At 33.4% G+C, this 72,089-nt stretch overlaps 3 protein-coding genes and 2 long non-coding RNA genes across 9 annotated transcripts; 2 read left to right on the plus strand and 3 right to left on the minus strand.

Annotated features, from left to right (window-relative positions):
• Positions 1–16,005: 16,005 nt before the first annotated feature.
• On the plus strand, positions 16,006–18,187 carry LOC133690690 (protein VAPYRIN-LIKE-like). The gene has a single exon (XM_062110937.1). It carries the CDS (start codon positions 16,234–16,236, stop codon positions 17,668–17,670), a length of 1,437 nt encoding a protein of 478 aa, XP_061966921.1. The 5' UTR covers positions 16,006–16,233; the 3' UTR covers positions 17,671–18,187.
• Positions 18,188–20,122: 1,935 nt separating this feature from the next.
• LOC133692796 (uncharacterized) lies at positions 20,123–25,697 on the minus strand. The gene is made up of 2 exons (XR_009841992.1): positions 25,608–25,697; positions 20,123–21,383 (listed from the first exon to the last, which is right to left on the minus strand). It is a non-coding gene; the product is annotated as an uncharacterized LOC133692796 (long non-coding RNA).
• On the plus strand, positions 25,663–36,490 carry LOC133692795 (serine/threonine-protein phosphatase BSL1-like). Of its 4 annotated transcripts, none has more exons than XM_062113943.1 (21): positions 25,663–26,703; positions 26,785–26,845; positions 26,967–27,045; positions 27,150–27,229; positions 27,349–27,443; positions 27,864–27,963; positions 28,071–28,140; positions 29,109–29,210; positions 29,364–29,445; positions 29,527–29,697; positions 31,560–31,746; positions 31,825–32,029; positions 32,117–32,284; positions 32,354–32,592; positions 34,092–34,176; positions 34,276–34,374; positions 34,467–34,666; positions 34,745–34,820; positions 35,596–35,731; positions 35,802–35,941; positions 36,056–36,490. In XM_062113943.1, exons 1-21 carry the CDS (start codon positions 26,502–26,504, stop codon positions 36,137–36,139), a joined length of 2,661 nt encoding a protein of 886 aa, XP_061969927.1. In that variant the 5' UTR covers positions 25,663–26,501; the 3' UTR covers positions 36,140–36,490. The 4 variants fall into 4 exon arrangements, 3 of the variants coding, with proteins under 3 accessions (XP_061969927.1, XP_061969928.1, XP_061969929.1); XM_062113944.1 differs by having other exon boundaries at positions 31,828–32,029; XR_009841991.1 differs by lacking the exons at positions 34,745–34,820; positions 36,056–36,490 and having other exon boundaries at positions 35,802–35,863.
• A 473-nt stretch (positions 36,491–36,963) lies between these two features.
• On the minus strand, positions 36,964–37,703 carry LOC133692797 (uncharacterized). Its single transcript, XR_009841993.1, has 3 exons — positions 37,611–37,703; positions 37,467–37,525; positions 36,964–37,348 (listed from the first exon to the last, which is right to left on the minus strand). It is a non-coding gene; the product is annotated as an uncharacterized LOC133692797 (long non-coding RNA).
• Positions 37,704–58,292: 20,589 nt separating this feature from the next.
• Positions 58,293–69,822, minus strand: LOC133691790 (nodulin homeobox-like). 2 transcript variants are annotated; one of them, XM_062112379.1, is made up of 19 exons: positions 69,540–69,822; positions 68,395–68,474; positions 68,151–68,210; positions 67,729–67,854; positions 67,482–67,640; positions 66,761–66,844; positions 66,555–66,683; positions 65,751–65,966; positions 65,072–65,203; positions 64,857–64,952; positions 64,460–64,621; positions 63,866–64,157; positions 63,643–63,768; positions 63,490–63,559; positions 61,878–61,941; positions 61,681–61,749; positions 60,060–60,596; positions 59,906–59,940; positions 58,293–59,011 (listed from the first exon to the last, which is right to left on the minus strand). In XM_062112379.1, the coding sequence occupies exons 2-19, from the start codon at positions 68,446–68,448 to the stop codon at positions 58,765–58,767; spliced, it is 2,658 nt and encodes an 885-aa protein (XP_061968363.1). In that variant the 5' UTR covers positions 68,449–68,474; positions 69,540–69,822; the 3' UTR covers positions 58,293–58,764. The 2 variants fall into 2 exon arrangements, with proteins under 2 accessions (XP_061968363.1, XP_061968364.1); XM_062112380.1 differs by lacking the exon at positions 68,395–68,474.
• Between the last annotated feature and the right edge of the window lie 2,267 nt (positions 69,823–72,089).

The following is a 72,089-nucleotide window of genomic DNA, read 5'->3' on the forward strand; positions in this document are numbered from 1 at the left end:
TGATGACTAATTATTGAGTGGGTGGCCACCTCTTGACTTGGTGACAACTATTATCTTCTTGTGTGAACAAAATGTCATTGCTAACGTCAAAATTGGAACAGATAATCTTAATGTAAGTTCTGGGAATTTGTCTCATCTTTCCAACAAAATAAGAATGAGCTTATTTGGACTTCTAGAACTCGAGATATAGGCTGAACACTGAACAGTGTCTGGGTTGCAGGACAGATTCCGACTTCTCTTTTGTTGCTACAATTTGAACTTGAAAACAACCGTTTTGAATCTTAGACTCTTCATGCAAGTTTTAGGCTTTTCATCCATATAAACCAGACCTAAATCCATGTTCTATAACTCCAGTTATGATCCAATAACCGAATGATGTTCCAGTTTGAATTGAACCAGCATCTCTTCTTTAAGCTTAATCCTCTCTTTGTCTTTTCACTTTTAATAGTTAAACACACCAATCAATCTTTTAAATTGTAAGATATACCTGCATTTAAAATGAGCATTTATCATAAATTAAAGATATCTTATGTTATCAGACTTGTTATTATAAAACATGCTTAAGTTAGGGAATTTAATGATACTTTAAGTACAATATAATGATATAAAATCTTGATCAAAATGCACTTTTAAGTACTAATCAATTTGTTTTATGAAAATAGTACTTGGTATTTTTATTGTTGTCCATAATTGGATAAATATAATAGTAAAAATGGTCAAACCCCAAGGTGTGTCATGCAAGATGCTAAGGGGAAATCTCCACCCTTTTGAGACTTGTAAAATTAACCCCGTAATTGATCCCATGACTTTGTTCAAAACATTGTGACCAAACCAATTTTGTGAAAACTTTTTGCCAAAACAATCCTGAAAAATTTAACTTGTGTTTTGATATTATAAATATGTTTTCTCAAAATAACATTTAGGCATCCTAATTATAGGACGGTAAACAAATTAATCAAGCAATTCTCATTCTAATGTGACTAATAGCCTGAACTAATAAGGAAATTAAAAAAGAAAAAAACCTTAGTTACACATATACCATGTCTCTTAAAGCTATGTTTTTTAAAAAAATTAAGATCAAAGGTTACCATGCCGAAAAACCAATAAGTTCAGATACATATACAAATTGAAAACAGGCTCCCAAGCAAAAGAATACCAGGAATAGCCAGGTCATGCATACATAGACCAATTAACCAGGCAGCATAGAGAAACCTATATTTTATACACAAATAACATATAGGGAATAAGCTCCCTGCAAAAAATAGGCTATACAAGGCCAAAACCAAAATGTGCAGGAAAGGTTAAAAAAGAAACCATATAGTGGAGGTGTCTAAGCTAACCCAACTAGCAACACAAAGCAACTAAAATCCATATCAAAATTCGGACTCCAAAGGAGCAAAAAGCAAAGCCGAGCAACCTAGTTAGCAAAGACCAGCAAGCAGATCAACAAAGACAAAAGGAGCATAACAAATAACAAATCACCTTTCAATGAAAACCAGAGCATCTAGTAAACAGAGGAGCAGGCGCTGGAAGAAACACCCATCAACATAAAATAGCAAGAACAACAGCAAGACAAGCAACAAACACGCTAGAAGAAAAATAAAAGACCAACAGAAAAGACTCTCTCAGCCATTCCCAGAACCCTAGTAAAAGAGCAGGAAGCAAAAACAGATGAAATTGCAAACATCCCAGACAAGAAGAGAAACATCACAGCTAGAAGCAATAAGAAATATCCACAACAACATGAGACAAAAAGTAGAAAAGAGGAAGACAATAAGCTTTCAAAGAGGCCAGAATACAAATAACCAAATCTCATGTGAAGACACTCCAGAGCTCAGCCTAAAACATTATAAGCTAAGGGATTAGATTCATGGAAGTACAAAATTGTGTAGAAGAGAATCTGAAACTTGCGGAGTAAATAATCAATAGATTTATCAATATTGTCAAACACTCTTCTGTTTCGTTCTCCCCATATCAAATACATAACCAAGGCTAAAGAAACTCTGTGCATTCTTGACTGCAGCCCCTTCTTGTTAGCATTAAGACCTCGGAGTGCACTATACAAAGTAGTCATACTCATATTGATCCACAACCAGGACTTAACCTTCCTCTAGAAAAGGGAAGTTTAATGGATTCAATATTTTAGTTGTATGTTTGATGGTATGTAATGGATTCAATATTCTTAAACTCATGAAACATAGTTCTTTCTAAGTCCAAACTAACCACACTAGACGATGTCAAAATACATTGGTTTTAAATGTTTGTGCCTGAAATGAGAAAAGGTCATTTTTGCTAGTATTTTCATATTCAAAAATGAAAATATCCCTTGTGGTTCTCATTTGAACCCAAATAAGTTTTTCTTCATGAAAACCTTGACTAGGATCACTAGGGGTAGCTAGAGATTCAAAGATCAAAATTAAAAAAATTTGTGAAAAATCCAAAAAAATACCTAAGGAAATCTAAATGTTGGGGGGGCATGTACAAGTCAAAAATAGAATCAAAATGACAGTCAAAAGCAAATAAGGGTGCCCAACCAAAACAATAAAAAAAAAGGGGACAAATATAAGAAGTACGACAAGAAAAGACTGAAAGATACATCAAGTCAAATAAATAGTAGTGATTCTAAGTCTTTAAAACCCTAAAACACTTTTTGAGCCTATAAATTCCTTTCTTTCATAGCCAATAACCATAACCTACATTACATGTTTTTTTAAAAAAAATTAATCAATTAAGCAAGCAACTTGGACTAATAAGTGGCGCTCTCAAAATACAAAAAGCAATTTCACAGGAGTCATGATATCATTAATAAGCTACTCATTATTATACATGCTAATAAAATGAGTGCTCAATAAGAGAAAAAAAATTCTCAACAAAGCCTCAAGCTTCCACTCAAGCCTTTTGCTTTGAAACCAACAAAAAAAAAGTTTATTTAATCACATAGCTTCAGCAATTACAAATCTCGCCTACATAAAAGGTCAGATCATCCTTTCCAAAAAAATAAATCCCCTAGGAGTTATGAGAAATTGTTTTAAGCTTACATCAGGTCAGTTTCTATTTTCAAATGCAAGAAAATCATTTGAACCATAGATAATACAACTTTGAGTTCTTTCTCAAAATGTATCTTATGAATTATCAACAAAAGACCTCTAAAATTGCATATTTGTATTGAAAGACATGGTTTGGGAACTCAAGCAAAGAAATACTTTCTAATTTACATCTTAGTGATTTCATTTCAATCATGAGATACACAAAGACAAAATCATTAAAATTTGTGAAGTGATCTCAAAACATGAAAAAAATATTTATTGAAAAAGAAATCATTTGCTGATTTTTCAAAGTTCTTGATAAAAGATTATGCACATCTTTTCATGGTCTCTAGAAGAACAAACACATCTATGTCAGTTGGAGTGATTCCACTTAAAAAAGCTCATTGTGATGACAATAGTCAAGTGATGATCACAAGCCTTGAGTAGTAAAAAAATCCTTGATGAGGATATTGATGCATGATGCGCTAGTGAATCAAGCAACTAGAAAAGGTTGAGTCCGAAAATAGCAAGCCTTGTTATTATTGAAGAAGATGGATCACTAAAGACAAAGAGGAGCATATTTTATATAACATGACCAATTTAACTAATTTCAAAATTCTAAGGTGGCCTTAATAAAATGACCAATTTTGAGGAAGATAGCCTCAACAATATGACCAATTTCAAGAAAAATCACCTTAATAATATGACCAATTTGAAAATTTTGAGGAAGATAGCCTTATTAATTTGATCAATTTCAAAATTTTAAGAAAGGTCGTCTTAACAAAGATTACCTCAACAACATGATTAATTTTAGGGAAGGTCGCCACAACAATATGACAAATTTTAAGGAATGTCCCCTCAATAATATGACCGCTTTCAACATTTTAAGGAATGTCGCCATAACAATATAACCAATTTCGAGGAAAATTGCCTTAACAATATGACCACTTTCAACATTTTGAGAAAGGTCACCTCCCCTATATCGAGAAATCCCAAGTTATCAACAATAACTTGTTACACTTTTATTAACCATTATTCAATCATGGCCCAATCATCTTGGGTCTTAATTCCAACAATCAACATTAATGTAATCTCAATCTCTCAAACATTAATATAAATGAAATTGAGTATTAAATGGCACTAAATAAGTAAACACACATGTATGCAGATTATAAATACATGAAAACAAAATTTAAGTTCATACATTCAATTTAAAAGATATCATTATAATTCAAGTCATGATAGTTTCTTAAGATACAAAATACATAAGTATTCACCTAAAACTAGATAATAGAAGGATAGAAAGATCTTAAAATCACTCATGTTGTGAGTGTGACGGACCTAGAACAAATATAACATTGGAATATAAATATCATGGGAAAACACTATTAATATTGGTAATCAAACAATTTATTCAAGACTAACATTTATTCATATTTCCCTATAGTTCCCGCTTGGTCCCTTTTAGGATTTCTTTCTCATGAATTCACTAACATTTTTCATTCCATTCTCAATTTCCAACCAGTATCACATATTTATATCGAATGATAATTCCTTCAAGAAAGTTTTGATACCCATTTATTGGTATCATTAACCATCCTCCAAGAAATATATATTTTTGATGTATTTATGGTATTTTTGTGATTTTCAACATTGTTTCAAAAAAAACCAAAATTCAAAATATGTTGTTGACGTGTTTCCGTTGTTAACACGTCCATTCTAAAATCTCAATTAATTTTATAAAATTGATGTTGATGTGTTTTTTGAGGGAAAAAAAAGACCAAAGCATAAAACAAGAAAATAGATGACTAAAATGAAACCAAATTTCTTAGGGACCAAACAATTAGAAGGAAGATACAAAAATACTTTGCTTATAAATAATAATAAAAAAAATCATAGTTAGTAGAGAGGCCATTTTCCAAAAAAAAGATAACCTAAAGGAATTCAAAAATAACTTAAGAGGGATTCACTAAAAACTTACATACTAAAAAGACCCACTCTCTCCCACAAAGAAGAAAAACCCTAGGCCTTTATTTTATATAACATGGTCATCACCTGTACAAAAAAAAAAGACCATTCTTTACTCTCCCAAAACCCACATGGTAGTTTTCACTCTCTCAACTAAAACAAAAACAAAACTCAAGCTCCCACTCTCTCCCTTACTCTTAGAAGAAAATAAAATAATAAAAAAAAAAAACAAAACCACAACCATTATTGAAGCAGCCACTACGTAACCTTCATTTCCCTCTAGCCCATTATGTTATCCACAACAACCACCATACCAAGATTGCTTGTAATATGTTAATTACCAGAACAACACATCAATCATGATTTAGGGGAAAACATGGTAAATGTTTTCTTAAAAAAATCAAATTCATAGAAGGGTCCCACCAAAATTTCAAAAAAATCTCCCTTATACTGCGAGTTCCCAAGTGATAACAACCTGTTACACTTTTATTAACCATTATCCAATCATGACCCTATCATCTTGGGTCTCAATTTCAACAATTAACATTAATACAATCGTAATCTCTCAAACATTAATATAATAGAAAATGAGCATTAAACTGCACTAAATAAGTAAACACACATACATGTAGATTATAAATACATGAAAACAAAATTTAAGTTCATATATTCAATTTAAAAGATATTATTATAATTCAAGTCATGACAATTTCTTAAAATACAAAATACATAAATATTCACCTAAAACTAGATAACAAAATGATAGAAAGATCTGAAAATCACTCATGTCATGAGCGTGATGGACCTAAAACAAATATAACATTGGAATATAAGTATCATGGAAAAACAATATTAATATTGGTAATCAAGCAATTTATTCAAGACTAACATTCATTAATATTTCCCTACAATTCCTGCTTGGTTCATTTTAGGATTTCTTTCTCATGAATTCATTAATATTTTTCATTTCATTCTCAATTTCCAACCAATGTCATATATTTATACCAAATGACAATGCCTTCAAGAAAGTGTTGATACCCATTTATTAGTATCATTAACCATCCTTCACCGGATAGCTAATCATATCTAATTTTTTCTTCCCTACACCTTAGGATGATAATTTCGATACTAATGAATCTCATTAGTATCATTAGTCTCCCTCACCAGGACCAACTAATAAAATTTATCTTGAATATCGATATCAATACAACCTTTTGATATCATTAACTATTCCTAACCCAAAATAGTTAATCAAGTCCCAACAGTACTTTGAAATATCCTTGGGAATGCTGATGTCAAAGATCCTTGACATCATTAGCCTCCATACTAGAAATAGCTAATCAAGTTGCATGGAAATGTCAATATCAATGCAGCTCATCGATATCATTAATTATTCCTAACTTGAAATAGTTAATCAAGTTCAATATCTTCCATGTTCTGAGATGATCATGTCGATGTTAGTAAACCCTACTGACATCATTAGCCTCCCGTTCTCGGAACCGACTAATCAAATCCAGGGAAATGTCGATATCAATGGAACTCATTGGTATCATTAACTATTCCCAATCGGAATAGTTAATCAAGTTTGTTTCTGTTTCTCATTCATTTTATTATATGCTTCTCTTTTGGCAACATTTATCTATAAAATCCAAAAATTAAACAAGTTTTCATAATTATGTACATTTAAGAAAGATATGGGTGTAGACCACCTACCTACTATAAACGTTCGACTTGTGCTCCTCTGTTGTTGTTATGTAGTTCCTGTGGTCCCTCCTATATTCACAGGTGTACCATATTATTTTCTATTCAAGTTATATTTCTTTTAATTATAATAAAATTAACAAATATTGACTTCCCTTCAACAATTTCTTCCTTCATATTTGTGTTTGCCATTACATTCCTTAAGATCATTGTTTTTTTTATCATAACTAACATTATAAATTTGGGTTTCGAACACAACTTATATCCTTTTAACGTTAAAAGACAAAACTACATATTTTCTAAGGGAAAGAAACCCAATTCTTCCCCAAACACATCTAAATTACCCGTTTTAGCAACTTGTCGAAATTGCATACAGAGATGGCAGCCCAACTTCTTCTTAGAGTTGTACCTATATTTGAAATTCTAGAACTCCAAATTAGGCGAAGTTAGTCTCGTCGGAAAGCTAACATCCTTGGCTATAACTCCTATGAAAGGACCTTTTTCTAAATTCTATTATTTTTAGGCTTGAATCCCTTACGGAAGTTAGGGAGACAATTTTTTTCAATTTCATCAATGTTTTAAATGAACCCTCGAACATCCTCATTTTTCACTCTCCCTCCATAACAACCATTTGTTCATATTATAAACATCACATGACAAACAATTTATAAAGAAAATCATAAATTCTTCTCTTCCAATTCACCCCTTCAATTGCTGGCCACCTTTGTTTCTTTAACCATAGAATTTTTCTCCCTTTTTTTTGTATCTTTATATAATTTTATATTCAAGACAATCTTTAATACTCTAATTAATTCAATTACATACGATTCTATATTTTCCCTAAATTCTACTTAAGCACCCTAACTTAAATTTAAGGTTAATACTCCAATTCCTAATCGAATTCAAATTGGCTTACATAATCAAGTTTAGGGCTCCTTACCTGGTGATAAATTGGACTTCAATCCTCAACCAGTTGAAAATTTTTTACTCTTTCCTTTTTTCACACCAGTCGGCCCTCACTCTCTCCCTCTCTTCCCATAATTTTCTTCACTTGTTTCTTGCTAATTTCCTTGCCTAATGATGCTTTCTCTACCAATTGATCTAAACCTTGTGTAAACTTGGCAAATTTGGTGTTTCTCTCTCAATTTTGTTTGGTGGAAAAATTTAGATTTTTCTCCTCCTTTTTGTTGTTGTTACAGCCAGCCTTAAAGAGAAGAAAATAGGGTATTTATAATCTCATCATTTGTTTTTTTTTAATTTAACCCCACTTACTTAAATGTTTTTTATACCCCCTTCTTTCTTCCTTTTACTATTTAAGTTTCACCTCTTTTTATTTTTTATAATTCCACCCATCAACATTTGAATTTAATTTGTTTTTCTTACATTTAACCTCACCCTCTTTATCTTCGAGTTAATTAAAACTCTGCTTTTATATATATATTTCAAAATATTTTACCTGGGAAATTCATATATTTATGATCTCTAATTTATTTAATTTGTACATTAATTATCTCATTTTTCTTTTTTCATCTACATTATTTTTAATTTATGTAAAAATTTATTCTCAAGGTTTAGATAGCTCCTTCAGCCACAAACACCATCTTCTTAACTAGCAGTCATCCACCTCAACACACAACCTCTACTCACAACCACAAAACAACCTTCACAAATAAGACACACAAACCCTCTCATTATCAAGTATGTCAAACCTCGAATCACCACTCACTTACCTATCATAAACCTCTCAGCAACGCTCAATCAACCACCTCCTTCAAAACTAAGCCTTTCTCCCTCATTAAAAAAAGAAAAGTGAAACTTCTTCCCCTTCTTGTTGCTCTCATCTACAATAGAGAAGCAAGCAAGACACCACCATTAGGCCACCACTCCAGTAGCCTTGCTCGTAGAGAAGAAGAGAGAAATAATCTCAATAAAGATAAAGAGAAAAAGGAAAAAAATTGGGAAATAAAATCAAAATATTTTGTGTATTTCTTTCATTACAAGTGACAGTGAATCTCACCAGTGGTATAAAAGTGATGAGGAAGAAGCTTCACTTTAAAACCACAGTTGGTAGCCCACATCTGGCAATGACATATGACCATCATGTGTTAACAATGATAGCAGTGCGTGGGAACACGTGTTGCCACTATTCTAATAGCTTTTTTGGCTTGGTTTTAATAGATCATAGATACATCAACAACCATGCATCGATAGTAATAGTGACATATGGGTACACATGTTGTCACTATTACAACAATTCTTCAGCTTGACTTAGTAGATCATGGAAACACCAATAACCACACGTCGACAATAATAGTGGGGAGTGGGTACATGTGCTGCCACTATTCTAGCAACTTTTTTAGCTTGATTTTAGTAGATCCCGAACACACCAACCACCTTGGAAAGTTGATTGCTAACCTTAAATCACTTTTTGAAAAATTATTAAAATGTTGTGAAGCTTTGGACAAAATTTTCATTGTATTGTATGTGTTTTGAACTATTTGGACATTTGCAATTTAGTTTGGATTGGATTGTTGTGTGTTTTGGTTTATGGACTTGTGGTTTGTTAAGTTGGGGCTTGTTTTGTGAATGAGATCTTATTTTATCATGTGTTAGAATAAAAGTTTAAATGAATAATAATAATAATAATACAATAGGTCCAAAGCCCATTTCTCCATTTTCATTGGGCCAACGCCTATTTTAGATCACAAAATTATTTTTAACATTGAATTTTGGTCATGATTTTATTATTCATGGACTAATATAGGATAAATAACTCTAATGGATTTATCCTTGGAAGTTGACCCAAAAATGATAATATATATATATATATATATATATATATATATATATATATAATTCTGAATTTTGATCATGATTTTATTATCAATGGACCAACATAGGATATATATCCTTTTAATGAGATTTATCCTTAGAATTTGACACAAAGTAATAAGAAAATTATATATATTTTTTCAGAACTGAATTTTAATTGTAATTTTATTCATAGATCAACATATGATAGATAACTCCTTAATATGATTTATCCTTCTAAGTTGACCCCATAAGTGATGGTAAGATTACCAAAATATATACATAATTTTATTATTCATGGATCAACATAGAATAGATAACCTTTTAATGAGATTTATCCTTAGAAGTGATTAAAATTAAATATTGATAAACATAGGTGTGTGTGTGTGTGTGTGTGTGTGTTGAATTTTGATCATAATTTTATTATCCATGGATGAGCATAAGATAGATAAACCCTTAATAAGATTTATCCTTAGAAGTTGATTTAAAAGTGATATTAAAATCATGTTACATTAAACACTTATTTTCGTTAAAAACAAACAATAGTACAACTTATCTTAGGTAAGATGTATAGAGTGATGTTTATCTTTCTTATTATTTAATCATCTCCTTACCCAGAGTCTCTAAAAGACCAATCAAGGTTTCTAGTTACCATAAAACTAGGTGGTGACTCCTTCTTTCATATTTCTCATTTTCAACAATAGCTTGTCAGATGCCTACATGCGACATTATTTGTCGTTCTTTGTTAAATTTAGCTTTTTAAAAAAAATATTTCTTTAATTAAAATAAATTAATTGATTAAATAAAATCATGAGATGTTTATTTTATGATATTTTATTTTGTTTGTTTTCCAGGTTGTTACTCTAACGACATGTGCAACCTGTTTTGGTGTCATTGTTCAGCTTTTCACGGTGGCATTATAACCATCTTGGTGAGCTATTTTTGGTGATGGGGTGTTATCCACAATAGAGTAACGATGTGTCTCCAACGGGATTTTCTCTTTTTTTTCCCCTGAGTATGATACTGATAGCTCATTTTTTATAGTTAATTATTGTTATTTTTTTGTTCATTTTATTTTTTCTCAATGCCTTTTCTTTAATCATATTATTAAATTAACCAAGCATATTGAACTCAGTCAAGTGAATAATCCGTGTTTAAGATCTTTCTTACTTCTTTAAAAATATTGGCGTCACCTAAATATCGTTTTTTAACATTAGAATAAATTTAACTCAGACATCAACGTAGCGCGGATCACCTATCTAATATTGTCCATTACACATCGAGTAAAACATTTTCCATGTGCTTGCTTATGAACTTCTGAAATGACAGTGGAATGCCTACTTTTCTTACCAATAGCTATCACCCTCCTACCTATCTCTCCAATAACTACCATCAATGTTAAGTTCAACATCTACCATGTCCAGTGCGGTGTCTATATTCAATAACTCGTTTTACAGTTACCTGAGCGGAAAAGCATTTCTTCTCCTTTACTTCTTCGTCAAGTAAATCATGGGCTATGGTATAAATAACCCAAGCCAAGCCATCCACATAAGTAACAGAGGATCACATAAAGCAAGAGAGGTCACATTATACTACACAATATAATATACATTATTCCCCTGCTCAACCCGCTCTGCCCTTGCTCCACACACTTTTCCTCTCCTACATATACTCTCGGTCAAGTCTGGTCACCCAGTTATCCCATCAAGTTATGGCCAAGTCCAGTCACTTCATCATCTTATCAAACAGTGTCATGGTCTAGTCATGCATCGTCTCCGCAAGTGGTGGCCAAGTTCAGTCATCCCCGTCAACTCATCAAGTAATGGTTTAACCTAGACACTACAACCCAAAACGAAAGTTTTTAAAATCCCATATTATCATGATGGGCTTTTTAGTAAAAATACTAGACTGACCTTGGAACCAAAAAATCATAAACTTTTGATCCAGGGGTATTATCAGTTTTTTAAAAGTTAGGGTATAATTAGATAACTAAAATGGATTTTAAGTCAACAATAACAAATCTTTCGCTCAAGTGTTATTTATGTCTTTTTAAATTGATTTATTTTTTCATTTTCACAACAGTTTTGTTGTATTTTATAATAATAATAATAATACATTTCAAAAAGTTGTTGGGTATGTGCGTTGCACATGTAAGTGCATTGGTTGCGCCCGCGCACTTTGAGCAACGTATATGGTGTTTTCTAGTAGTAAAAAATATCCATCCACCATGTAGTTAAATGCGTCATCACATCCTGTTTCATTCGGTATGGCATGTCTCATCGACAGTTAGGTGGTTTGTCATTGGTTGGTTATTTTTTGTTTTTCCTTCTTCTTTTCTCTCTCCTTCGACAAAAAATAAAGATTGATCTTCTTTGTTTTTTGCGTTTGTGCTTTGGTCTTCTTCTTTTGATTTTTTTTGTTTGACTCTTTATTAAGATTTTTATTTTCTTTCAATTTCAATTTGTGATATATTATGCTTTTCAATTTGGTTCATATTCTTTTGATTTATGATTTTTTTTACTTGATCCTTTTATAAAAGTTTTTTGTGTGTTATTGTTTTCAATTTGGTCCTTGATTTCTTCTTTTTTTTTGAGTTATTTCTCTCTTCAATTTAGCCATCCCAACAAAAATTTGTCTTTTTTTCTTATAATTTTTTTCCTTTCTCCTTTTGAATAAATGTTATTCCTTTTCAATTTAGTCCTTCAATTTCAATTATTCATGTATTCCATTTTTATTTGGTCTTTATTCTATGGATTTCTTATTTCTTTCATTAACCCTTTATAAAAATTTTATTATTTTGTAATCTTACCCTTCAATCCAGGTTTATAGTGAGTGTTTTTTTAATATTTTTCTCACTCTTTTATATTTTTTCTTTTTGCTTGATTTTATTTTTCAATTAAACTCACCAATCGAAGAAATTTAGTTGGCCTCTAATTTATTTTTTATTTTGATTTTCACCTATATTCTTTTAATTATCTCTTTTTATTTTAGATCTTTTTGTGTAGCTAATTTTTCTCCCATTATGTTCTTCCGTGTTTGTTGACCTAGTCTGATTTTTTATCTAATCTCATGCTCCCATTGTTTTTTTTTTCCTAAGATATCGTGATATTTTAAAAAAATATCAATTAACATTATTATATTTTTCTATTATCGTCTAATTAAAATGAAACCAATATATTAATCTTTTTTCGGTGTCATAACTTGAATCGTTAATTTCTTATATTTTTTTAAAATACATTTACATCACCGAGATATTGCTTTTTATAAATAAAAAAAATAAATACAAATTGTTTGTATCTTGTAAACATTATCATTATATATATATATATATATATATATATATATATATATATATATATATATATGAATCTGCAATGTAGCGCATTCCATGCCTGGTTAAGAACATAAAGCTCAAAAGTAGAATTGGTTGTCCATCATGATAGTGGATATTCATGTGGTTTTGATTTCATCGTATTAAACATTATGTTTCCGAAAGGGAGAGTTAGGTGGAACTTGGCATTTTGAATTCAGGACAAAGTTAATCCCTAAATTCCATTAGAAGCTGTTCATTGATTAACTATTTAACTATAAAAAATCAATGTTAATCAAAATTTGTACTTTCTCTATTTTTTAAAAGAGCGATTTATTGGGCTTTATAGAAATTTTATTTTATTTTATTATAGATGGCCTCGTGACTTTGTAATAACTCCATTGTTGTTATCATAAAAACAAATTAACCTTAATCATGGGGTTTAATAGTAATTTTATATTGGATTTTTTTATTATTATTATCATTTAGTCTAAGGGAAAGTTTCATCTTTGTCGAAATATAATAATAATAAAAAACATTATTGACATATATATTATACACGTCAATAGTTTCATCGTTTTTGGGTGGGGGATGAGGTTGACTACAATGATCATAAGCATGTTTTTATCATATCATTTGATTCGTCTCGGCATCTTCTTCCTCTCAGGATGACACCTATATGATAGTTCCATTTAGTTTGATGTCGATTCACTTTTCTTTCTTTTCTCATCTTTATCTCGATTTGTGCGTTGCTCTTTTAAAAAATCACATCAGGCCTTTAATTTCTTTCTCTTTTGGATTTAGTTTTTTCTTATTTGCAATTTTTTTATTTGAAGAAATTATTTCAAATTGAAAATTATTTTTAATTTCATCATTTTTAATTTTTTTCATCTTTCAAATTTGATCCTCGTTCTTATAATTGCTATTTTTATATTAGAGGTAATTTATAAAATTGATTTTTTTTTACACTTTTATCTCTTTTTGATTTTTTTATTAGGTCTGATCTTTATTTTTTTATTAATATTTTTTTTTGCTTTGACAAGGATTCTTTGATTCGAAATTAATCTCCTAAATTAAGTCTAAGTATGAGATTTTACTTTTTATTATTTTAAAATATTAACCTAAGTTTAGTAGATTTTCCCATATTTATTTTGTTTTTCATGTTATTAAATTAAGGTAGTCTTTTTTTATATTATTAAACTATCCAAACCTATCTTTCGCTTCTTTAAAAATCCTGGCATTGTCTTAACATTTTTCTTCTCACATTCACAAAAAATTTCCCCGACCCGTGCTATTGTGCCCACCACTTATATAAGTTTATTTGGGTTTTTTTTTTAATTTTTTTTCTTTTTCTTCGACTTTCAATATTTAATTCATTATATTTGAATTTTTTAATTTGTCTTGGTATAGATTTATCATATCTTACATCATAGTTTCAAATATGCTGACCTTCGGATCAAGTGGTTTAATTTATTTATTTTTAAGAAAAAAATAAAGAAGGAAAGAAATTGTCTCAAGAGAAATGTGTTTGGAAGAAAAATGAAAATTACAACTTTCCAGGTAACCCGACAGAAACGCGCTTCAGGAAGCAGTCGTAAATCAAATCCGTTCAAAGTAAAAGAAGCGTGGAGGACACGGCGTCTCTGGTAATAATTGTGAAGCTTCTGCCTTTAGTGTACTACTAAGGCCCCGTTTGTTTGCAGGAAAGTAGTTTTTTTTTGGAAAGTGAATTCCTGGAAAAGTGAATTCCAGGAAAGTGAATTCCAGAAAAGTATTTTTCGATATTTGGTAGTGTAATGGAAAATAAGTTGGAAAACACTTTCCAGTGTTTGGTTATGTTATGGAAAATGAGCTGGAAAATAACTTATTAATGTTTTATTTTTTCAAGTTTATTAAAATAACGAGGAACAAATCTTACAAATTAAAAAGTTGAATAAGAATGAAATTGAAAAAAAAATAATTTCATAAATTATCTCAAATAAAATAAATAATAATCAAAATAATAGAGATCAAATCTAAAAAATTAAAAAAAATAAAAGGTGAAGAAATTAAAATAATAATAATTAACATTTCATAAATTATTTCAAATAAAGTAAGTAGAAATCAAAAGAATGAGGATCAAATTTGATAGATAAAAAATTTCAATAAAAAAATGATAAAGAAAAAGCAAATAGCAATTATAAAAATAAGGACCAAAATTAATATAAAAATTAAATTTTAAGAGATGAAATTGAAAAATAAATATTCAAAACAAATTATATATAGCAATCAAAAGTTTGAGGATCAAATTTGATATAATCAGCAAATAATGACATTTCTAAATTTTTCACAACTTCCGGAAAGTGTTTTCCGCCCAAATTTTTCAGGAAAACACTTTCCTGAAAACCAAGCCAAAATTTTCCTTTAACTGGAAAGTGTTTTCCGTTGACCAACTTTTCCAATGGCAAACAAACACAAGAAAGTTTGGAAAGTGGTTTCCCGGAAACCATTTTCCGGAAAACAAACACAGCCAAAAGAGAAAACACTTTCCTAGAAACCAAACCAAATTTTTCTTTGACTGGAAAGTGTTTTCCGTTGACCGAAAAGTGTTTTCGTTGACCGGAAAGTGTTTTCCGTTGACCAACTTTCCTAGTGATAAACAAACACAGAAAAGTTTGGAAAGTGATTTCTCAAAAAATAAATTCCGGAAAACAAACATGGCCTAAGAATTCAAAATTTATAATTCCCATCCTGCCATGGTCATGGCAATTTGGGGACAATATATATATATATATATATATATATATATATATATATATATATATATATATATATATATTTATGATGAGCATATATACTTGTCAGCTCTATAACCTAATACTTTAGAATAACAGAATATGCTCCAGCTAAGTGGTCCACAAGCACTTCAAAGAGGAGCAGCCAGCCATAGTGGAATTGGTCTTTCATCAATCAACAATCATCTCCTCTCGACAAGTCCCTGCTTCCTTCTCAAACAATGCCTTCTTCTGCATCTTTGTTTTTAAAAATATTCGAATTTTTTAATATTTTTTTACTTGAAATTATATTTTAGTGTTTTTAATTATTTTAATATATTAATACCAAAAAAAATTACTCCAATACAATTTAAAAAAAAAAAAACAATTTTCACGATACTAAATAAATGGTCATCCATTTCGCTCTCACAAACTTTATACCGACAAACAAGTAATAAATTAGTCTTATATGACTGCTCGATCAACTATGAATATATCAAGTCTTGAATGAGAACCACTTGTAGAAAAGTTAAAGGCAGATAAGAGAATCTCACCTGAAAATCTTCGTCTTCTTCCTTTCCTCTCCACCAAAACAAACCCCAATTTCAATTTCCTGAAAAAAGAAGAAAAAGGAATAAAAGAGGGAAGTGAAGCTCAAGTCTCCATGGACAGACTGGTAAAGGCAGACGTGAAGGAAGTGGAGATAGCATATAAGGGAAGTCAAAACTGCAGCACAACTTTCAGATTAACCAACCTTATGCACACCATGTCTGTGGCAATATCTTTGTCCACGACAAACCCTTCTGCTTTCTCTTTCGCACAGCCTTTCTCTATATTACCACCTTTGTCTTCCTCATCTTACACAATTGTCCTCTCTCAGTCATCCGAACAGCCTCCTCTGTCTACTCCTCCTGATGCCATCTCTGTTAAATCATCCATGCTACCTACAGGCAAGGCTCATCAGGATGAACTCCGCCGACTGTTTTCAAAACCTGGACCCCACATTTTTAGAGACGCCACCATACCTGTCTACCTCGTGGGCCCCCAAGTTGCTGAATATATCGTCTCCAATCACACCCAAATTACTGATGTCTCCGGTTACTTCAACAGGGCTATTTGTAGATGTACCGGCTCCCAGATCACAGGACTGCTCAAATCTGCTGTGCCATCTGGTAATCTAAATTTGGTCACTAGCTTGATTGATCACGGTGGTAATGTCAATTGCAAGGATTCAGAGGGACGGTCCTTGATCTCTCTAGCTGTTCAGGCTGGGCAGATTGATGTAGTTAAGGTTTTGATTGCTTCTGGATGTGTAATTGATGGCTCGATTGATAAAGTCTTGCACTATGCAGCAGCTATAAATAGAGTGGATTTGATGGATTTTCTGTGTGATAGTTTCGAAAATATTGAAGTAACTTCAGCTGATTTACGCGGTAGAACTCCAATTCATGTCGCTGCAAGCGGGGGCCATGTTGAAGTGATTAGGTTTTGTGTGAGTGCTGGAGGGAAAACTGGGGTTTTGGATCATGACGCGTCGAGCCCGCTTCATTTGGCAGCACAAAAAGGGCACTTAGAGACTACGGAGTATTTATTGGATTGTTCAGATTATTCTGTCAAGCATGCAGTGAACAAAGAAGGAAAAACTGCTTTCTCTATCGCAGTTGATAATGGACATTCGCATTTGTATGATTTGTTGCATATGGGAGATGTTTTGCATAGAGCAGCTAGAGTAGATGATGTGAATGGTATCAAGAGTTGCCTTGCAGAAGGGGCAGAGGTTAATAGAAGTGACCAGAATGGATGGACACCTTTGCATAGAGCTGCCTTTAAGGGAAGAATTGAGAGCGTTAAAGTGTTGCTTAATCACGGAGCTCAAGTTAATGCTGTTGACAATGCTGGGTACACACCACTTCATTGTGCAGTTGAAGCAGGGCATATGCAGGTTGCTCTGTTGTTAATTGCTCATGGAGCTAGTGCAAAAGTGAAAAGTCTCAAGGGGATTGTGCCTCTGAATATGGATTGCTTTAAGAATCACCCTTCTCTAGTCAAGCCCTTGTGTCGAGAAGAAAAGAAAAGTGAAACTGAGGTATCTGTTTGCTGATTTTCTCTCGCCTCTTTGTAATATGTACATACTCTTACCGAGTTTTGGCTGGGCATTGTGAGAGTTAAGCCATGGTTGGAAAGGGAGGGAGTGCTCTGCTCCACTCCTGTCCAAGCCATTCTTTCGATTATGTGGAAAGTATATGTCCCTCAGGCCTCAATTCTCCAATTACAAATGTATCAGCAGATCATGAAACGAATTGAGCTTCAGCTTTCATAGTGATGTTTCCTTTACTTTTTCCATGGATTGATGCGGCCTCCGTGAAGAGTGTTCCCTTTTTTTGTGTTTGTCGATCTGCCTCAAAAGTTCCTAGGTAATTTCAGTCGATTGCGGGCATTGAAAAACTTGACTAGGGCAGATGTATTTGTTTGGTCGGATCTCGGTTCGCTGGGAGTAACTCCCGGAGTTCCGACCAGAAGTCTATGGTAGTTTTGGTAGGTAGATTTGAAGATATATAGGTATGTATTTTTCACTGGTTTCTAAATAAAATTAAAGTGGGTATATATCATTTGGATGATATCTTTCTACATAAACTTTTTGTGGGAGTTGGATGGAATTTATGATCGTTAAAACATGTTATTAATACAATTAAGTGCGCCCGTAGATGCAACTCAATGGATAATTTTCAAATTAATAGATTAATTGTGTGTTAAAAGTTCAAAGAAATAAGTGAATGTATACATGTGGATTGTAGGTTTGATTTTCAAGGGCAGAAAAATAGATTAATATTGGGATACTAATTATGTGGTTAAATGAGTGAATTGTGGAGGGTTTTTGAAATTGTTTTTAAAATTACAATAAATGAGAAAAGCTTAAAGAGTAGCAATCAATATAACCATATTCAATGGTATAAAATTAAAATTGGCGAGAAAAGCTTATTGATTTTAGAATAGCAATAAATTGAAGTTTACTTGTTGATAATTAAACTGGTGTCTCAATAACACAAATATTATTGTAATAATCAAATAAAAAATCATGCTTGATAATATAAAGTTGCGCAATAGAAAAAACTTGTATTATTCTTCTCATGTTAGAAAGATTCTCATATTTAAATTGTTCTTGCTTCAAGTGGATATCCAATCAAAACTCTCTGTTTTATTTTCTTTCTTTTCTTCAAATATATAACAATTTTACATATCAACCTCAGTTCTTTTATCTTCAACTTGAATAAGAAACAATAATTGGCAAAATATTTCTCTTCCATTGGCTTTTATAATAATAAATTGCGAATATCATACTCATTTGATACACTTATATTGTTCTATATTTCTAGTACCTTATTTGTAGTTTTTTATACATATTTTATGTTTTATAATAACTTACTTAACTTGTTTTATGCTTAATAATGCTATACAGACACAAAATGTAAAAAGAAATTAATTGAAGCATTTTTAGCATAATTTTCAAGTAATGAACCAGAAAGAACGCATGAGACAAGTCATTGGAGCTAATAAATACAAATTCTAATTGCATTAGGAATCCAACATGAACAAGGAATCCTCAAGAATTAAGATTAGTCAAAGCAAATATGCTAAATTGAACCTTCATGTACTCTTTAGACTATATCTGAATCTAAAGATAGAATTTTGATGTTATTCAAGTTGAAATGAAAAATAAACACCTCAAGTTTTTCATGTATGTATGTATATATATATATATATATATATATATATATATATATATATATATATATATATATATATATATATATATATATATATATATATAATGACATGTTTGAAATCAAATCTGAAATCAGTGAGCAAACTAGCACGAGTCTAGTTTATCTTTTCATGTTGAGATGATAACATGACATCTCATTAATGATCAGAAAACATCTCTAAAAGATCAAAATCAATGCATAAGTCATTAGAGTCAAATTAATGCAAAGAAAACTTAAAGTTATTTGATTAGGAATTAGTTATTAACTAGAAAACTTTTCCGACTTCTCAATTTCATATATAACAAATCCTAACCTCTAAAAAAAAAAGGATCACTTTTAGAATATAGGAGTAAGGGAGTTCTTTTTTTCTTTTATGAATTTACAACAAGTTTAGTTTTTTAATTTTAAAAAGTTAGTACTCCTGGATTTTAAATTATCATGAGGATTTGTACTTCAAATTTCCTATATCTTATTGTGCTATATAAATTGCTTATATAATAATTAATTTTATTTGAGCAAATAAGTGCAAATATATGATCACTCTTCTCATAATCCTCCAATATTCTTTTCTTCATATCCGTTAATCGACAATATAACTATTCAACTTGCCTTTGTATGTTTATTATATCCAATCAATGGGTTAATTTTATAATTTATATTTACATGTCTTCCATCACCAACTCCTAAACATTTATCTCTCGATTGGGAACCTTCTCATCCCTTCTTACATGAACATTCCTGCTATACAATCTTTTTTATCTATGGTTATTTAGTAGCACACAACAAATATAATAACCTGAAATTATATCACATATCAAGTAATAACCTGGGATCGTTAGGCTCTGATACGAAGTGATACAAATAGATTGTATTACTAGATATATAAGTAAGCTCAAAAATTAATAAAAATTCCTACACAAACCAGGAAAAATATCCTAAATAGAGCAGAAAAAACAATAAATTTTTTTTAATCCAAATAGAAGAAAAAGTCTTACACGAACAAGAAAAATATAACAAATCTAAAGAAATAACTTCTATATATTATTAGAAGACGTTACTACTCTTTAATTGCTATAAAATTGTAACTATATGAAAAAAATAAAATTTTAGACCTACGGTATAATACAAAACTATGCTCAATAAAACAAGAATACGTGTTAGGAGAAAAAATAAAAAGTTTACAAATGGTGGTCTCTCCTCAATCTATATATATTAATAAGGCTCCTCCATGTGTGACATGTTCTTTAATATCATATTGGTTGGGTTAATATTTAGATATACTATGGTTAATTCTTCAGCATGCAACTTCATATGTCACTTTTTTTCTTGAAAAAAAATTCATATTTGAGCCAGAATAATGAAAAATTTATTCAATTGATTGCATTTACAGGTTTAAGAAAAGTGACATATCCTACAATGTGGCATGGAACACCATCTAATTATGTTTACTATGGATCTAGAGATAATTTATTATGGATTTGCACGATGATATTAGCTTCTTCTTTCTCTCTTCTTATTATCCTGGGCGACATGGACGCGTGCCTACCGTGATTTTGTTTCTCCCTTTCCTCTCTCTTCATCTCCCGGAATTCACCTGAGCGATTTTGTTGTTCTTCTTTCCTCTCTCTCATATGCCTGTTTTCCCTCTCTACACCACCTCTCTTTCCAAACAATCACACACCTTTTGTCTTCTTCGCCGTCGATGACCAGTGCAGCTCCCGACTACACACGATCGATGATGGGTAGATACTGGGTTGTTCATTACCTTTTAAAGATCCAAGGGGCTGCTTATTTTGCTTTATAGATGCTGGGTTGTTCGTTTGGGATTGCCTATGGCGGCAAATTTTAAAACTTCCTGGCAATCCTCACTCTCACCCACTCTTATGTCTCCCTTGCTTTCATTAATTCATGATCTGCTTTTATTGTTGTTTTGGGCTGCTTCTCCATCTATATTTGCACCTTTTCCTCCTCTTTAAACCGCGAATTTCATCCCCCAACCTCTGTTCAGGATCTTATTTTTCAGCTATGAATTTGTATCATCAACCCTAGCCTGGCAATCGTGTGATAATCAAATAAGTCAATTGACAATGTTTATTGTTTTTTCCTTGCAGTCATGGAACTGCTGCGGTCGTTTTCTTTGTAATTGATTTGTTCTTGCATTGTTGGGTTCTTTCTCATCTTTTCTTCACATTAGTTGTCATATAACCCTCCGTATGAGGAAGGAATTTTTCTGTTTTTTTACCTTTTTTTTTTTCTTGCATTGTTTTTTCATGCTTTGAGCGCTGCAACTTATTATTGGATCTTGGGTTTCCCTATTGTTCTTTGCATCTCTAGCTTTTATCTGTTGTGTTTGGCCATTTATTTGCAGGGTCAAATCTGGTTTTACTGTTGCTTTGTCTTTTATGGGCTACTTCTCAGTCCAGGTTTATGCCTAACTAGAAATTAAAATAAAATAAAATAAAATAAAATAAAATCAATTTGCGAAAATTAAAACATAATCCCAAAACAACAAAACTAATGACTAAAAAATAAATTCTAAAAATTAAGCTTTTGCATATCTCTCGCTTATACAACTTGTCCTACATTAATCTCTTTCATCTAAAACAACCCATCCGTTGATTTGTTTTAAAATATAAAAAGGTTAACAAAATGGAAAAGACAAAAATAAAATAAAATTGATAGCTTCAAAGTTTGCACAAAAAATCTATTTTAATCTTTATACTTTTCAATTTCTTTTTTCATTCTTTTGGTTTTTGAATTTTAATCTAAAATTTTATTTTCTAGTTTAAGAAAAGAGATAGAGTTGCTAGATTTAGTGATAAAAAAAAAATTGAATTTATAATGATTTGACCCATAAAAAAGATTGATTTTAGTCTTCATAGATTTCATTCAACGAGACAAGTCTCATCTGAATGTTCTTTGGCCTTTTCATTACCTAATATATCATCACATGAGATGGTATATCTAAGCAAAGGAATATATATTTTTTTATTTTGGGTTGATTTTAAGTTTTTGGATCAATTTCTAGTTATTGGAGTCATATACGGTTTTATCAAGGTGTATATGGTGTTTTATAGGTGTTTTAAGTAAAAAACAAATAGGTTGAAAATGGATTTCTAAGTATGAAATCTACCATCCCTGATTTTCAGCCACTATTATGGTCGGATTCTATGAAAAAGCAAGCGATGTTTCACCTATTTTTTTTTAAAAAAGTCAACAATAGGTTATCCATCCTTTAAAAAAGAAAAAAGAAAAGTCATCCTAAACGTGTTGGCCCGCCCAAGATAGGCCTGCGTGCCTAAGCCTTTTTTTTCTTTATCCATTTGTTTTTTTATTTGTGATTTCATCTTTTAATGTTAAATTTTTATTGGTCTTTATGATGTTTTTTAATAGAATATGATTGATTTTATTTAGTTCACGCATGATATTTCACATTTTTTTCTAGTGTTAGTAGGCATTTTTTCTATGTAATCCTACTTAATTTTTTTTCTTTAATTTTATTCAATCACTTTTCTTTGTGTTTTTTTATTTATTATTGTTATTTTAAATAAAACATTGGTTCTAAGAAACAATGTTTACAAATAAAATTGAGTCTATAGTTTGTGTTTTGAGATCAGATATTTACATCCATATCTATCTTTGAACTTTCTAGTTTAGTTTTTGGTTAAATATCATTTAGTTTTTACTTGGTTTTTCACATAAAATGATAATATTTTTTTCCTAATATGTGTAACCTTGCATAATATTTTGTTTTCTTTGATTTTATTCAATTACTTTCATGTGTGTGTCTATTTTTATTATCATTTGATATAATAAAAAAATGATTTTAATATACAAAGTTATTAAATACAATTGAGTGTATAATCTATTTTGCAAGATCAAATATTTTAATCTACATCTATCTCTTGATTTTTTTAGTTTAGTCTTTATAAGTTATCGTTAATTTTTTTTTTTTACATTTATGGACATAAATATTTCTCGATTTATTTATTTAAATACATGCATAAGCTTTTTGATTTATGAATGATATTTTTTTAATGAAAAAAATGCATTGGAAAAGCTTGTAAATTTCTTTTTTTGATTGAAAAAAATATTTAACCCACTATAAATTACAGGTCAAATAAATTGTTATAATTATAGAAAACACTAAAACAAGTGGGCATTTACTATAGATAGAAACATGTTCACTGTACCATATATCAATATGGATTCATTGTTCAATTTTTATTTTTATTTTGCCCTTAAATTTTTATTTTATTTTTGTACAATTATATCTTTTTTGACCCAAATTAAAAGATAATTGATTCAAGTTTGTTTACCAATGAAAAAATTGAAAGCAAGAGAATCGAGGTGGAAAAGGCTCTGAAAATGGATGGTGAGTTTAAATTTCTTTGAAAAAGTCTAATTTAGTTCTTAAACTTTTCAGATTATACTCATTCGGTCCTTTAATTTTATTTTTTTACAATTCAATTTTGGCACAAAAATTAATTTTTATTATTTTTAGTCATTGATCTGGAAGGGGGGAGAGAGAGAGAGAGAACATTAATTCTAACAACCAAAATACTTGATCTTACTATTAACAGGTTTTATTTGGTGAGAGAAATTTTATTTAGATATTTTTCACTTCAAAATTACCTAAAAAACTATATCTAAGCCTAAGAAGATTTTTTTTTTGTTTCAAGTTAATTTTTTTTGTGCGGTTTTTAGGTTGTTTAATGCTATTATTGGGTTTATCAAAATGTTTAGGATCTTTTCTTAATATTTTAGGTAAAAAAAATAGGTTTCTAGATCAAAAAATCATAAATCTTGATTATTCAGTCACCATAGTAGCCGAAATCTAGTGGAAACAAATGATGTGTTGTCTGGATTTTAAAAAATAAAATTAGGGTGGATGAGAAAATGGATGGTAGGTCAAAAAAATCATAAACCCTAATTTTCTAGATAAGACTTAGGGCTAAAAGGTTTAAAGAGACTTTTAATAAAGTACAATCCTTGATTTAAGACACATAGACTTATTCAAAGAGGCTAAGATGTTCCAATTGGTCTAGTGGCAAGACTTAGGGTTAAGAGATTAAAAAAAGCTTTCAATAGATTTATTTAAGACACATAAGCTAAGATGGACTTAAAAAAATATTAAATGAAATAAGTACTAGCTTTAATTAATTTAATTCATGTTCAAGAAGGGCTTTTAAGTGGACATTTAAACATTACAAAAAGATTAAAATAAAAAAAATTAAAATATATCAGTTTTGACCTTTAGCTAATGTTTTGGTCATATATGGAGCTACATAAGTAATTTGAATGCATTTCTAGTTGAATTACAAAGTAAATATCCATAGCTTTCCAATAATATATGAGACACTTTCTAATTCATTAAGATGAGAGAGAACCATGCGTTTAAAATTGAGCTTCGATTATGCTAACAGATTAAAAAAAAATTTAGTCTTATTTAAATTAGTTGAATTATTATTTTATTTATCTTTTAATTATTATTAGGCATTTTAGAGATATTAAGGTTTTTATTTAAATTTAGATTTATTGGATTATTATTACTTATTATGTTTATCTATATTCATTAAGAATATCCTATTAAACTTGTAATTTTTTCTAATATAAATATTTGTTTGTAGAGATTTTTTGTTAAAAAAAGAGACTATTTTTAATATAAAAAAATTAGTATTTTTCCTATCTTTTGTGTGGTTGAGTGATAAACTTTATGGTGATTTTATATTATTTATTTGTATCTCTTTATAGATATTTGTGTATAACTTTAGTTTTTCAGGAAATATATTTATTGGGTAAAATTACAAACTATTCAAGTATAATTTTAACATGTGTTCGTATCAAATGATGAAACTCAATAAATTTAAAATTGCCATTGGCTTTATAGCCTAGATAGCCTTTGCTTTGCATCAAAGGTTTCAAGATGTTTAACCCCACGTATTTGAGAGGTGCTACAATAGCTCCTGAACTCTTTTTTCTATAGTAGCCGTTAAGTTTTCATTTGTTACGATGAAGTATGAACTACATGATATGTTCAGAAACATTTCTTACAATCAATCTTTTAATCATTAAACTTAAAGTTTTAATTGAGTTAAGAAGAGTGGATCCTATGTTAAACAAGAAGTAGATAATTTTAATCAGACTAAATAAATATGACGCAGAGAAAATGCTGAATTGAATGACATGTAGATCATATTAATGAAAACAATGAAGTGCAAATTGACAAATTAAATAGTAGAGGGACCGACGAGTTCATGGAGCCACTTCTCACCTGTGCTATTTGGCTTCATTGTTCGTCAAATGGATGGATGGAGGAATGCGGGATCCGTCCTGCTCTACCTAAGTGGAAGTTTCATCATCTTCGTCCCTCGTCTAATAGAAGACCCCTCCTCCATCGGTCTTCTCTTCCTTTTTGAAATAATTGATATGAATAGGCTGATCTGAACGAAAGAAGATTTCTTTTCGTGTTTTTCTGCATCTGGATGCATTTGGAAAACCTAGACCCTCACTTGCACGAAACCAACACTTGGGATACCCATGCTAATGGCTACGAGTCTACCTGGGACACTGTGTGCCGGTGCCGGGGGGGCTCGCAAAGCATCAATTGCCTTTTGCATCTCAGCTCAGTTAGCAAAAAAGAAAGCAAAAGGGCGGGGGGCGGCAATGAGTGGTTGGTGTAAAAGGCGGCCGTATGCATCTTGTTTGACAGCTGTATTCATTACAGATCAGATCAGGCCATGTCAATGAATCGGATCCCAGGCTGGTTTATTTGTCGGCTGGGTCTTGCCATCAGTGATTCATAGATTAACGCTATCATGTAAGGTCTGACTCAGTTGGGACTCCTGCAAGCACTAGACATTACAAACCTTCTCCTTCTTCCATTCCAGGACTGGGCTGCTAATTACTACTTACCCTTTTCCATTACCTCAATAAACTGTTAAGATTAGGGGTATATTTTATTCCACAATATTCAAATTATTTTAGATCTAGCGTGGACTAGTAATAGTTCTTTAGTTTGAAAGATTAGGGATTAAATAAAAAAGGAGAGGTGGACGGAGCGTGTAGCCGTGGCCCCACCACCACCCCTGGGTCCCGATCGTTTTTAGTTTAGGAGGGCTTGAGGGTTATTGAAGTATTATTGTTAATAGAGTAGAGGGGGTGGGAAATGGGATCCAAGCCATGGCTTCACCCAGCTCCCGCCTATCGGGCCTTGGAGACTTACTGGAGTTCTGATGATGATGCTCCTGGTCCTCGATGTAGCCACACCTTGACTGCCGTAGCTGCTACCAAATCTCATGGCCCTCGACTCATCCTCTTCGGTGGTGTCACCGCTATCGAGGGCGGCGCTTCCTCCGCTCCTGGAATCAGTTACAGTTTCCACCTCTCTCCCTCTCTCTATGCTGCTCCTGCTTTGCTTAATATTAATTAAATTTAACTGTTTGGTGCAGGATTGGATGGAGCCACTAATTCGGTTCATTCTTATGATGTTCTTACTAGGAAATGGACTAGGTAGGTAACAGTACTTTGTTTCTTCTTGTTCTTGTTCATTTTTTTTTATTATTCGAAAAATAAAAAGATAAAGGAAAAAAATTGGACGATTAACCTTTGGTGATTGTTGTCTAATGAACAGAATACAAGCTGCTGGAGAGCCACCGTCTCCTAGGGCTGCGCACGCGGCAGCTGCTGTTGGTACTATGGTAGTTTTTCAGGTGATTCACTGTGAATTAGGATTTGATTCTTTTTTCTTTTTATTTGATTTGTTCACTTAATGTGAGCTTTTGGTATTGATGAATAGATTGTATGTATGGTTTAGGGTGGGATAGGTCCAGCTGGGCATTCCACCGATGATCTCTATGTGCTTGACTTGAGCACTGACAAATTCAAGTGGCACCGGTCAGTTTCTTCTTTTTCCATTAACCAGTTTTAGCTAGGGGCTCCCTATTTTTCTCTCTTTACTTGGGATTCTTGATTTGGAACTGATTGTTATATTTTGGTGCTTGATATGAGCGTAGAGTGGTTGTACAGGGACAAGGGCCAGGGCCTCGTTATGGCCATGTAATGGACTTGGTTGCCCAAAGGTACCTTGTTATTGTCAGTGGCAATGATGGTAAGCAAATTTTTCTGTTCTGCTTTTTATCTTTAAGATCTTTTGGTTCTTTAAGGACTGGATCCTTTTTAGAAGTCCAGTGCTAAAAACTGTGTTTCATGGTTGTTTTCTGTTCGATTATTGGCATTGAATATGCTTAGCTTCCATTTGTAAAATTCAGCATCTTGGCACTTGTTTTTTTAGATATGGGTTTGGGCTGTTGTTTCTTTATGCTTAAGTGAGGTTATCATGATAAGCTGTAGGATTCTTGAATTTGGAGTAGCTTACCCTATGGATGGACAATTGTCTTAAATGTTTAATTTTGAATATTTTTATGTTATTTCATGCCAGGAGAATGGACGTTGATGTTTTGTGCTGATGATTATGCATTTTTCCATGCTATATAACTACGTAATAGTGATTTTTCCCATAATATTCTAGGTAAAAGAGCTCTATCTGATGCCTGGGTTTTGGACACTGCCCAGAAACCATATGCATGGCAGAGGCTAAATCCTGAAGGTGATAGACCTTCTGCTCGAATGTAAGTTTGTTTAGAACAAACATTTGCAGAAGTGTTAAACTTCTGCGTTTGTTATTTTCCCATCTACCCATGTTTTATGTCTGACATGATGTAGCATTATTTTGTAGGTATGCAACAGCTAGTGCCCGTTCAGATGGAATGTTTTTGCTTTGTGGTGGAAGAGACTCCTTTGGCACAGTATGATCTTTTATTTTCGGGGGTTGTAAAGCAATCAATTCTATTTGACTATTCTGCACGATTATATTATAACAGCAGTTTGTTTTGCAGTAGATATTTGTTTCTAGGACAGTAGGACTAGCCTGTCAACTTAGTGTTTGTTGTCGTGGCATTTATTTTATTAACAAATAGGCATGCATAGTCCTGGTGTGCTCAATGTGTAAGGGCATATCATAAGAGATGGGAGATCAAGGTAATCAAACTAAATAAAGTTTTCTAACTTTGTTGAACTGACAATATGATGTGCCATGAATTTTATGTGGGTAGGACCAGACTGCACTGGCCTGTAATCCAAACCTTCCAGATGCATTCCCACACCTAGTGTAAATGAGTGGGACCTTACTTGTCCTCAACCTTGTGGATGTGACACATTTCTCTTTCTATGAGGTTGGTAACTGGAAGTAGGATGTAATGTTTGATCAAATACATAGAATTCTTAGAAAAACTCGAGGCAAAACTCAATGTGAAACTTTTATTATATGGATTAGAAGGAAGAAAGAAGTTAAGTGCAAAAGTAACTGTGGACTTGGAAAACTTGAAGAAATGAACCTTTGGTGCGTGTTCTTGTTTATTCACAAGCTTTGATAAAATATTATAAAAACAAGTGACTTATGGCATAGAACATTCATTTTCCAAGTTGCAGTTGTGATGAGAAATCAGAGCACTCTTTCTGTTCTGGAATGATTTTCCTACTGTTTCTTTGAAATTTGCCATTACTTTTTTCTATCAGGAACCATTCCTCTGGTTTTTATGAATTTTTCTCTATTCAGGCGTAACTGTTGATTCAGTGCAGCTTCACTCTCATTGAAGTTCCTTTCGTGCTGAACAGTGTTGTTTTTTGGATAAAGAAAATTTCATTACTTATGGTGTTACTGTTTTGCATTTCAATTCTCAATTCTTTTACTGATCATAAGTGCATGCTTAAACAGGCACTTGGGGATGCTTATGGGCTTCTAATGCATAGAAATGGTCAGTGGGAGTGGACCCTTGCGCCTGGGGTGTCTCCATCAACAAGGTATCAACATGCTGCGGTAAGTGACCACTAGTCAGGACGTTTTAACTTCTAGATTATGCATAGATCATGAAATATATCTTTTGAATTAAAATGTTTGTTGGGACTCGATTACTGAAGTTGATCTTGTTTCTTCTCTATCATTAAAAAGTTTGACATTGTTTTCTATCAGGTTTTTGTTGGTGCACGTTTGCATGTTACAGGAGGAGCCCTAAAGGGAGGACGCTTAGTAGAAGGGGAAGCAGCTGTTGCTGGTAAGCCTTTTTCTTTGCTGTTCTTATCCTGAAAAGAGGGGTTATATTGTAATCTTCAACAATTTTTTTCTGTGAGACTAGTGCTGGACACTGCTGCGGGCGTTTGGTTGGATAGAAATGGGATAGTTACTTCTTCTAAAACCAGCAAGGGACATGCTGAATATGATCCTTATTTGGAGCTAATGCGTCGTTGTCGCCATGCATCTGCATCTGTTGGTGTTCGTATATATGTCTACGGTGGTCTAAAAGGAGGTGAAGTTTTCTTTTTTGTTCTTTGGGAGACCTATTAGTCTTGCAGTTGTAGCCCTCCCCTCTTCATCCTTTTATCCCTCCAATTCCTCATGTGGGCTGGTTTTAATCACAGGTCACTTACTACAAGTGACTTTAACATTAAGCTCGGCCATAACTGACAACATTGTACAAGTTAAATTGAGAGGACTACTCATAAAATAGGAATACAAGTATTTAGGAGTAGAAATGTTTTTAGATGAAAGTTATACTGTGAAAGCAAACAAGAAGAGACTTGAATAGACTTACATTTTGTTTGTGGCATTGCTGGTTTTATGCTTGAACTAAACCAGACCAAGGTTGCATGTGCTGCAAGTGTTACACCATATAGCATTTATATTTTTCTATCCTTAAGTTTCTCATTGTAGTAATTATTAGAGAAGCTTTTTGATTGAGGAGTGAATTCTTTGTTATTATTTAGTGTTATTTTTGTTTCTGCTGTTTTATTTTCTGCTGGCTCTCTTTTGTATCTTATAAAGCAGTATTACTGATATGTTATTCTATTTAAAGTTCAATTACTTTTTCTGTTGTAATTGAAGTGTAGTAGTGAGTAATTTTGAAGTTTGTTGACTAAGCACTGTACGAAGTCCCCTTGATCAGGAGCACCTTTTTCTTCTTTTGCTATGGACATGCTGTGCCACAGTTTTGCTTTCCCCTTGGTTTTGGTTATGCTTATGATTCAAAGGGTGCGTGATGTTGATATTGTTGCCTATGCTATCAGCTATCTATTATGTTTCAATGTGTTGAAGTAATATTATCTTTTTGTCCTTTTCCTTTTGAATTACTTTTCACGATTCATTCTCTATTACCATTTTCAATTTTCATCCCCTTCCATTGAATTCTTACCCATAAATGTATGTTCTGTGCTATGTCCTTTGGAAAATTGAGTTTACAAGTCAAGCATCAATAAAATCTCTGCTGAACTTTTTCTGCATATTTGAGGGGAATGCATGTAGCTGTGCCATTTAAGATAACACATATCAATGTGATCTTTAAAAAGAGGCATTAATTTCACATCAGCAAGGGCATGCATTCATTTAGCACTATTGTTTATATTTTACATTTTGTACTCTGAATTTTAATTCCACATCCATTTAGGTAGTTATTGTGGGGTCTCTTTTCCTTGTTTGGTAAGCATAAGAAATGGAAGTCAGTAACTTCCGCACAGGAATGTTAGCAATTGCTTGTAGCATGTGTAATCAACCTATTGTGCTTGTGCGCCTTGATGATTGTTTGATTGATTGGCACTAGTTTAGGACATTATCTTTGATAGACAGAAAAAAAAATGCAGGAGACTTTCATCATTAAGTGGATTTTTTTTTTGGTTCTTGATCCCAATAGCTTAATAATTCTTATTTCTTGCCAAGCAACTATGTTGAGTTTGGATGTGCTATGTTCAGAGCCAGTAATTCAAGAATCCTAATTGGTTGCTCTAATGTTAACTTAAGTTGTTATGGTATCACAATAACAACTGTGCAAGTGAAATTACATGCATTCGTGGATCTTTTAGATCTTGTTTATTGATTTTCTGCCTGATGGTAACAAGAGTCTTTCTCAAGCATTCTGAAGACATCAAGTGTCTGTAATAAGTATTAACAGTGATCAGAGTGGATTTATTGTGTACAACACCTTTTTTATCTTCTTGTTTAGTTAGGCTGTTATGCAGCTTATGCTTATTTGACTCATCTTTGTTTCCTTTTCTTCTGCATAACCTGCCATTAAGCCTTAATCATTCGGGCCTCATGGAATTCATTTCATTTCATTTAATTGTGTATTGCAAACTTAAGAGATGCACACATGATAGCCACTTGCTTTGTTCTCTGCAGATGCAGTGCTAGATGATTTTCTGGTTGCTGAAAATTCCCCATTCCAGTCAGACATGAATTCTCCCATTTTAACATCTGAGAGAGCCTCAACAATAACAAGTCCGCGATCAAACCATTATAATTTAAATTCTTTTGGAACGACTACCCCTGATGGTGGATCAGAGATCCCTTTATCTGGTGGTATCAGGTCTCAACCTTCTCTCTATCCCTCATGTCATGTCAGCCCCTTTCCTATATAAATTCATGGATTTATTTTCTTCTGTAGCAGCATGGACAAAAATTCTATGGAGAAATTAAGGGAGGCATCTGCTGCGGAAGCTGAGGCAGCTAATGCTGTCTGGCAAGCTGCTCAGGCAGCATCTTCCAATCCTGCAGAAGAAACATCTGTATCTGATGACAATTCACAAGTGGCAGAAGCAACTTCAGATGGAAGTGACAATGAGGCTGATGTTCGCCTTCATCCTAGAGCTGTATGCCCTTTTATCTGTGGTTTATAAGAGTGGTGCAGTTGTTCTTTGGTTGCCATGCTGCTAAATCACACTGTCTTGTTATCATAGGTGGTGGTTGCTAAAGAGGCTGTGGGAAACCTGGGTGGGTTGGTAAGGCAATTGTCATTGGATCAATTCGAAAATGAAAGTAGAAGGATGCTTCCTATGAATAATGATGCATCTTATCCTGCCAGAAAGTTCACCAGAAAAAAATCTCCTCAAGGCCTGCATAAGAAGGTAAGACTTGACAAATTTATGATTATTGCTATCTCTTCATTAGCGCTGCTTCATGTTGTTATCTTGCAGATTATTTCCATGTTGCTTAGGCCTCGAAACTGGAAAGCTCCTGCAAATAGGAGATTTTTCCTGGATTCTTATGAAGTTGGGGAACTTTGTTATGCTGCTGAACAAATATTTATGCAAGAGCCAACAGTTCTGCAATTGAAAGCCCCAATAAAAGTCTTTGGTGATCTTCATGGACAGTTTGGTGACTTAATGCGTCTATTTGATGAATATGGATTTCCATCGACAGCAGGAGACATTACGTAAGTATTACATTGTAGCTCTTATGCTTGTGAGGAACATGTTGAGTATGATGTGGAGAGCTAATTGATAGTGGCATTTAATTTCATGCAATCTAAGAGATTGAGGAAACTAAAAACGAAACTGAGCCATTTAAATTGATTGTGTCACTCATGGGTGCTCTGTTGTGGGTTTACAGTATGGATTTTGGATTAGGCTTTTCTATTGGCTAGTTTATTTTTTTCAATTATGATGGGTGAAGTGCCAAAAACTATGTTTTGTCCCTGTGGGGTGCAGTTGAGTATAATTCATGCTTCATGTTGAGGCAGGGAAGTGGGATCTGATGAAAGTGCAGCTGCAAAAGCTAAGTGCTTGAGTTGACAAAAAGTAATAAGGTCTCTCTGCTTGATAGAGATGATTCCTTCATGTCCTACACAAACTGGCTAAACTAGTAGGGAGATGAGAGTTTGTTTCTTGGGAAGGGGGCTTGTGAAAGGGGCTAGAAAGATGTGATCACAGTAACAAAGATCCATATTCTTACATGGACTGACACTGACTCTGATATGCTGAATTGTTGTTGGTTTTAGCCAAAGTAAATAGTTGAGTAAAGGTGTTGGTTAATAAATCATGTTCAAATACCCAAGTTACCGTTTTTCAACATTATTTTAAAGTTCCACACATTTTCAACTTGTATGTATGTTGTAAATGTACCTCAAGAAAGGCATTGTGAGTAGCAATCTACAACAATATAACTCGTCTTGTCTTTGAGAAGGCAATATCACTACCATTAGAAAAGCACTAAAATTCTTAAATGTTTTAGAAATGTTGTGTTTGAGATTGTGGTGTAAGGTGTTTTTTAAAATAGTTTATCTCTTGAAAATGCATCGAAATAAAAAAATTTCATTGTTTTTTTTTTTTTTGACATTAGCATATTAAAACAATCGGAAAACACTAAAAAAACATCAATTTAATATTTTTTTTTTCATGCCAAACGCACTTTTAACAAAAAAAGTTTCAAACGCACTCCCAAACACCCAACTCTTTTTTCTGTGGCCTCCATTGACTTTCTAAAGAAATCATGTCGTTTAATGTGTCATGCCCATATTCTTGGAGTCATTGGCACATGATAAATGCATGTGTGCAGGTTTGCTGTTTATGTCATAATTGAGCGAGCAATGTCCATAAGTAATTTGAACTCGTTATATGGTTCTATTTCCCTTCTCTTTCTTATCCTCATTTTTTGACATTCTTCTGCTTAAATAGTTATTGCTCTATACTCCTTCATTTGATATTTATGTCTATGACAAGCAGTGGTTGGTGGGCACTGTTTCCCAAAAATTGGGTTGAAGATACAATACATGTCCTTTAGCGTTGCTTATATTAAGTTTTCATTTGGATAATGCTTAACGTGATAGAAGGCCTCCAGCTTATATGTCCAAAACAACAAATTGATAATTTTAGAACAGATTGCGTGATTTATCTCTGTAGTTGATTAACTATGCTGTCCAATTTTATGGTTCAGGTACATTGACTATTTGTTTCTGGGAGACTATGTTGATCGAGGGCAGCACAGTTTGGAGACCATAACTTTGCTTCTTGCTCTTAAGGCAAAACTTGTGCTTTCAATGAACAATAGTTTCACATGAATTATATTTTAGCACTGTCCTTATATTGATGATGTGGTGCCTTTTATTATGATTTTGCAGATTGAGTATCCCGAGAATGTCCACCTGATACGTGGTAACCATGAAGCTGCTGATATAAATGCGCTCTTTGGTTTTCGTATTGAATGCATTGAAAGAATGGTATAGATAAACATGCTAAATATAGTTTTCCTGAAGGGCCAGTACATCTTTTGAAAATTCAAATGTTCAAATGTGATAATAGCATTTTACAGGGAGAGAGTGATGGAATATGGGCATGGACACGTTTCAATCAACTTTTCAACTGTCTTCCACTCGCTGCGCTTATTGAGAAGAAAATTATCTGTATGCATGGTGGCATAGGAAGATCCATTCATTCAGTGGAACAGATTGAGAAGCTGGAGAGGCCCATAACAATGGATGCTGGATCTATAATTCTAATGGATCTTCTATGGTATGCTTCACACGATTTATTTTACTTGCAATCTACCATTGCTTATGTTAATTTGTGTTATGAAACTTCTCCATTCAGGTCGGATCCTACCGAAAATGATAGCATAGAGGGTTTGAGACCAAATGCTAGGGGTCCTGGTCTTGTCACTTTTGGGGTATGCATGTCGTTGTTTACATCTGTTATGTTTGATGATCTATAGTTATTGTGTTTGGTGTGGTTTATCACATGCAATATATCCCAAGTCATAGTGAATAGAAACAATTTTTTTTTTTGACTAAATTATAGATATCGCATCAACCTTTGTGGAAAGCAATTAGCCCCTCAAAACTTCTTATCTTGGTCCCCCGATAAATATTTATGTAGAGATTGAATTCCTATAGCAGCTTGCTTTAAATTCTCTTACTGTAGTTAACAGCAGAAAAAAAAATAATACTCCTTTCTTTTATTTAGAAATGAGCCACCAAAATCTTACTTTCAAACTGGAAGAGAAACAATGTTCTTCGCCTACTACTATTAAATGTTGGATGTGAACTTTAAGAAAGTTTAGGACTTCATTGTTACTAACGCTTATTGGGAACCAAAAGAAAAATCAAAGGTGACAAGGTTAACTTGCCTTTGACGGAAAGTTCAGCAGTGTTGGCTTGTTTTAGCCTTAAAGGTGACAAGTTCACCATGATCTTTATATTAATTTTGAAATACCAAGTGACTTACCACTATAAATTTATAGTCACTGGCAGTTTGCATTTCCACTCTTATGAGCTGCTACTATCTCACTTTTGCTGCTTCAGATGTCCAATGAATCTACGCTAGCTTATGATGTCATCAGTTTTGTATACTTATCTCAGCACCGTATCTTTTTAATTTGATGCGCTTTCAAGTTGCATGTGTTATGAAGCTTTTGCTTGTTTTATCTTTTAATGTCATTGCAGCCTGACCGTGTATCCGACTTCTGTAAGAAAAATAAGTTACAGCTGATTATTAGGGCACATGAATGTGTCATGGATGGGTTTGAACGGTTTGCCCAAGGGCAATTGATTACTCTATTTTCTGCAACCAACTATTGTGGTAAGCTAAAGAGCTTGAATTTTCTCCTGCTAAAATCCAATTTGAATCCTAATGTGATGTATCGATCCAGGGACTGCAAACAATGCTGGAGCTATACTGGTAGTTGGCAGGGGTTTGGTTGTGGTTCCAAAATTAATTCATCCCTTGCCACCTCCCCTTCAGTCACCAGAGACGTCTCCGGAACGTGTCATTGATGATGCATGGATGCAGGTAAGATTTATAGCATTTTCAATGTTGGAAATACTGCTTGGTATCCACAAATCTGGAAAACCTATTCCCTAGCTGGCTTTTAATTGTTTTCTCTATGTTTCTGTTGTCGTTCAGGAGCTTAACATCCAAAGACCACCAACTCCAACACGTGGTCGCCCTCAACCTGACCTTGACAGAAACTCACTTGCGTACATATGATGCTACAAGACCCCTTGTTTGTAATCTGTGGAATTTCATTGCAGCACCTGTCTTTTCTTGCACGCTTGACTGTTTCGTTGGTCAATTTCATTCAGCATGTCTCCCACTGTGCACAAGTCTGGTGCTTGTGTTGTATTTTTAGATATACAAGTTGCAGAAGATATAAAAGTACACAACTTGAGAATGATCCAAGGTTTAGCTGTTAACTAGTGAGTGTAACATATGTACAATATAGCACGCAGAAAAGATGGTATTTGTATTTCTACTGTTGATAGATTATAGAGTGATCAACTTTTTTGTAAAATAGACAAGGAGGTATTTAATTTACGGTATATATTCATTTGATTTCTATCATTGGTGTGCTGAGGCATGTAAAAATGACTTGGCCACGGTTGAAAATCATCCGTCGAAATGTGAGGTGGTCAGTTGCAGCATGAAAATGTCATTTGCTAGTTTTTCTTAATTTATCAATATTCACAACCCTGGTTCACTGCTAGCTGAGCATCATCAAGTCCACCAAATTAATTATGCGAAGGGGGTGGTGTCATGGAACATTTGGCTCTCATTTCTTAAAATAAACATCTTCCACAGCCGTTGATGCATGGAAATACTCTACTTTTTTAAGGTTGTCATATTCGGAGTCTCCACAAGCACCATAGCGAATTCCCCTGCCTTCTCTTTAGCCCCCGTGAATGTTGTTCCTGTTGCAAGAAAAGATGCCATTAGCTAGTCGGGGCTTGAGTGCATTGCACTCATGTGTCACAGCTGGAAACGAAAGAAGAAGAAAACAGAGTAAAGGGGGAAGCGGGATCGGTTTAAATTGATTGCAACCCAACGACTGCGTTTTGTGCAGTCTTTTTAAATGAGAATAAGTTAGAAAGAATGGCCAGGTGTGGAGTGTCACGCCGACAATAGAAAAGAAGTAGAGTGTCTTTTAATGATTGAAACAGAAACGCATGAAAATGAATGACAGAAATTTCCAAGATTCTCTCGCGGCGTTCTCCCTCTTTCTCTTCTCCTCTAACAAATTCTGAGAGTGTAACTGCAGCTCTTCTCCTTCCCATCTATATTTCTCCTCCATTGTTATATCTTTAAGGCTCACCCTTTTAACTTCCAGCAAAGTGGTATTAGAGCTCACCATCTTTGGACTTCAGCAAGATGCCACCAGAGAGGTCCCAAGATGTGAGAGGCTGGATGATTCTTTGAAAGCTGCTAACCAAAGAGTCAATGGAATAGAGGTTTAACCGAATGCTTAATCTGATGACCTTGCTTAGCTTAAGGCCATGATGAAAGAGATGGCTACCCAACAAATCTCAATAAAACATACTCTGCAAACACTACCAGGAGAGATAAGTTCTTCCCAAAACATCCATGCTTCTCAATCTCCTGCAACAACCAACAGCCAGGGATGGATTGGTGAGGGATCACAATATTTCTACACGTTACGCAAGCCCAAAAGAGACTTCCTTACCTTTGAAGGTGAGGAGGTACATAAATGGTTGTATAAATACAACCAATATTTTGATCCGGGAAAAATACCTGAATTTGACAAACTAAAATTAGCCTCATATTATCTGAATGGTTTGACCCTTTATTGGCACTAGAATTTCATAATGAACCTAAAAGGACAAGAGGTTACATGGGTTGAATATGTTGATACCTTGCATTGTAGGTTTGACAAGACAAAAAGATCCCTTAGAAGAGTTAACTGAACACAAGCAAGAAGGTGATTTGAAGGGTTACATAAAAACTTTGACATACTGTGGAATAGAGCTCAAATTGCTGAGAAACAAGCCTTGATATTTTCTTGGGGGGTTTAGAAATTGAGGTTAATAACTTAGTGAAGATGTTTGAGCCTAAATCTCTCAAACAAGCCTATAACCCAGCTAAGCTACATGACAATACACTCACCTACTGAAAAACAATCTTATATTACCCAAAATTCCAGACTTAGATGAGCCCTAACCAGTAGGCTTCAAGGTTTGTCTGCCTTGCATACACCAACAAACCAAACTCTAATCCCACCTCCAATACCTTTAAACCTCCCCAACTTGCCTTATTACTTATGCCTACAAGGCCACCAATCAACAACACTAATATTTACACCACTCACAGACCCACCATACCTATTAGAACAAAAAAGATGGATGGCAGGAGAGCCAAATGGTTATGCTTTTGGTGTGATGAGAAGTTTGTACCCGGACATAAGTGCAAAAACAAGAAGTTATATTCATTGTGCATAATAGAAGATGATGAGGAAAACTCAGAAGAAGAGGAGACTTTAGAAACAATCAATGTGGAAGTTCTTACCCTTCATTTATCACTGCATGCATTACAAGGCACTATGAGATGCCACACCATTAAGGTGTGGGGGAAGATAAACAAATGTCATATATTCATTTTGATTGACTTGGGTAGTACCCACAACTTCCTCAACTTCAATCTTACCAGTAAACAGAGATGTATCTTGACTCCAATCAAGCCTATAGAAGTAGAAGCAATCAATGGAGGTACCATATCTTGTGCAGCCGTATGTAAGAACCTATAATGTAAATTGCAGGGTGTTCAAATTTAGGCTGATATTTTTGTTATGAAATTGCAAAACTATGATGTGGTTTTAGGCATATAATGGTTGAAATTGTTGGGAAATGTATTGTTCAGTTATGAGGACAAGTGGATGTCCTTCTGGTGGCAGGGCAAAGAAGTGACATTGAAAGGAGACAATCCTAGGCTAGTTCAATCCATTAGGCTAGAGGAGTTAAATGGGTTGCTAACCAATGACACCTTGCTAGTAGAGGTAAAGCTATGTAGTTTAAGAATGTTGGAGGATGTTGGCTAGATACTGTATTATTAGGAGGTGTCCTTTCCTTTCAAGGAAGAAGAAGGTTCACCCTTGTAGGCTCTGTTGAAAACTTATCAATATATTTTCAGTGATCTTAAAGGGTTAACCCCAATCAGGAGGCATGATCACAGGATAACCTTGAAGGATGAAAGTCAAATTGTCAACTTGAGACCCTATAGATACTTTAGATTGCAAAAGGATACATCAGAGAAACTAGTGGTTGAAATGTTAGAGGTTGGAATTGTGTAACCTAGCAATAGTCCTTTCATCTCTCCAATTGTGCTAGTCAAGAAAAAGGATCAGTCATGAAGGTTCTGTGTAGATTTTCAAGCTCTTAATAAGTAGATTATGAAAGATAAGTATCCTATTCATATTATTGATGAAATATTAGAATATTTAGAAGGGGCAGCCATTTTTTCTAAGATTGATTCAAGGGTGAATACCATCAAATTTGAATGGTTTTAGAAGATGTCTTTAAAATAGCTTTTAGGACACACAATGGTTATTATGAATTCTTTGTCATGCCCTTTGAACTCTTTGATGCCCCTATAACTTTTCAGAGTTTAATGAATGACATTCTTAGGAATTACTTGAGGAAATTCATTCTGGTTTTCTTTGATGATATACTAGTTTACACCAAGGACATGACTGAACATTTGCATCATCTTAGAGTGGTGTTTGAACTATTATGTGCTAATCAACTTGTTACAAGGAAAATAAAGTTGCGCTCTCGTTGGATTGAATCCTTTGTTGTTTCTAATATTTTTTCTTATGATGTAGTTGAAATTACAAGTTTAAAAACAAACAAAGTGCTCAAGGTCAATGAACATCAATTGAAAACTTTTTATGAAAATTGGACGACATAACTCACCGCTTCCGTGGAGTTAGCTGAACCAATTTATGAAACATGAACATGCGATATGTTGAGCCAATAACATAAAACAAAAGCGCTTATTGGGAGGCAACCCAACAAAAAAAAATAAGATTTCCTTTTTTTTCCCTTATCTTTTATTTTTCGCATTTTACCTTATTTTTTTCATTCTCTTATATTCTTTTTTTTTTATTTCAATATTGAGGACAATGTCGTGTTTAAAGTGTAAGGGTATTGAGAGAATTTTGATTTTCTTTGTTGTTTCTTATAAAAAAAAAGTCTTCTTGTTGGGAGATCTATGATTACTCCCTTGTTATTCTTGAGAGATCAATTTAGCAAAATCTTCATCCAAAACTCACAGGATTAGCATGCCATGCATTTTCACCTTAAAGACACCCTAAGTCAGTTTCCTTCTCCCACAATTTCCAGTAATCAACCAAATTAAATTTACCACAGTTCTTGACTAACCAAAACAGCTCAGTCATGGTTTACAAACATTGTTGTTGCTCCACCAAACCATATTCTTAATTATATATATCTCATGGAAAAAAAATAAATGAATCAATAAGTCGAATACGATATTTCAGAAAAAAGATGGAGGTGCTTTCTTACTGTTGATATTATTGTGGAGCAAAAGGCTATGCTTCTTTTGCTAGTTTTATCTTTTGAACTCTCATTGGTTTATAAGAATATGAGTATTATTTATGAGAATTAATTGAGATAAATGAAAATATAAATCAAATGGATGAGTATGCATGCAAGTTTTAATGTTTAATTAGTTTAGAGATTGATTTTGAAAATATCTTGTTTCAAAAATTATGTTTTTAGAATGTTCTATTTTCTTTGGTTTTATTCTTCTCTTTTCCTTTCTTTTAGCTCACCTTAACCTTAGCCCCATTACAACAAAAAAGTAAGACCTTTTGATTCATGCACTGCTTGTAATATTTTTGTAATGGAGATGAGATTGAAGAGCAAGCTTATGGTACAACATATTCATTGATTGAATTTGAGAGATTTAAACACATAAGCCCTAAACGCGTGAGTGTTGGCGTGTATATCAATGAGAGGACCTATCACTTTGGCATGACATAGATTTCATTTAAATCTCAATGATTAATTGAGTTTTGAAGTTTGCATGTAAATAAATTCATGGAAATTTATATTTTTATCCTTCTTGATTGTATTCTTGTTTATAATGCATATATTCTTAGATATTGATAGGATATTAAAAGATTAGTCATAGTTATTTTATTTATTTAATTTAAGTTTGATTTTGTCTCTTCTTTTTCGAGGACGAGCAAGAGCTAAGTGTGGGGGTATTTGATGCAACTATATTATTCAATAGTTTTACCTATATTTACCTAGTATTTTGTTTATGTTTTATATATAAAATACCTTGATATTCTTTGTTTTATGTTTTGAAGGCACTTTTGGATGTAAGACTAAAGAAGAAGTAAATTGGAGATAATTGACAAATTTGACCTCCGATCGATGTTTTGTGTAGAGTTTGAGCTCTAAACGTCAAAATGAAATGATTATAGTGAAATTAGAAAGCTAACATCCATAACTTTCTATACATATATGGCAAGAAAAATAAAAAGAGAAAGAGCATGTAAATCACAACCTTTAAAGACAAATCTTGCATTCTTCCAATATTGATCTTCGGCCTTTCCGACTTGAATATCTTGAGCTAGAGAAGTTCATTTGATGCAAACTCAATTTTTTTGAATTTCTAAATCAAGAGCTATTAGCATACCCAATTTCAGCAGAAAAAGAGCTCATATGAGAGAGATACGCTTTTGCTAATATGAAAAATAAAACCTGCCAGCAGACAGGTTTTGTGAAGAAACATGTCCAATTTACTTCCTAAAGTATCCAAATCGACATCTAAGTCTTTATTTAGACAATTTAGCTCCTCTAAGTCCAAAGTCAAAGCTTGAAGATTTTATGCAAGGCTATTTCTCCTTTTTAAGGAAAATACTTATTAAAATACTTAAATGTAATTGTCTATTTAGGAAATGATGATTTTGTAGGAGAGGGGGATTAGGGTTTCCTATCAAATAAAAAGAAAGAAAGAAAGGAAAGAAGCGGTAGCCATAAAGAGAAGAAGGACTCTAACTCAAGGGTTTTTTAGGATTGACTGGTTACTATAGGAAGTTGTTGAAAGGATATAGTGAAATTTGTATACCTTTTACTCAGTTATTGAAAAAGGACTCATTCGGATGGATAAACACGGCTACTGTGGCATTCAATCAACTTAAACAAGCAATGTCTAAATCTCCTATGCTGGCATTGCCTAATTTTGACAAGCAATTTGTGGTGGAGACTGATGCTTCAGGGGTGGGTATAGGAGCCATTTTTATGCACGAAAGGGATCCAATTGCTTTTATGAGCAAAGCTTTAGAGCTACGACAACTAGCTTTGTCTACAAATGAAAGAGAGTTACTAACCATTGTCTATATTGTAACCAAATGGAAACATTACTTATGAGGAAGGTGTTTCCTAATCAAAACATATCATTCTAGTCTCAAGTTTTTATTGGACCAAAAGAATACTCATATTGCACAACAGGTATGGTTAACTACACTATTGGGTTTTGATTGTGAAATTGAATACAGAAAGGGCAAAGGTAACCTTGTTGCAGATTGATGCAACCATATTATTCGATAGTTTCACCCACATTTAACTAGTGTTTTGCCTGTTTTATATATAAAATGCCTTGATATTCTTTGTTTTATGTTTTGAAGGCACTTTTAGATGAAAGATGCAAAAAGGAGTACATTGGAGATAATTGGCAGATTTGACTTTCAGTCGATGTTTTGTGCAGAACGTGAGCTCTAGAGGTTGAAATGAAGTGATTCTAGTGGCATTAAAAAGCTAAAATCCATACCTTTCTGGACATCTAAGGCAAGAAAATAAAATAAGGAAGAGCATGGAAATTGCAGCCTTCAAAGTCAAATCTTGCAATCTGCCAGTGTTGACCTTCGACCATTCCAACTTGAATATCTGGAGCTACAAAAGTCCAATTGATGCAAACTCAATTTTTTTGGATTCATGACTAAAATTTCTATAAACAATCCAGATTTCAGCCAAACATGATTTCATATGAGGAGATATGATTTTTCAAAGATGACAACTGTAACAACCCCGATTTTTCCACATTCTTTTTCGCGATATTTTGGAAATTTTCAGGTAAATTTTTTTTTGTGATATACAGGTTCCATCAAAATTTCTACCAAAATTTCGGCAGAGTCTCCCCTATACTGGTAGGTCCCAAGTTATCGACATAAACCCTGTTTACACTTCTAATATCTCACATCTCATAACTCAAAATCACGACCCAATCATCCTGGGTCTCAACCCAACTCATTATCATCAACACAACACATCTTATTCAATAACATCATATAATATAGTTCAAATGAAAGATTCAATTTCAACTATAAATATGTATGGTCAAATAGGTACTAAGAGTTTAAACCATTAGAGTAAAGACATACATTCAAATTTACGGATTAATATTACATCTCAAGTTTTATAATTTACATAGTCAAAAGCAAAAGATATCTAAACTAGCATTACCCTTGACGCGACCCTGATGGACTTGAAAATAGAAATTAACATGTACACATAAATATAAAAGATAGTAACATGCAATAACAATGGCAGACAATAATCTCTACGGAATTTCTTTTGATATATAAAATTAGGCATAAACCTCTTTTACAACATATATTTTCCATCTATTACCAATATCCATCTAATATCCTATCTCCTTTGCCAAGAATAATTCCATCTTGGAAATCTCAACACAACTCAACGGTTTGCGAACACCATCTCTTTATAAATCAATTCTCACTTGATACCAAGATATTCCTCTCTTGGTATTATTAGCTTATCTCATTCTTTTGGAATAACTAATCAATATTTTTCTTTTTCTGAATCTGTTGCTAGAAGGTAATCGCTGAAACTAATAAATCTCATTAGTATTATTAGTCTTTTAATATTGGGCTAGACTAATCAATTTAAGAAATACCGGCACCGATGAAACTTCATCGATACCATTAGCAATCCAAACCTGAATGGCTAATCAATGTCATTTGATTCTTCCATTCATACCGAACCCCTTTTTATTTTTCTTATTAACATCATATGCATTGTAACCACGGTTGCCAAGTATCATTTGCACACAATCTTAGTTATCGACACTACGGTCACTAAGCATCCGTCACATAACCTTGATCACCCTCATCACAATGCCAAGTATCAATTTATGCCTTTAGCCACCATCATTATGGTGTTAAGTATCATTGTAATGTATCCTTAGCCACCAACACTATGGTAACCAATTATCTATTAATTCCCCTCCAATCTCCAAGTCATTGTGTTTACCCAATAACCACATTAATTAATTTATTCAATATGTTCGTCATATATTAATCATTTTACTCATAACATTTAGAATTTACTATTTCTAACTTCAGTCAATTAATTCACATAATCTTTTCAAAACTTAACTATCCGGCTAACTCATCTCGATTGCCAATAATTCTAGTAATTTCATATAATTACCCACACTTTTGGTTAACCTTCCTCGGTTACCAATACATCTGGTAATTGCATACGAATTACTCAGCCTCCAGCTAACTTCTTTTGTTAGTCAATCAATCCTGTAATTCCATACGAATTACCCCTTATCCAGTTGACTTTCTTGTTAACCAATAAACCCGGTAATTCTCTTAATTGTCCAAGAAATCTGGCTAACCCATTTGTTAGCCAATCAATCCGGTAATTCCATACGAATTACCCATCATCCAGCTAACCTCTTTTGTTAGCCAATCAATTCGGTAATTCCATACGAATTACCCCATATCCAGTTAACTTTCTTGTTAACCAATAAACTCGGTAATTCTCTTAATTACCCAAGAAATCTGGCTAACCCATCTTGGTTGCCACAATCAATCCGGTAATTCCATACGAATTACCCAGCACCGAGCTAATCTCTTTTGTTAGCCAAATAATTTCGGTAATTTCTCTTAAATTACGAATAATTCTCATTTGTAATAATCACTCAACTTATTCATTTGCTTCATTCTTTTAACATCAATTAAACACATAACATAAATATTTAAGAAAAACTAATAATTACAAAATAAGGTGATGAATCACCTACCTAGAATGGGGGCACGTGCTGCCACTCCATGCGATTGTCCAATCTTCACAACTTTCCCTGTATCACAAGGGATTCAATTTTTATCAACAATACAACCAATATCACATCTTCATTTAATTATCATTCAACTAGTATTCTCAAACTAATCACAAGGAATTTTCTTTAAGATCTCATACTCTTACTCATTTTAATGTTTATATTCATTCGTATAATTTTGTTATCAAAACCATCACTTAGCAGCAATTCCAAGCAACGATTAAAAATTGTCTAATTTCGATCAATTAAGCTTAACTAACCTAGGACACTATCTAGTGTCTTAATCATAACTAAAGTTGTAAAACTCAGTTTTGGGCGTGATTTATCTCTATGAAAGGCTAAACATAGAGATACAACTTTTATGAAGAACCAACTCCAAATTATTTTGTTTTAAGGCTTAAAATCAACAATCACAACAGCCCCTTCTTTATAGATAAAATTTTGGACAACGAGGATTTTCATTCCTTGGAAATCCTTTTCAACTTCCAACTTATTTTCATGCAAAAGCAACATCACCCAAGGTCATTTGGCATCATTTAATCACAAATTCAAACCAATTCTAAAGCAAAACATTCAAACAATTTCCCTACCTCTACAATATAGCAAGATTAGACCAAAATAAGGAAACTCATTCCTTTTGAGATTTCTCCTATTATTATTATTAATACAACAAAATGATGAACTATTCATTTTCTTTCGCTTTCTCCTTATGCGATTAAACATATGCGGCAAACCTTAACAATTAATATTCTCAGATCATTATCACAACAATAATTTCACCCTACTAATTGGGATCCATGACAACCTTCACTAACTAACCATTTGCTAAAAACACTTATGGCTAGCTTTAAATACATTTTATTTTCCAAATTTCTTTCATACCAATGTCTTCATGGTTCCACCCCATTTATATCCACACAAACAACAAGTTAGCTTTCTATGCAATCAATATGTTTTATTCAATCAACATGTTCATATAGCAATGTTCCTTACTATTCTTACACAATAATCATTCTTCCCCTCATATAAAGAATACACAATTAATCTATAATAATACTAATAACAAGAACATATTTTACCATTACATCTTCCATAAAACCTACACTCACACAATTCTAATTTCATCAAAACATGTATTTAATCAAGCTTACTACATTTTGCCAAAACTAGCAATAGATTCAAAAGGCAATACGTCATCAACCTCTGATTATTGTTTCAAACCCAACGGTCAGACTACATATCATAGAGTTGTGCATAATATATCTCAAAATCATAATGATCCAATGGTTAAATCTCCATAGATCTGAAGAAAACCGAGCTTACCTGAAAATAGATGAGTTACTGTGCAACATGCACGAAACCTTGCCGGAGAAATATTTTCCGATCTCCACCGTCCAGAATGAAGGTCACATCTAGGCGCACCACATATCCAAAAATGAGCATGATCCAACGGTGGAAGAGAGATAAATAGGACGGCTACCAAACTGCCCTGCAGGTGCATTTCCTTTTTGTTTTCCAGGAAATGCCAGACGATGATTTCTGTCAAACGGATTGTGTTCCTTCCAATCGCTCTAGTAAGTTAGTAGCTGAGTGTAATGAGAACAACATCTCCAAAAATAAGCATGATCCAACGGTGGATTCCAGAGATATGGCCACCGGAGCATTATTGGTTTTCTCTAAAAATCTGTAGCTCTCTCCCCTTATTCGCTTTTCTCTATCTTTTTTCTTTTCTTTTTTTTTCTTTTTTTTTCTTTAAGCTGGTGGCCTCTTTGCAGTTTTATAGGCACCTTTTTTTCATAATTACAATTTTATCCCTCTTTCATGCTTTTATGTATTTTATTTTATTTTTCATGTAAACTATCTGGTTTATTTCTGTTTAAATCGCTAGTCTTTACCAAACTCCGATTGGAATGAGATATTTAATCAAGGTGGGAAAACATATTAATAGAATTCATATAAAATTTCATCCCGATCCGACGTTTGGATTGAGAGCTCTGCTTCCTAATGTAAAATTGGTCAGTTCATAACTTTTCATAAATAATCTAGATTTTTTTCTTGTTCAATCTTCACAAAAAACAATCATATCAATTATCATTCTAAACCTTTAAGGTCGTTTAATTATTTTGGAATGTATTCATTTTAGGATTTCCACCTTTATTTATTTATCGGGCTTATTATCGTTTCAAAATAACATCACTGATTTTTAAGCGGTGCTTGCACCTTCAGTCCTACCCTTTTCATTGTACTATCCTTTATTATAATGTATTATTTATTACCTCACTTATTTCCTAAAAATATTTTGTCATTTTTCTCATTATTTCATCCATCAAAACACGTTACCAGTTTCTCTGTCCTTATAAATTCTAAACCAAAATTCATTTTATGAAGGTCATCTCTTCCATTATATATCATTATTTATCTATTATTTCTAATCTTGGTTTCCATCACTCATTGAAATATTACCACTTTCAGTCCTACGTTTACATGAGGGTTTACACATCTACATATTTAAATTATAAATTTCCAGGGGTTTCACAACAACTGAATTTTGCTAGCAAACAGGTTTCTTGAAGAAACGAGTCCAAATTACGTTCTGAAGCATTTAAACCGATATCCAAGTTTTTATTTCAGCAATTTTGCTCCTCTAAGTCAAAGCTTGAAGATTTCATGCAAGGCTGTTTCTCCTTTTTTAAGAAAATAGTTATTGAAGTACTTAAATGTAAATAGTCTACTTAAGGAAGGACTATTTTGTAAAATAGAGACTAGGGTTTCCTAGAATATAAAAAAGAATGAGAGAAGAGAAGGGTGGCAGCCAGCCAAGAGGAGAAAAACACCCCCTTCCTCTAAGAAACCCGAAATCATGCATTCTTCCTTCTTTTTGATTAGTTGTTCAACAAACATGCAAGGCTAAACACTTTTTCTTGGTTGCAAGGACACGGAAACCTTCGGATTTCAAGAACTATGAGATTTATTTTACCTTTTCTTTCCAGTTTATATGATGAATATGTTTGTTCTCTTATGCTTATTTTTCCTATGATTGTTTATTTTAATTGCTAGAGCGGACTCTAAGTTATTATTGTAGACAATCTATTGCTAAGTTTGATATCAAAATTGGAGTTGTGGTATATGAACTTGTGAAGCAACTGAGTTCAATAATTGTGGCGGATCTACGTTATTAATCTTAGGGAGAACATTCAATCAAATCAAACATAGACTGCGGACAGTTATGTTTTCTTGATTAATCAACTTATCTAGTTCTTAAGGCTGCCATTGAATTAAATTACTAGTACAGACACTGTGGTTGTTTGATGGTTATGGTTAGTTATACGGCGAATCTGTTAACTAACCAATGTTAAAAAGAGATAAATATTCAGAATATAAATTGATGTTTCGTTTCCATGATCAGTTCTGATTTCTGTAGGTGGATGTGTGCTTGCAACCAAGGTTTGTTCTCTTGATAATTTTTTGATTTTATTAAATTTTGTTTGATAGTTTTTTGTTTTCTTTTGCTTTAGCCTAAATAACATCCAAACCCCACCAAATTGCATATCATCTAGAATAAAAATTTGACTTGAATCTTTCTTGTGAGATTGACCCCTTGTTTGCTCTATACTATCTTGTGTGTTGTGTTTGAAGCTAGGGTAATTAATTTATGCGACCGCAACATCACAACACAGATGCTCTCTCCAGGATTTCCAGTAAAGAGTTTTGTGCCCTAACATTATCTTTAATTTCCACCAACATCATGGAGGAAATTATAAAGACTTTGGAAACAAACCAGAACCTACAGTAGTTAATTGTGGAATTGAGCAAGAATGCAAACTCACATCCTAACTACAAATGGATTAATGACACTTTCATTTAAAAAGGGAAAGTGGTAGTGGAACATGATCCAAGCTTGCAAACTAAGCTCATCAATCTCTACCATAACTCTACAGCTGGGGGCATTCAGGAGCTACTGTTACTATAAAGAGGTTGGGGTAGGTGTTCTATTGGAAGAAGTTACAAAAGCTAGCAAGGCAGTATGTCCGAGAATGCTTAATTTGTCAATAAAACAAGGCTGAAAATGTTAAGTCCACTGGACTACTACAACCCCTACTAGTGCCCACAGCTCCTTTTATTGACATTAACATGGATTTTATTTAAAGACTACCTAAGTCAAATGGGAAGGAAGTAATTTTTATGGTTGTGGATAGGTTTAACAAATATGCACACCTCATGACACTTACTCATCCCTATTCTGCCATTACAGTAGCTAAATCTTTAATGGAGAATGTCTATAAACTCCACGGAATACCAACCATGATTGTGAGCGATAGAGACAACATATTTCTCAGTCAATTTTGGAAGGAATTGTTCAAGCAATAGGGGGTCAGCTTACAATATTTCATTACATATCATCCCAGTCTGATGGCTAGACTGAGGTGGTCAACAAGTGTATAAGGGGTATCTAAGGTGTATGACAAGGACTGTACCAGCATTATGGGGAAAGTGGTTGAGCTCATGCGAGTGGTGGTGCAACATCAATTATCACACTTCTACGAGGAAGACACCCTATAAGATACTTTATAGGGTTGTGCCTCCGATTCACATTCCTTATACACTTAAGGATTCACCATTGGAGGATGTGGATCAATACTTAACTTAAAGGGAGGATATGTTCAAGTTAATCAGGAATAATCTATTATATTCTCAAAATAGAATGGCCCAACAAGTAAATACGAAACGAAGTGAAAGAGTTTTCTAAGTGGGAGATTTTAGTTTATATAAAGCTACAACCATACCAACAACAATCCATTCACAATCGGACTTCTCATAAATTAACAGCAAAATATTGTGGTCCTTATCTAGTTATTAAAAAGATTGGAACAATTGCTTATGAATTAAAATTATCCGTAATAGCTGCAATTCATCTTGTCTTTCATGTTTCCCAGCTGAAGAAGCATGTAGGCAATCATGTTATCCACTCTAATATTCCTACTCCTCCAAATAGATCTCTTCTAAAACCACAACAAATTATCGATAGAAGAATGGTCAAAAGAAGGAATGTTGTAGCTACTCAATTCTTAGTTTTATGGAAGAACTTACCCTTGACAGAAGCAACCTGGGAATATGCTGATAAATTGTGCTTGAGGTTTCCTGAATTTCATATTGAGGACAAGGTTATGGTCATGGAGGGGGCATTGTCACAACTGGAAATGGAAGAAGAAGATAACAAAGCAAACAGGAAATCGGGATCGATTTAAATCGATTATAACCCAACGACTGTGTTTTGTGCAATCTTTTTAAATGAGAATAAGTTAGAAATAATGGCCAGGTGTGGAGAGTCAGTGATGCACCATATTATTCAATACTTTTACCCACATTTGCCTAGTATTTTGCATATGTTTTATATATAAAATGTTTTGATATTCTTTGTTTTATATTTTGAAGGCAGATTTGACCTCCAATCGATGTTTTATGTAAAGCTTGAGCTCTAGAAGTCAAAATAAAATGATTCCAGTGGCATTAGAAAGCTAACATCCATACCTTTCTATACATATATGGAAAGAAAAAGAAAAATAGAAAGAAAAAGGAGCATGGAAATCACAGCCTTCAAAGACAGATCTCGCATTCTACCAATGTTGACCTTCAGCCAATCCGACTTGAATATCTTGAGTTAGAGAGATCCATTTGATGCAAACTCAATTTTATTGGATTCCTGACTCGAAGACCTATTAGCTTCCCACATTTTAGTAGAAAAAAGAGCTCACATGAGAGAGATAAGAGTTTTCTAAGACAACTCATAAACACTACCAACAGACAGGTTTTGTGAAGAAATAAGTCCAATTTACTTCCCAAACATCCAAACCGATATCCAAGTCTCTATTTGGGTAATTTAACTCTAAGTCCAAATTCAAAGCTTGAAGATTTTATGCAAAACTATTTCTTTTTTTTTAGGAAAATAGTTATTGCATTACTTAAATGTAAATTGTCTACTTATAAAAGAACTATTTTTTTAGGGAATAAGGATTAAGGTTTGCTATCAAATAAAAAGAAAGAGAGAAAGGAAGAGAGGCGGCCAAAAGAGAAGAAAAAACTCCACTTTTTCATCTTATACCTGAAATCATTTATTCATCTTTTCTCTCGACTAGTTTCTCAATAGACATGCAAGGTTAAGTTCTTTTTCTTGGATGTAAGGACACCGAAACCTTTGGATTTCAAGAACTGTGAGATCTATTTTACTTTTTGTTTTTTGTTTATATAATGAATATGGGTATGTTTATTTTCCTATGCTTATTTCTTATGATTGTTTAGTTTGATTGTTAGAGCGGATTCTCAGTTATTATTCTAATCAATCTATTGCTAAGTTTGTTATCAAAATCGAAGTTGTGATATATAAACTTGTGAAGCAACTGAGTTTAATAATTGTGACGGATCTATGTTATTAATTTTAGGAAAAACATTCAATCAAATCAAATATAGACTGCAAACAGTTATGTTGTCTAGTTCTTAAGGCTGCTATTAAATTAAATTACTAGTGCGGACACTGTGGTTGTTTAATGGTTAGGGTTAGTTACAGTGTAGATCAGTTAACTAACTAATATTAAAAAAAGATAAATATTTAAAATATAAATTGACATTTCGTTTCAATGATTAGTTCTGATTTTCCCAGGTGAATGTCTATTTGAGACCAAGGTTTGTTCTCTTTATAAATTTCGGATTTCTTTAAGTTAGCTTGATTGTTTCATTCTGTTTACCATAACATAGCCTAGATAACTTCAACCCCCCCCCCCTAAATTTCATATCATCTATCATAAAAACCCGACTAAACCTTTCTCGTGGGATCAACCCTTTACATGTTTTACACTATTTTGTTTATTTAAGCTAGGGTAATTAATTTGTGTGACTATGACATCGCAACATCATGTTGGCAATAGAAATGAAGTAGAGTTGTTCTTTTTATTCCCTAATGATTGGACCAGAAATGCATGAAAAATGAATGACATAAATTTCCAAGATTCTCTCCCTAATTCTCTCGTTCTCCCTCGTTCTCTTTTTCTCTAACAAATTCTGAGAGTGTAACTACAACTTTTATCCTTCCCACCTATATTTCTCCTACATTGTTTTATCTTTAAAGCTCACCCTTTTAACTTACAGCATTATCACCCTAGAACTGGAAATTAATAAGGGAGTCTCGTCAGCCACAAGTGCCAAGCAGGTCTTGTTCTGTCATTTCCAGTATAGTTCTGTCTTTTTCCGAAACTATGAACTATGTGTTAATGTTGCTTTCAGGTGCAGGTATTGTCTTTTAGACAGACTATCATTCCTTGTCGATCCAGAAATTATTTACCTACTAGAACTCTCTTCAACCTGTAATTGATATAATTAATTAAAGATAGAGCAGGATGTATGTCTAAAAAAAAACATAAGCTAGGTCTTAGGATAGATAGAAGTAGATCTCTTTTTATTTCGGTCATTTGCACAAGCATCTAAAGTACAACTCTGTAGGCATTCATTATATATATATATATATATATATATATATATATATATATATATAACACTTCTTCAATCTACCTTTTAAAAAACAAAACAAGTAAATAATAAATTGGTAAACGATATAAAATCCCTTGTCTTTTTATTAAATTCAAGGATATAAATTAAAAAAAACATTAAAATCAAGTCAACCAAGTTGATAGGTTTAACCAGGTCAACTTTGTTAAGCGTGGCTTAACAAGAAATGAAGAAAAGAATAACAAAGGAAGGAGAAGAGAGAAATAGAGGAATGAGAGAAGGAATTGTTTTGTATATTCTTATGTGAACTTTACGTAATCCTGACAGTAGGTATACCCTCCCTCAACATGCATTACATGATTTATTCTTCTGTTAACTAACTCTAACAACTTTTTTGCACGTGTATTAATGCCTACTGCTAGCTCGCTTTTTGAACTGCCAATGAAGATTGTAACAATACTCCCTCCTTGAATGCATTCTTGTCCACAAGAATGTTCATTTATCCAATGTCATGAGCTGCGTATTGCACTTTGGAAATTGCATTTCTTTAAGATCCTCCTATATTGCATATTATGGAAAAAGGTTGGACTACTGAATCAAACCCATTGTCATTGCCATGTTGTCTTTCTTCATCAATTTCCTATCCAGCATAGTTACAAGAATGATTTTCAGTTTTCCTTCCTTATCTGACACTGGTAATCTAGAAGAAGTTATTGCTTCATCTCTAATATTCTTTTTAAGTAAAGACACATGAAATACTAGATGCACTAAACTTCCCTCTAGTAACCTTAACACATATGCCACCTTCCTAATCCTTTTACTAATTTGATAAGAACCATAATACCTGAGATTGAGCTTAAGATTCTTCCTCAACGCAATACTGCTTTGTCTATAAGGCTGAAGTTTCAGGAAAATCTAATCACCTTCTGAGAATTCCCTTTTAGTTCTATTCGTATCAGTCATCTGCTTCATCCTGTGTCTCGATACTTCTAGTTTCTTTTTCAATGTCTGATTTATATTAGTCCTTCTTTGTAACACCTCTTCTACTGCAGCTATGGCAGTGGCTTCTTGAGTAATTCATTCTCTCTAGGGAGGAACATAACCATAAAGAGCTTGAAAAAGACTCATTCTCAAGGTTGAGTGGTGACTAGTATTATACCACCATTATGCAAGAGATAACTAATGATACCATCGTTTGGGATAATGCATAGTCATGCATCGAAGATATGTTTTTAGGCACTGGTTCACCATTTCAATTGACTATTTGTTTGTAGGTGATAGGTTGTACTCACCATCAACCAAATGCCTAGCTTCTTAAACAATTCTTTCCAAAATATATTGGTGAAGACCCTATCTCTATCCGTCACAATAGTTGCAGGTAATCCATGGAACTTGTAAAAGTGATCTAAGAACAATTGCACACTATCTTGTGCTGTGAAGGGATGATCTAGTGCAATGAAATGCCTATATTTAATAAATCTATCAATCACCACCATAATAACATTTTTTTCCTTTCAACTTTGGTAATCCTTCTATAAAATCCATTGTAATGGCTTCCCATGTGCCACTAGGGACTAACAGTGGTTGCAATAACCCAGAATAAATTACCTTCTCAGCTTTGGCTTGTCTACATATATTACATTTGTCCACAACTTCCTTCACCATTGTTTTCATACCAAACCAATAGAAATTCTCCTTAAGCCTTTTGTATGAATTTTGGATGCCAGCATGCCCACCAACATAGGAGTTATATACAAATTTCACTAATTTGGCTCTGAGCTTCCTTTTCTGTCCCACTACTATTTTGACCTTATATCTCAAGACCCCATCTTCATAAGTGTAATCTGGTTCCTCTCTTGTTCCAATCATCCTACCAATGATAATGTTTTGTATCTTGGAGTCATTATCATAGGATGCATGAACTTCTTTATACCAAGGTGGTAGGATCTTGGTCATTGCTCCAAGGTCGCCCTTTTCCTCGTTATGAACTTTATTGCTGCATTTCCTAGATATTGCATTTGCAACAATGTTCTCCTTACCTTTCCTATATAGGATTTTATACCTCAATCCTAAGAGCTTAGTCAAACCTTTCTTCTGGATTGAAGTGTGAATTTTTTTTCCAAAAGGTATTTCAAACTTTCATGATTTGTTTGTATTATAAATTGCTCTTATTCCAAGTAATGTCTCCATTTCTCTACTACCATAAGGATAGCCAAGTATTCCTTTTCATAAATGGACAATCCCATGTACTTAGGGCTTAAAGATTTGCTGAAATAAGCTAATGGTTTACCTTCTTAGCTTAATACTGCCCTTAGAAATCACATGCATTTGTTTCTAGAACAAGAGTCTTGGTGAAGTCAGGTAAGGCCAGAACTGGTGCCTCACACAAGGCTTTTTTTTAAATGATGAAAACCTGTTAAGCTTGGTCATTCTAGCCAAAACCATTCTTCTTCAACAGTTCTATGAGGGGTTTACTGATGACTCCAAAATGTCATATGAACTTCCTGTAGTAACTATCCAGTCCTAGGAATCCTCTCAATTCCTTCAAAGATCGCGGTATAGGCCAACTATCAATAGCTTCAGTCTTCTTCGTATTAATTGCCACTCCTATTAAAATCACATGCCTTAAATATTCCACCTGTTGTTCACTAAAAGCACACTTGGACTTATGACAAGTAATTGGTCAGCACTCAAAGTTTCTAGAACATTTCTTAGATGATCAAGATGTAGCTCAAAAGTAGGGCTGTAAATGAGTATATCATTGAAAAATACCAACACAAATTTTCTCAGAAAGGCTCTAGTATGTTGTTCATCAGTGTTTGGAAGGTGGCAGAGCATTGGTAAGGCCAAAAGGCATTACTATGAACTCATAATGATCTTGATGTGTCATAAATGTTATTTTATTTATACCTTCTTCATGCATTTTGACCTGGTGGTAACCCAATCTCAAGTCCAGCTTGGAGAAAAATCTAGAACCTTGCAGTTCATCTAGGAGATCATCTATAAGAGGGATGAGAAACTTGTTTTTGATGGTTTGATCATTGAGCTACTTGTAATCTATGCAAAATCTCCAAGTGTTATCTTTTTTTTTTAACAAGCAGGATTGGTGAAGCAAAGGGGCTAACATTGTGATATATTATTCCATTAGAGAGCATTTCTTTCACTAGCTTCTCTATTTCATCCTTTTGAATGAAAAGGCTTTTATAGGGTCTGATGTTTATTGGTTGGGACCCAGTTTCAATGGAATTTTATGATCAAATCTTCTTGTGAGTGTTAAAGTTTTTGGTTCCTCAAAAACTCCAACAAACTCTTCCAATAATGTTTTAATCTCTGCAGCTTCCATGATTAACTTATCTTTTTCTTTTGTGTCTATTAAAAAGAACTAGCCTGTTAGTCCAAAGATCACATCCTTGAAGTTCCTCTATTCCTTTATTACTGTTATCATTTGCAAGCCAACATCTTGAGAGATCCCCTTCAAATCATTCTACCTTCCTTCTTAAATGATAGTCTTAATTTGATGAAGTCAAAGATTATTGAAGAATACTTCTTTAACCAATCTACCCCCAAAACTATATCATGCCTTTCTCATTTCAACACTCTCAAGTTGGCCTTGAATTTATAGCTTTGCGTAAACCAAGTAAATCCAGGACTATGCACCTCACATAACATGACATTCCTATTAGCCACAGTTACTACTAACAATGTGGTTTTACTAGTAACATTCAACTTCTTAATAATGCTTTCATCAATAAAACTATGCATACTACCACTATCTATTAGGATTATAAAGTCTCTTCCCTAACAATCTCCTTTAATCTTGATAGGTATTGTAGGTGTCACTCTTAGCTAGGGCGTTTAATGATAGCCAAAATTCTTCTATCTTGTTACTCTCTTTATCTTAATCTTGTAGTGTTCCTTCTAGTTCCATAATACCTTCGTTCTCCTCCTCTATTCCCTCTATCATTACGCTTTTAGCATTGCATATGTGCTCTGGCATATATTTATCACCACATTTAAAGCATTGACCCAATATTTTTTTGTTTGAACAATCTAACTAGGATTTGCTTCACATTTTCAGTCCTAGATTGACTAAAAGTTTTGGCTAGAACATTACCTGTAATTGTCCCATTGTTGAAAAGAATGTTGATTTGTTATAGTGATTTGTTCTTCTTGGCTAAAAGCATTGTTAGATTCTTTTTGTCATTTGGCCTATTCAGATGCCATCAACATATTTAATGGTTTCAAGATCTTCAACATTGATTTGATATCATCCTTAAGCCTACTAATAAAACTAGAGACATAATATGACTCTGGTAATGACGGATTAAGAGCATTCATCAATGATTTCAGTTATTCAAACTTTTCTACATAATTATCCACGCTTTTGTCTTGTACCAGTTTATTGAACTCCTCAACAATGTCATCTTTACTACCAAACCTTCTACAGATAGACTGGGAAAATTCTTCCTAACTAATCAATGTCTCATTCCGTCTTATTAACCCCTCAAACCAAACACCCACCCTTGCTTCCAGATAATATGAGACCAATTCAACCCACTGATGTACAGGTACTAAGTTGATCTTAAAATATTTTGCCCCCAGAACATTGACAATTCCATTCTTTGTAGTGGTATGTTATATCTTATCCTACTTTGTTCTTGTCTTATCACATGATCTCCTTTATACTAATTTCTGCTTCCTGGCGATACTCCATCATACAAGGTATTCACCCCTGCTTCTCTACCAGTTTCCAGTGTAGCCAGAATACCTTTTAAATTAGCTCTAGTCCCCTTTCCCGTCATTTGATTAGCCAAGAAATTTTGGAATTGAGAGGACAACGATTCTATCTGTAGAACCATCTGATCGATCTTTTACCTTGCTCCAGCCAACGTTCTTTATTCTCTTCCATAGATTCTTACCATTCTAGGTGATGGTTTTGTAGCTGATTATCTAACTTTTTGCAGTGTTCTTCAACTGCCTTGAGTTTATTATTCTCCACCATGGTTCAATGAATTATACAGCCAATTGTTGTCTTAGTTCAGGCGCAGATACTAAATGTCAAGCTTGGCTTAACAAGAAAGAAAGAAAAGATAACAAGGGAAGAAGAAGAGAGAAACGAGAGAAGGAATTGTTCTATATATTCTTGCGTGAACTTTACAGTAGTTTTATACTCCCTCCACATGCATCACATGATTTATTCTTCCACTAACTTTATCTAAATCTAATGCTTGTATTAATGCCTACTGCCAGCTAGCTTCTTGAACCGCGAATGAAGACGGTAAAAAACTTCCAAGTTAATTTAAAAGGTCAGGTCGGCATGTTATAAATCACAAAGTACGGTTGAGATAGACACTGAATGCTCTTGAGATCAGAACTAGCCTTCACGCCTAATGCTATGCATTCATCTTCGGCTTCTACTGTCCCCCATTGAATCGAATTCCTTGATACTCGTCGTTTCATCTTCCAAGAACAGGCACTCTCGTGCAAATAGGAACTACCACCTTCTTCGCTGTTGTGACTGCTGCTTTATAAACTGCTAATCCAGGCCTTTTCATCATCAATACAAGCAAAGGAGTAACATGTAGTTGCTCAGCACTTTCCAACACCCTGACAGGTGTCTGCAAATGCCATACCTCCTACATTCACATGGGGCATCACTCAGTACTGTGGAAGGCCTCTCATCTTTATCTTACTTTATATTTTTTTCAAATTTCATCAGCTAATATAACAACCCTTCCCGTTTAAATTTTAGAATTCATGTTAAGCTTTGATGGATGTTGTGCAACATTTTTCATGTGATTTAACCTTCTATTGAAAATGAAAGAGCTAACCTTCTGAACCTGCTCATGGTTTGGAACTCGAATAAAAAAGAACGATACTGCTGGTAAACAACTACTAGCTAGCTCTACATTCTAACAAAGAAACCTAGCACTGAAATTGTATCATTGAGGTCGTGACGTATATTCAACACTCTCATCACCCCCAATCTTCTGTGCAGCTTCATCAAATGACATGCCTGTGGCTTCAGATGGGTATGGAAGCCTCACCCATCTCTCAGTCTTGAGCTCTGTAACATCCACGGCATACACCGCTGATTCGTCCAACATCCTTCCACACCAATTGCCTCACACCTGATATACTCTCCCTTACCAATCTCTTCTACTGGCCCGTCTACAAGCAAACTGCCCTGGCTTGCACCGGACAAATTATGAAGCACCAATGTCAACAAAGTCAGACAATCCTATACCAGCCTCGGGATCTTCATACACACCAATTTCTGATGTGTTTTGAAGGCCTCTTACACTTGATGTGATGTTATCTTCACCTGGGCTCTCAGGTGACTCGTGCTGCAATGCTTGTCCAACTTGATTTTCTGGAAATGTAATATCAACTTCCATTGGTGCACGAACATCCTTACCTGCACGAGCTAACCTTGCTTTACGATTGTTGAGCCTGTGATAGCAAAAAAAAGGAACTCATTAAAAGCATAACAACGCACTGACCTATCTAATTAAACTTCTGTAGTACGGTAAAAAAAACTTTTCCAGTTTCAGCCTGCCAACCAGGCACTGATCTATCTAAGAAATTCAGTGGCATGAATAACGACATGCTGATTGAAAAATCAAATTAGTATAATGTGCGGATGGAAAAAATTCATAGATGCGTACAAATATAGAACTGGAATTTCGGAATAATTTCCCTGGAACAAAAAATGGTTTGTTACCTAGAATGCCAATAGACAACTCAAATGATAATTGCATGGGTAGCAGTACTGGAAGATTTTGCAAAGAGTCCTAGAATTAGCATTTAATACACCTCAATCTTTTCAGAGTTTGCATCCTATAAATCTTCTAATCTAATATGTAAGAAATAAAACGCCCTTGTACCAAGAGTCCTTGGGCACCTGTGATTTATTCCTGTATAAGAAGCTTTCCACAAGAAACTTTGCAAAGTAACTACATTGAGAATCAACTTTTAAAAACTAAATGAAGAGACATTTCAGTAATAACCGAATTGTGCAATTATCTCCTCTTTTATAACATTAACAACTAAAAGAAGGGTAACATATGAGTTCAAATAAAATTCTTTTCTGGGCAATGGCTATATTAGGCATCTATTTACAAGTGCAGTTGACCCACAAATAATTCCAGTAATGCCACGTTTCACTGCCAAGTAGTGGTAGAACAAGAAAATTCAAAAGCCCCAACTTGAACAAGACCTTGAGAATATAAACTTTTAATCTTTTCCTACACTATTAATTATAAAGAGAGTATAACCTCATGGAGAGGGGCAAAAGTGTTTTTAAACCAAGGAGTGCAAACTATCAGAGAAGGTGAAGCTTCTTACCAATTTTTCAGCTGTGAAGATGTAACTTCTGATCCCTGGAAAACACAATTAAACTTATTACGCAAAATAAATAAATAATAAGCACAGGTGATCCTGGGGACACAAATAAAATTAACTGACATAATAAATAATTTAAAGGTGCATTTTTACATACATTGAGACTTAATTTATCAGCCCATGACTGTAACGCTGCTGCATTTCGCTGCATCTCAGGTTCATCTAGCAGGGCTTTCTCCATAAGTGCGATTTGATAGTCATTCATAATAGTTCGCTTCCTTTTTCTTGGCTGCTTTTCTTCAAAATGAAGACTTCCAGCTTTTTCACCATTTCGAACTCCCTGGCAGCCAATTCCTTTTATATGCACACTTGATTTCAGTAAGTCACCATTCACCACTTGACCTACAAAAGTCTTTCCTCTAGTTGAACTTGTATCTGAACCACTTGTCTCAACATTATGAGAATCTCTATCCATCTCTCTTAAAACATCAGAAGCGCATGCACCAGATTTAGCTTTGTCTCCCCTCATCACATTAGCTTGATTCATATGCTCATTTCTGAAATTGTGCTTCTCCTCTTCTTGAATAGCTGAATTCTCTGACATTTCCTCCTTTTGAATATCTGTCCTGTTGTTAAGACTTGAAGGTTCCTTCTTCGCCATAGGTGATGAGGATGCCCTAGTGCTTTGAGCTTCCTACCAGGAATCAAATTTTTCTGTGAGAAAATGTAGGATTTGTAGAGAGGCAACATCAAGAAGACTTGAAATCCTTAATCAGAACCATTACGATACATAATCTTAAGAGTTTGACCCTCAATAAAATATTCTATAACTTCTAAATTTTCAATAATTATATGATAATACTCCACTAAAAAAAAGTTATTACTCGGTTCTAAACTTTAATTTGGACTTCTGTCAAGCAATCTGCTTGTCACCAATAGCAAAGCAAGAAAATTCTTTTAGTGGAGTTAATTTATAAATTACACCACATCAAAATATATTTTGATACACAATCTCTGTAAACTCTCAATATATCTAAAAAATTAAACAAATATGGTTGTTAATGTAAACATTGTACTCTTCTATGAAATGTGTAATAATAGTAAATAAGTTTGATCAGATTATCATGAAAAGCATGGAGAACTCAAGAGCAAGAGTAAAAGAATCAACATAAAAGCTAAAGGGAAGATAAGCGATAAGTGCAATGTGTAATAGAGAATATATCAAAATGAGAGACAACATGAGTAGCTGAGATAAGCTGAGTCACATCAATTGTAATATAAAGAGATCATTAGTGAAAAATCATACAAATGAATACTGAGCAATACTTCCTCTTTAAGCGTATGCTGAACAGACTGCATGTTTGCTTTAATAGCATTTCATTTTTTTTGCTACTTGCATGTAAATCACAAAGCTTAAATCTGATAATCTCATAAATTCTTAAATTAAAATACAAAATTGAATCTGCTTACATGTATTAATCTTTTCTGTTTAGTTAATAAATTGGGTTCAATTTAAACAATAAAGAAGGCAAGTATTATAATACCTATATTTTCATTTTTCATTAATTCCAGGGGGGTCAATTGACCCCATTATTGTTTTCCTGGCTCTGCCCATGTTTGTCACCTTGATGACCAGTCACCAATAGAATCACACATCAAATCAAAATTGAGCTTTAATGTCAAATGGTACATCATCATACTATTGTCATAGATAATTGTGACAAATAAATGAACTTCCTTATATTAAAAAATAAAAAGATTGAAATTCCAGTATTCACCTGAAGATGCTCATCAATACTGAGTCTGGAGAACTTATCCAAAGATATTGACCTCTCTGATTTGATTTCCTAAAATATTTTCAGTAGCAGAATGTTAGCACATTTAATTTGACGAGGAGAAGAAACAGGAAGTTGCTGAAGTTGGAGTGGATAGAGAAAAAGAAAAGATTATTAATCATTGAAGGGCAAAACCTTACTTGAACTTGGTTTTCTTCAAAATCAGCAGGATTAATCAATGATTGTAACTGATTAAAGAATACCCTGCAATAAAATATAAATGAAAAAAATAAGCTATTTTACAACCAACAAATAGACAATAGTTGCTGAAAGATTGAAAAGATGCTTTAGACTCAATTAGTTGCACCCGCACCCTGAGTACAACACAGAATAGAAGCTTATTCTGGAATTTACTTAGGCTATGTTGGTTTCCTGGAATTCACTTTCCGGGAAATCACTTTCCAAACTTTCCTGTGTTTGTTTGCCATTAGGAAAGTTGATCAAAGGAAAATTTAGCTTAGTTTCCAGGAATGTGTTTTCCTGGAAAATTTTGACGGAAAACATTTTCCGGAAGTTGTGAAAAATTTAGAAATGTCATTATTTGCTGATTATATCAAATTTGATCCTCAAACTTTTGATTGCTATATATATTTTGTTTTGAATATTTATTATTCAATTTCATCTCTTAAAATTTAATTTTTATATTAACTTTGGTCCTCATTTTTATAATAATTATTTGTTTTTCCCTTATCATTTTTTAATTGAAATTTTTTATCTATCAAATTTGGTCCTCATTCTTTTGATTGTTACTTATATTATTTGAAATAATTTATGAAATATTAATTATTATTATTTTAATTTCTTCATCTTTCATTTTTTTTTATTTTCAGATTTGATCTCTATTATTTTGATTATTTTTTATTTTATTTAAGATAATTTATGAAATTATATATTTTTTCAATTTCATTCTCATTCATCTTTTTAATTTGTAAGATTTGTTCTTCATTATTTTAATAAACGTGAGAAAAATAAAACATTAATAAGTTATTTTCCAGCTCATTTTCCATGACATAACCAAACACTGGAAAGTATTTTCCAACTTATTTTCCATTACACTACCAAATATCAGAAAATAATTCACTTTCCAAAAGGAAACTACTTTCCAACAAACAAACGGGGCCTTAGACTCTTGAGTACTTTCCCTTCCAAATGCAGCTTATGGTGCTGAATTTAATTTCATGTTGTCAGGCAGAGATTGACAACCACTCAAAGAATCCAGAAGCATACAAGAAATCGATACACTGCTATTATGCAGAATATTATGGGTATAGATGCTGAAAAAGGCACCCATATAATCTATGTTTCACTGCTTTACTCAACTTTTGCTGACTTTTATAGAGGCATGTAAGTGGAAATAATGGAAATAAAGAGTTGGGAATTGGACCATCTCATTTGAAGTAATGTTTCTGACAATGCTTGCCGGCCTCTTCAAATTTTTGACAAAGCCCATTTTAATTTGTGTGCAATATTTTGAATTCTAAGATCAATAATATGAATTCGTTCAGCAAAGTCTCCCAAGCTATATGTTAGTGAAAAAGCCCATTTAATGAATAGTCTAAACAAAAAAATCAATCTTCTCTCTCCTTTTTTCCTTCTCAAAGTTAGCTTTTACCATTCGAGGATGATTCTATTCTTTAAAATTAAGCTAAAAAAACAAAAAAAAAAGGAAAGAAAAGAACAATAACACTTGTAGTAAAACAGCCAAAAATGAAAATTATAGGAAGAAAGTAGCATGGTTGATGTTTAACTCACCTTAAGAGTTGTACATCCTCCTCATTCAAAAAGTTTGGAATTAAAGACTCTGCATGACTTAGCAATGAACCTACACATGCAAGTTACTCATGGAAAACCCCACCAACTTTTATGCATCATGTCTATTGAGAAAATCACGAGACTGATACTTACAAAGGTTCCTGCAAACTGTTACAGCTCTTTGAGCACCAGAAGTAAAAGAAAACCCAGGCAGTGATTTAGATGGGTCCATCCTCATGCACTCCAAAAACTTGTGAAGGAACAAGTTTCTTTCCTGTTCTGTGGACGAGAACAAAATTTTGAATTACTTAATCTATACAGCAGCCACCAGATCAATCATGATGAATATTTTGGAAGATTGTGAGAGAGAATTCACCTTCACAAATGTTTGGAACAAAACAGTGTAGGTTGGCAATTAGTTTCACAAATAATGAAGTTCTCTGATGCGCATACATAGCTTGGGGCATGTTACTCGGAATTAAAGTAATTTCTAAATTTATTGCATTTGACAGGTTCGCTGCTGCAAATGTGTCTAAAAACCACCCAGCTGCTGCAAATGTGTCATACTCCAGAGTAGCATCTTCTTCTCTTGGTGGAAATTCAGACGAACACCAGATTGATAAAAAATCTCCATGGGGGAGCGAAAAAATAGCGGTCATAACTTTGGTCTGTAGAGCATATTGATATTTGAAAATAAAAAAGGAAAGTCATGAATCTCTCTCCATGATGGATGCTTTGAAGCATAATGAGTTGGAAATACACAACATTTAAAAATTACATGCATTTTCAGTGGCTTTGCAATTTTTAACAACAAAGAACAATGAATTTTTTTGTAGATTATGTAGTATATGTCTAAACTTTAATGTTTTTCAGAGAAGATATCAGAGAAGGTCACTTAAAACAATTCAGCAGAAGTAGCATTGTGAAACTAAGTGAGTATCATGTCTGAGAATCCAAATGATTAACTTACAAAGCAAGTTGTGATAAAAGATCTGAAATTTGAATCATCTGAGAAGATATCAGCCAGACGCATAGCATTGAGTCGCAAAAGCCCCATGGGAAAAGTTTTGTCTGAACATGGACTAAGATGATTGGGATCTTTGCTAAGTGCAGCCTTCAGTAATTCAAGAATCTACATCAAAAAGTATTAATAGCAAGCATTAGAAACGAGGCTTCAAATGGAATAAAGAAATAGGAAACAGTGGGTTGAGACAAGTTTGGTTTGCGGATCACCAATAAATGAAACTGGCCAATATCTCTGCCACAAAATAGATGTGCCAGGTAAAACAAATAAAAATTGTGGGTTGCATCACTCTGCCTCTCCATATCAAAGCCCACTAATGTGCTAGCACATTTATTAAACTAACCTCTAATACTACAGACTTTGCCAAATCAAGACTCCCTGGAGAACTCGCTACCTCATCAAGGTAAGAGATGCTTTCTGCTTCACACAAATGCAATAGCTGCATAAAAACACATGGTCAACAGGATAAAAAATCAGGGATATCTAGACGAGCAAGGAAATAAGAAGTTATACAAGATAATGATGCAGCTTAAGCCTTGCCACTACATTAAAACTTACAATCGATAATACTTTAGCCTTCAGTCTAGATATTGCAGCTACAACAGTGAAAGAATCTACAAAAGGAGGTGTAACGTTTAAATTCAAGATGGCCTGCGCCAGAAAAAGAACACCTCCCCTTCCACAAAGTTCCTGAAATGGTATTATACACAGATATTTTACCAAAATAATGAAAAATGATAAATAACAAAAAGGATTATTAAACATGATATGTCCATGTAAAATATAAAAAGGAGACTTATAACTAGCATGGATACCATCATCAAGATCATTGATGCAAATAAAAGTTATCAATTATAAGGATTATTAAACATGAGATGTCTATGTAAAATTTAAAAGGAGACTTATAACTAGTATGGATACCATCGTCAAGATTATTGATGCAAATAAAAGTTATAAATTAAAATAGCCTCCTGCAATATTTCACAATTGTTTCAACATTTTGTTTTACTGCTCGATCAAAATGCTAGCACTGAAAACCTCCATGTTTCTCCAACTGACTTTCCTACTTTTTCACCACATACAATCACATTAACTAGATGCTTCTACTTCCAATTTGGTCCAGCAAGAAGAATTTCTCCATCTTATGTCAAACACAGAGAAAAACATCGAAGCTGGCATCTCTTGACATACAGCTTAAAACCAAACATATAGAATAAGATGGTTCTATTTTAGAAACCTTGTTCCTAAGAAGGCGCTCGCGAAACACCTTTTGCTGGCACAATGACTGAAGAATCTGTAAAGAAGCCTCACATTGTTGGCAGATATAGTTAACTATTTGTTCAGCTGTTGGACTTTTCGCTTGAAGACCAGTATATTGATCTGACAGCTTGACCTGAAGAAATCTAATGGCTACATGAACAGCTCCAAACGCTGCATCCATAAATATGTCAACCTATAAGAGAAAATTCATGATCAGAAAGTCCATAAATGTCTCTGCCTTCAGAGCTTAAAAGCTCAAAATAAAATGATAATATGATCAGAAATTGTTAATGAAAATGGAGTTTATAGATCAATCAAAATTTAGTGGTGAGAGTGTGAGAGTAGCAGTGGTGCTGTGTAGGTGTTAGTTAAAAAGAAAAGGACATTTTGAATCGAATCTGGGTTTTAGTTCAGTTTTTCTAACATCTCATAGCCTAAATTAATAAAATAAGGTTATCTGGGTCAACAGGAGGGAAAACTTCCTCTCAAACCATAGCCTTGAACCCACATGTAACTGATATGCTGATTCCATGTCAATTATTAATGAACAAATCAGCTACTGACAGACATCCATATTTGAATTGATTATGCAAAATTTAGATTAGAAAAATCTATTTAAAAAATTAAAGATCATGCCGTTGATAGTTAAAAATAGCAAAGCTCAGCCAATAAATATCTCATTTTCTCAAAAAAAAGAAAGAAAAGAAAGCTTTGCAATGATCCCATGAACACAGTAAACCCATTTCTCTTAAATATCCAAAATCATGTGGGAAGATTGTACCTTGGGGTGAGCAAGCAATACTTGAACAAGATCTTGCCATTGCAAAGATATACATCCTGACAATAAATGTAGACTGGATGCTACCAGTGCTGAATGCACAAGTAACAGAGAACATGAAATACAGTTTTCCTACATAACAAAAATAACCCTGGTAAACGTTAAGAGTTTGGGAAGTAACCCCTCAAGAGTTAAATGCTAAGGAATACCTGTCTATAACCACTAAGAACAATTAGTAAATAAAACACCAGATCCAGCAGCTGCTCTGATACTTTAACATCATCGAGCAAAACCTGTATATATAACGCAAAAGAGCATCAGGAGAGAAATGTGTTTTGCTTCAATATATCATTTCCAAATTTTTAAGAACATAAATATCTGAAGGTGAAAAGAACACATCACAGTTTCCAAGAATAAACAAAAAGATTGATCGTTTACAGAAGAACAATGGGTAACATCCAAATATAAGTCCCTTAAAAAAATAATTTCAGATACTGATAATAAAGAACCCAATGTCATAACTACTTCAAAACAACTTCCAAGTGCAAGGACTCAGAATAGCTTCAACACCACAAAGAAAAATTTTGATTAAAAAATTTCAAAGAAAAAACAAGACAGCTGCACAGAAAGACTACAATATCCAAACCACGGATTCAAGAACCTAAAGTACCAGGAAGATGGGGGTACGTGTTTTCAGCTAAAATTAAAATAGTGACCATTCCTATAATTTGCCAGGGTTCATAAACACATTGGAGCCCGACTTTAAATACACATCCCCAGATTTTCAAGAAATGTGTCACAGTTCAATTGCTAAGCAAAACAGACACCAAAACTGATGCTACATAAAAAAGAGATGATGATGATAATAATAATAATAATAATAATAATAATAATACTAATAAACACTAGGCAATGATTGGTAAAAGCAACCTGCTCAAGTTTACTGTTCCGAGGTGCTAGATCACATAAGGAATGCAAAAGCCGAATCCCACACAACAAATATCTCAACAGTGATTCATCTCTATCAGATGACATAAGTACTGCAATAAGGTGTAAAGGAAGAAAGCCTGCCAGTTTTTCCACATCAATCTGATAAAAAAAAAAAAGTGATTTAAAATGCAAGACGGTGGTAAAATAAGAAAGCGTAAGTGTGATGATGATGAGTTTGTTTCCTGACCTTTATTGTAGATCCTTTTTCAGAATGAAAGTGAATTGTAAAATTTTCAGAGTCCCTTAACAATTTGTTAAGCTCCTGACAGCTAAGACCATGCAACTCCTTCACTGCTGAAATTAAATCAATGACCTGTTCATATAAGTAGACCCTTAGCCCTGTTAGAAAGAGGGGGTGGCTGAAGAGAAGTAAAACTGAACATGAAACACAGTTGAATAATTAAACAATGGAATTGATAAAAGTTTTTGTTAGATTAAGCAGAAGTCCAAGAAAATAAAAAGAAACAGAAGAGTTGGATGATTGAAAAATGAAATGATGAACCAAGTGAGCTGATCAGATACAATGAAGCAGAGATGATTTTTTCCATTATCCAACCAAAACAAATAAAAATAACAAAAAAACATTTTAGCTGAGTTAACAATGCTTACTTGTTCAGCCATAGATGGTTCTTCCTCAGCAAGCTGCATGCAAGAGCCAGGACAAGAAAGCTGACAAAAAAAAAAAATGAACTACTGCGACCAGAACAAAAGACAGAGCATGGATGCTGGCAATAATATAATGCGCTCAAGGCTATAAGCAGCTAAAGGGGGAAAGAGGGCAAGGGCAGACAAATGAAACAAGTACACGCCAATTCTTCAATGATAAGGAAAAAAGAGCTTATAGAGAAAATACCCCACAGTTTCCAACATAGACTATAATTCCCACATTTTTGGTAGCAGATAGCATTTCTGCTTGAAAAAGTAAGAAGTACCCTGGATAGAGAAAATATTGCAAAGTTGTGAACTTGCACTTGATATTTCCATAAATGTGATAGTTGTAAATGAATTTAAGAAATATTCTGACTCAAAAAAAGTACTTAATCACCTTAAAAAAGAAAAGGGTACCATTTTCTTCATAAAAAAACATTTTAAGCGATCACAAACTACTAAATAATTCTACTTAATGCATTGCAAACCTTATCTTATTACTTCATAAAGGAGGAGGAGCTAAAATTATAGAATTTTCAAGTAACGATCACAACATGCACCTCTTCTCAAGTAATTCTCATACTATACTTGTAATGAAAAACCATACAGTCCTATTTATAGAGCTTAGGAAAGCCTAACTCCTGAACTTTTTTGTAATGGCAATATCAACTTGTAGGAATCCCTAATCACTGACAGATCTAAATGTATTTAGTGTCTAATCTAAAAGGGAAGGATAACTCTCTCTATTTGAGGTCAACCTCATAGAAGCAGATACTTTGAATCGGTCTAAAACTTAAATCCCTTTTCTATCTCCTTTACAGTCAATCAGATATTGAGGTGGAGCCCTATCAAACCAACCATGGAAGATACTCAAAGAATACATGCAAGCAACTCCACAACCACCGCATGCCTGAAAATGTAAATCCAGAACTACAAGAGGAAATATCCAGTCAAATGGGAATGGAGTTCGTTTGTTTTAGATGAAGATGCAAGACCTAGAAACCATGATGTGCCTAATCACTCCCTGGAACTCAATTAAGTGTCATTTGTGACTGTTAAGTAACTATATGATGATCAAGGAAAAGTAATATCAATTAGCTCTTCCAAATGGTATTTTCGAATTCAAAAATGTAAAGATTTTAAAGGCATGAACTTATTATTACGAGAGTTGAACATGCTTCAATAAGAAATAGGAAAATAAAAACCCTAGATTTCAATCTCAAAGTGAAGTGAACATTGAAAACCCTAAAATGCTATGGAAACAAATAGGTTACAGGGGGGAAAAAGGAAAGGAAAATAATGTGAACAAAGTATAAAATTCAAACAACAAGAGTGAATTAAAGAGCTAACCTTTGGAGCCGTATCAACGAGCTAAGCGCCAAAAGGAACCCAAAAAATAAATTAATTCATGATGGGGTTTCTTGGTTTGGGTTGGGAGGGCTGATAGAAACGTCCGACTTTGAAAATATGTGAGAGTCAGTGCTGTGTGTTTATAGGAGGATCGAAGGAAGACTATAGGCTACACACGTTGCTAATAAAAACCATAGCCTTCCTTTTCTTTTTCTCGTTGGTGGGGTGGAAAAAGACCATAGGATTGCTTGCTATGAGAAAGGGACTCTCTTTCTTTCTTTTTTTAATGTTTGTTTGGCTGGCTAAAAATAGAACCAAGTAAATTTGTTGTCTAGTTACTCACTCAGCTTTTAACTCGCATATAACCTAGTCCTGTATGTTTCTAAAAGTTATAACTCAGTCCTTTGACTGAGTTGACTCTTGTCTTTTTAACAGTCGATTGGCTTTTTCTCCAGAGTGATGCAGGAAACATACCGAGTGAATCTCCCTTAGACACAATGGCAAGTGTCACGGGATAAATTTTTTGCTCCAGAAATATACATGTGCAGCAGTCTAGTCCTCACTGGGCTTAGCCTTTCCCTCACTAGTCTCATTCATCTTTACTTAGCAACTAAGTATTTCCTTCACTAGGAGGTTTCTCACACTCTCTCACATTACATAGATAAACAGAATACACAAGTGACAATACACAGCACATAGAACACTGAAAATACAAGAAGAACTCTCAACCTTTATTTATCTCGTCAACAAAGGATTACACAATAAGAGTTTATGTGCTATGCACAGAAATCGTATGCTACACAGCCAAGGCTTTGCAGCCTATTTATACACAAATATGTAAGCTACAAGGCACAACCATGATTCCTATTTTTCAGGACATAGTGGAGCACTTTCTCCCCCATTTTCTCCATGATCTTGGTGACCTATTTTCCAGCAAGTAGTGGTCAGTTACTCCTCATGATCCCGTGATCCAGCAGCTTGTAGAGTGACACGATTAAAGAGTTGATGTCTTATCCCAAGTACAGGAGTGTCAAAAGTAATAAATAACCGAAAATACCGGATCAAACCACATGGAGGTCAACTCTATATATATATTTAACAAAGAGAAAAGAGATATTTAAAATGTGAGATTAATGTGAGGATTAAACAATAATTAAACACAGATGTCAAGGTTAGAGGATCCACTAATGGTAATAGAAATAAGTATAGTATAAACTCTTTTTATTACTCAATTAGAAACCACACACAACGAAAGTTCCCATCAGATGATTTATCCTTAATAGTTCATTATAAATTTTTAACATGATCATATTAATTATCTTATTTTAGTGACACCATACTTTTAAATATCGTCAGGAATTCATGATGCTAACTTATATTAACAACAAATCAATCTCCTCTTATAACAACGATGTCGGCCGAAGACTATGAAGGATCAAGCATTTATTGTACCAAGTGTTATACAACACAAATCTAGATTAATCATTTAACAAGCAATGTATTAAGATTTAGTAAAATAAAAAGATAAAACATATTAATAACAAACTTTCTTGAATATAAACATTGAAGTCCATGTTGAGTTTATATTATACATATTCTAGCATCATTAGTGAAACCTTTTCACCTTGACAATATTAACTTAACTAGACATAATAAAGAAGAAGAACATAAATAAACAAGATAAGAACATAATTATGATATAAGTTAACTAAGAATAGTAAAGGAAATAAAAAGCATAAACATGAGATTATTAATGAAAATAAAACATGAACTAGAATTTGAACATTACAAAGAGAGCAAGCAAGAAAATGATCTTGATATGAAAACCAAGGTGCCTAAATGAATGACAAATGCCTCCTTTTATAGGTTAAAATTCGGAACTACTCATTTGGTAATTGATTATTGATGTAGTGGCCAACTATTGATTTAGTGGACTTGGTAGATAGCAACACTCAAGCATTTTGGCTGAATGAAATGACATTGATGTAATTAAAATTTGGCAAAGTATTCTTCATGAAAGTTATTGGAAATCATCTCTTCTTTCCACCCACAACATTTCAAAGCATTTGGATCACTACAGATCGAGATATGGCTAAAATACTAAGTAGTGCTTCTTGTGGACGTGGTGGATATCCCTTAAACTCTTGTCTGGATGAAATGTCATTGCTAACATCAGAACTTGAGCAGGTGGTCCTCATAAAAGTTGTTGGAAATTGTCTTATCTTTCTACCCATGTCATTTTGCCTTCTAGAACTCCAGCTATGGGTAAATTTCTGAGCAGTGTTTGGGCTGGATTGCATGACAGATTCTGGTTTTTCTTTTGTGGCCAAGCTTTGAATTTGCAAATGACAAATTTGGGTCTTCCACTCTCATGAAAGTTGTAGGCCCATGTCTTCACTTTCCAGAACAATAAACCAAACATCAATCTAATATCCATAACTTCAGATATGATTCAATGACTGAATGGTGTTCCAGTTTGATCAAACATTTCTTCTCTAACCTTAACCCTTTCTTTGTCTTTCACTTTCAATAGTTAATCACATCAATCAA

The sequence above is a fragment of the Populus nigra genome, chromosome 4 (assembly GCF_951802175.1).
Source record: "Populus nigra chromosome 4, ddPopNigr1.1, whole genome shotgun sequence".
NCBI lineage: Eukaryota > Viridiplantae > Streptophyta > Magnoliopsida > Malpighiales > Salicaceae > Populus > Populus nigra.

What these genes read in the sequence shown, in the direction of transcription:
- LOC133690690 (XM_062110937.1), top strand. Translation starts at nt 16,234, where the DNA reads ATGGACAGACTGGTAAAGGCAGACGTGAAGGAAGTGGAGATAGCATAT.
- LOC133692795 (XM_062113943.1), top strand. Translation starts at nt 26,502, where the DNA reads ATGGGATCCAAGCCATGGCTTCACCCAGCTCCCGCCTATCGGGCCTTG. An exon ending in CCTTTATCTGGTGGTATCAG is followed by an intron (nt 31,747 to 31,824) that starts GTCTCAACCTTC and finishes TTTCTTCTGTAG; the next exon opens with CAGCATGGACAAAAATTCTA. An exon ending in TCGACAGCAGGAGACATTAC is followed by an intron (nt 32,593 to 34,091) that starts GTAAGTATTACA and finishes TTTATGGTTCAG; the next exon opens with GTACATTGACTATTTGTTTC.
- LOC133691790 (XM_062112379.1), bottom strand. Translation starts at nt 68,448, where the DNA reads ATGCTATCTGCTACCAAAAATGTGGGAATTATAGTCTATGTTGGAAAC. An exon ending in AACCATCTATGGCTGAACAA is followed by an intron (nt 67,855 to 68,150) that starts GTAAGCATTGTT and finishes TTATATGAACAG; the next exon opens with GTCATTGATTTAATTTCAGC. An exon ending in TATTGCTTGCTCACCCCAAG is followed by an intron (nt 65,967 to 66,554) that starts GTACAATCTTCC and finishes TTTCTCTTATAG; the next exon opens with GTTGACATATTTATGGATGC.